This window comes from Centrocercus urophasianus, unplaced genomic scaffold, assembly GCF_019232065.1.
Source record: "Centrocercus urophasianus isolate 14NV4802_14NV808 unplaced genomic scaffold, USGS_Curo_1.0 seq_12, whole genome shotgun sequence".
Lineage (NCBI taxonomy): Eukaryota > Metazoa > Chordata > Aves > Galliformes > Phasianidae > Centrocercus > Centrocercus urophasianus.
The window spans coordinates 26,652,528-26,724,616 of NW_024884364.1; the positions used below are offsets into that span (position 1 = coordinate 26,652,528).

General features: G+C 39.9%; 1 protein-coding gene across 1 annotated transcript; it reads right to left on the reverse strand.

The window, feature by feature from the left end:
* Nucleotides 1-6,086: 6,086 nt before the first annotated feature.
* ADAMTS5 (ADAM metallopeptidase with thrombospondin type 1 motif 5) lies at nucleotides 6,087-49,817 on the reverse strand. The gene is made up of 8 exons (XM_042810037.1): nucleotides 48,867-49,817; nucleotides 37,849-37,981; nucleotides 22,317-22,484; nucleotides 16,933-17,216; nucleotides 15,299-15,482; nucleotides 14,691-14,866; nucleotides 13,253-13,428; nucleotides 6,087-10,009 (listed from the first exon to the last, which is right to left on the reverse strand). The coding sequence occupies exons 1-8, from the start codon at nucleotides 49,815-49,817 to the stop codon at nucleotides 9,439-9,441; spliced, it is 2,643 nt and encodes an 880-aa protein (XP_042665971.1). The 3' UTR covers nucleotides 6,087-9,438.
* Nucleotides 49,818-72,089: the final 22,272 nt, after the last annotated feature.

Here is a 72,089-nt window from a genome sequence, read left to right on the forward strand (position 1 = left end):
GTTTCAATCACAACTCTGCAAGTGAGCAGCTCTGGGCAAGCAAGCTTCAAAGGAGCAAGAAACTCAGTACTTCCAGAGCAAGAAGTGTAAAATCCATCTTGACTGCACTTTCAGAAAATAACAGAAGTGTGTAAGGGGGAGGGAAAAGGTGGCTAGCAGAGCTGTAGCTATAAAATGTGTATTTATGATGCACACCTGCATGAAGCACTTGGCTATGCTGGAAATAGGCATGTCCGTGCACATATGCAAGATCTTGTGAGCTCAGTTTCACCTGCTGGGACATGGGCCCTCTGGCACCCACCTGCTGCATTCAAGGCTTACTTGGATGAGTTGCTGCTAATACGGGTCTGGGTAGCAGAACTTGGGCTGCTATCAAAGGGTATGTTTTCAGTTCTGTAGGTGCAGATCCTTTAGGTAAAGTCTTACTGGGAAAGAGGAATAGAAAGGACAAATACAGTAAAGAAACATCAATGAACCAAACCGCAACACTTGGAGTAGTGAGAGATTGCTGCATCAATGGATGCAATGGCCATTTTAATGAACTAATTATTTGGTTGCATTGCTAAAACAGACCTTTATCAAGCAACTGCTTAAGGAAATACATGTGCCTTTTCCTTGAAGTATATATTTTTTTAGAACAATCAAGAAAAAGCAAAGAGATTTCTGCACTGCTCCTGGAAGCATGGGAAATAATCATTTTCCTTGGATTTTATTAAAATATTTTCCCCCACGTTTTCTCTTCAATCCTTTTGTTGAATCAATGTAGAATGCTGAGTGGTGTGAGTACGATTAATGTATTACTTCCAAATTAGCAGAGTGTAGCATAAGAAGAGCAAGGTAACAGTATGGAAAAACTCAAACATTGCCTTATTCTTGTTTAATTATTCCATATATTTTGCTGTTTCCAATTTTTTTTTTTTTTTTTTTTTAAGGTTCAGTTTGGCTGGAAGTCTAAAATTGGCCACATGGATCCTGTATCCTAACCTAAAAATGAGATTTGGGTCTACAAGTTCAGAGTCTTGGGAATAAAAATCTCCCCCATTGTACATAACTCTGTAAAGTTTCTGAAGAGGTGAAATGTCACATTATGAAGAGATGGAAAATGCATTAAGAGAGAATGAGTTCATCTTCCTGATACAGAACAGTCTCTGCACGGTAATGGAATTATGACAAGCTTGGATGTTTGAGGAAGTCTATGCTGCTGTCTGTGCTGCATTTGATTTGTATAGGAATGGATTTTCATTCTCATTAATGGCTTTCTTTGAGCTACTGCAAACTCTAAAATGAGAAATAAAGCCATAATTTTGGGAAGATCTGCCACTACCACTTGGGGACATTGCAGCTTGCTTTGTAGAAAATAAATACAGAGGAGGAACTGAAGTATTTGTGAGATATGGAGTTCTGCCATAGACAAAAAATGCTTAAAAGTAGAGGACAAAGTCATGGTATAGTTTGTATGACTGCTACCTCTACCTGTCTAAGAGCAGGGGGAGATGAGGACTGGGTGCATTTTTTGTTTTGCCCCAGGACCCTGGATGAGCTGAAATGCAGTGAAGGAAGAAAACATGTTAGTCTGTTATTGCTGAGAAGTGTGTGGAGTAGTTGAATCATTTCCCAAAGCCTTTTAGGCAGGAAAAATGGTAGAACTGCATGATTGTACAGTGTTTTCACTTCACTGATGTTGAACACTGTTTCCTTTCTGATGACCAATGCACAGTTTTATAAACATGTAGTGTAAATGTATAAATGAGATTTTTTGGAGACATTTTAATATACATGCATAATATATACAAATATCTAATATTTTGTGCGTGTATATACATATACACATATGTACACATATATACTCTATATCTTGTACCAAGCACTAGCAGGACAGCTGTCTTGTAAGGTGGTTCAAGGATTGCTATGTAGTGTAACAGATTATTAAAAACATATTTGCAAAGGCCTTGGACCTAGTTCTACAGGTACTGGCCACTATGCAAAACTTTATTGCCACTGTAAGAACAGCCCAGGAAGAAAAACGATTCCTAGGCATGAAAAAATTTGTATCTATAAATAAGAATCAACATCACTTAGAATTTGTAAATCAAAATAAAAAAAATAAAAAGGCAGAGTCCAAAATTCATAAATATATCAACAATCAATAGATCAGATATGCACTTGTGATAAGACTTAGTTTTTGAGTTGAATTTGTGTTCTCTTTTGGAGAGAGCACATCATGTTAGGGAACAAGAAAAACTCCAACTTTGTATTATGGAATTAGAAAGGATATGCAAGACATCGTTCTATTAGAAAGTCATGGTATAATCATAGAATCATGGAATCATTAAGCTTGGAGAAGACCTTCAAGATCATCTAGTCTGTTAACTACTTCATCTTAAGAGCCATAATTCAATAGTAGTGTGTATGCAATTCTGTGTCACCAGGTATATCCCTTTAGTTATTACCTTAATCTTCCCTTGGATACATGTACTACAATACCATATTTGCACGCATCATACACTTCTGCCATCTGCTCTGGCAGATTTTTACTACTCTTAGAAGAGTCTATATTGCTAATTATTAATCTAATTCAGGCTATCTTAATCCACTGTCTAATTTTGCTGAATGAAGTTTTTGGACAGGTCTTCTGAATTTCATGGGGGCTTTGCACAGGCTCAAGAGATCACCAGTGTATGCTACCTCTGTTGGATGGCAGCAAACTAATTTTTTCTAAGTCTTTGGAAAGGCCTTGAATGCTGTTTTCTGCACTTATCTGATATATTTAATGACTCAAAGGAACACATCCACAGAACTTCACCCCACCATATATTGCACAAAGTGCAATGTTTACACATAGAAATAATATTTATGCCTTAATTTAGGGGTCAGATTAGTCTCTTTTAGCTTCTCTTTTTAGTGGGAGACAAAAGGCAAGCAGCAGCCCACAAATATACCATATGAAACAAGTGTTTGGACCTATGATACAGTTTATTACTTCTTTTAACTGAAATCACAGAATCAAATGTTTTAAGATTACAACTGGTAAATTATACATATGTAATAGTTTACAAAACAAAATATTGGCCTTCAATGTGTCATAGTACAGTGTAGACCTTGTACAATTCAGTTCAAATGAATTAATGTTTCGCATAACGTTATTTATGGTGTAAACTGGCTGACATAGTAGTGCTCTAAAACTGTTAATTCTCTTTGATTAGACATATAGAAAAACGAAAAAGAAAGTCTTGTGACACATCTTGGTTTTCATAAGGTTCTGGTATTTCAGTCAAGTTGTCTGTAATGCACGAAGTGACACCAATGGAGTGTACAAAGAGGCACGTGAAATAAATTAAGAAATGAAAGCTGCGCTATCCTGTTCATCTTCCCTAGAACACCTCTCTTGTTTTATCTCATCTGATGTTACACAATGACCTGACAATAGAAGTGAAATTTAATTATTGCTACACAGGGGAACACATTGTCACCAACTTATTTGGAGTATATTATTTTGCAAATCTCATGAGATTTTATCAATGCATATATGCTTGACTGTCAAGGAGTACATTTTATACGATAAAACCATCTGAAAATTTCACAGTTCATACAGTAAATTGTGTAAACCAGTTCCTATATATTAAAAAGAGAAATTATGCTGTTACTTAAAGTGGTTTGAGTTTTAAGCAGCTCCTGCAAAGGCAAGCGATGTAATGAAGTTACTCTGAATTTACGTAGGCATAGCTGAAACCAGTGTAACTATTCTTCCCCATGAATGGGATTAACGCAAACCCAAATACTCATTTGTGTGCATACAAATGTGGATACAGTCATACGTACACATGTATACACAAACACACACGCACACAAAAAAACACATTTCCATGTAGGCACGGTTAAGTTCTATGTGTACATTTGCATGTTTCAACAAAGACTATGTAGGATTCCAGTTGATATGCATGGAAATACTTGAAATATCCTTACGGCTACTGTGAGACTCTACAGACAAATCTCAGGGCAAACAACACTGAGAGCTTTGGTTTCAATCTGTAACTCTACTGTGTGCAGAGTAGCTAGACACTGTCAAATATTTGGTACAGAGTATCTGGAGAGAAGTTCTCCAGCCACTCACTTGCATTAACAATGTGTTTGGGGCTTTTCAAATGTTGTATGCCTTATCACTGAATACTGCCACTTGTAATACAATCTTGTAAACCTCAGAGCTGCATCATGTGATGCCAGTTGAGGACCTGAAAATTTGTCTCAGCTTAAATCATTAACAGTATGTGCAATAAACCAGAAATATTTGCATTGGCAATGCCATTTCAAACAAAAATGTTGAATTAGCTTTACTATACAAATTAGCATTCCATGCACCCACAGTAAAAAAAGACTACTGAAAATGTTACCAATGGTAAGTATGGGTGCAACTCTATAAAAATGAATCAGTTAACTAAAAGGAACACAGGCCTCAAAATCAGTAACTGCGTGGTCCTATTTATTTATTTATTTATTTATTTATTTATTTATTTATTAATTGCAACCTGGGCTTGAAGAATCTAACTTTGCTTCATACCATGGGCTCTGTCTTCCTCAGTGAGAAAGAACCGCGCAGCTTTTGTGATCACAAAGAGAAACAGTGACATACCTAAACATTCTGCTGAAAATCCACAATTACCAATGTTTCAGCTGTATAAGGCTTCTTTAAAGCTCAGCCCAAAGATCATCAAAGTGAGAAGGCTTATTGCTATTTCCAGGTGTTTTGGAGTGGGCTTTAATGGAGGAAGCGTCACCCACTGGCCTTTATAACTTCATCTGAAGCCTCATGGTTGGCTCTGGCTGTTCCATAGGGCCTGGACAGTAGCAAACATTGGGTACAGAGGATGAGATGGAATGTAACTTGTGTGAATATGGGCACTGATGAGGAAGATATCCTTTTATAGTTTGAAATAGATTTTTTGTCATCTGTCGTGCTACCCTTACGGAGAAGTGGTTAGAAAAACAATTTGTATTGTTAAGTCAATTGATAGTATGGCTTTGTCTATACTACATGTTTTTTTTTTTTTTTTTGTTTTGTTTTTTGTTCTTTGTTTTTTACCTCACAGCCCAGCACAGTTTCCTTCGAGCTTAGCAGAATTTGGACTAGACAAAAACTAGGAGTAATCATATACTGTTATTTTCATGGAAATACTGGGAATGCATGCTTGGCTGGCTTTTTATTTGTGTCTCACTGCCTGACATGGTGCAAAGAACTAGAGTAAAACGAAGAAAAACATTGCAAAGCCTTACAAATTGTGCTTTTGACATTTTATAGCTATCATAAATAGATATATAAGTATATAAAAGATGAAAAAATTGAAAAGGTAGCTTTTATAATGGTTCACTTTTCATAAACCAAATCGTACATCATTTAATCTGTAATTGCAGAGAGGCACACAAAACAATTTCTCTGTAGTGATTTCACTTAAACATAAGAAGCTGCATGAGAGAATACTCACTTGCCACCCTGACAACTCAGAGAAACTTCATTTACATGGAGAGGAATCCCATTTACTGCAAGCCTGAGCTTTCTCCCATTGACGCAAATGGTAAGGCTCTTATCAACCTAAGTGGTAAACTACTAAGGAGCAGAACACAATTGCACATGCCTATATGAAGTGAGTCTGTTGTTTAGAATGTGGGTTTTTTTTTTTTTTGTGTTTGTCCACAGACTTCTATGACTGAGATATTTTAGAACTGAAGTGTAATGAGGAGGTTTGAGCATCAGGTGTCATGAACTTCTCTAAGAAAGATGGCAGCAGAAAAGGAATATACATCTATACAGTGTGCACACACGTATACACATATATTCCTGTCCCATGCAGAAAGCTTTCTAAATAAAAACAAACAAAAAATAACCAGTGCCATACATTATGTAAACTCAACACAAATTTGAAGCATAAATTAAGAGAGCAAGAAAGAGAGACAGAGATGATAGCAAACATTTTAAATAAAGAATTTGCACAATTGATATTTTTGTTAAATAAGAATAAATAAATTCATTACATCCATTCACATACTAGTTGTAAAAACAAATAAATTATTTTATTTTTTTTTCAGTGCTGAGCTTTTTTTTTTTTTTTTTTTTTTTTTTTAATACAATTGTTATTAATCCACAAGATTATTCCCTCTCCCCTTGTGATAAAACTGTTTCCACAGGAGGGCAGACAAACTGAACTTCATGCATACAATCAAACTGCAAATGAAAGGCTTTTTTCTAAGTACACTGTCTCATTCGAAAAGCAGGTAAAAAGCCACAGATTCAAAAGGGGGTCCAATCTAAGGCACTGGAGATGTGTCCCAAAAAGTCTACAGTGAATTTAACAATGAAGCTTGCTTATTTCTGTATTCTGGGCTTCTGAGACAGTGCCTCTATCCATTGCAAGCATTTGATGAATCTTGTTTGGCAAGACTCAGTAGTAACGTAAACAGTGATGTAACAGTATGACCAACGAGGAATTTAGTTAGAAGCACTAGTTGTAATGGCAAATTCACATACCTTGCACCAATTTTTCATTCATCAGTTACATGAAGTAGGTATAAATTAAAAAAGCAAAGCTGGGGATTGCAGTTTGGTAACAAAGATCAGCTAAAAAGCAAATGTTGGGTATAGCAGGCTGCCCTAGTTCACCTTACACTTTTAGGATAGCTTCCTTAGTCTGCTCCTTTCCATTAGGCTGGATGGGGCTCTGAGCAACCTGATCTAGCTGTAGATGTTCCTGCTCATTTCAGGGGAGTTGGACCAGATGACTCTTAAAGGTCCCTCTCAACTCAAACAATTCTGATTCTATGATTTTATATAAAAGCAACTTCTTTTTGCCCATTTCCTTCACTACTACACTGGTGAAAATGGAAAAAATCAGTATAGTGGTTTGCTCTTGCATTTATTTACTTTTTATAAATAGATTCTTTCTATGAAAAATTCTTGATCTAAAGAAGATTTAAAATTTATACCCGTTTATGGTATTACTCTCCTGGAGTCTGAATAACATCCAAAAGCCTTACTCATTTTGTTGAGTACATAATAAATTATTTCTATAACGCAAACACAAATACTTGCACATTCTGTCTCTATTCTGATACAACACAGGAAAAATAAATGCCAATTAATTCAGCAGCTGCAGGCCTGGACAAACATCAAATCTATGCTCCTTATCTTTCCACTTACGATGGTTTCTACTTGTTATGACCTTCCTTAAGAGCCCTAGAACATGTGTTTATACATATATAAATATAAAAATCAGTTTACTTGAAAGGAAAATAAGACACTTCCAACATGATTTTATAAGGTAGAAAAGACATAAGCAATTTCCAGAACTCTGCAAATATTCAGAGCCTTGATTTAAGTTCTTAGGTTGGCATGAGTTGTTGAGTAGCCAACTTTCCTTAAGATCCATGTTTTTCATTTTTATTAGGAGGTCACACATTCTCGAAAGCTGAAGATGACTAATAACATTCCTTTGCAGTTCACTTTTAAAGAGGAGACCCTGTCCCTTTTAGTGTTTACTTAGAATAGAGTACAAAAACAGATATTTCTCCAGGTTTCAACTCGTTGATGTAGCAACTCTGTGCTGTTTTAAAATCATCACATGCTTTCTAGAATTCAAATAAACATGCCAGAGTTGCAAAAACATGTTTATGTCAGCCTGGAGTGAGACCTGCCCTTCTTGCAACACAAACAAGATTTCTTTTCTGATTTCATGACCGGGATTTTCTGAAGAGCCTGAAGCCTGGGGAAGTATAGTGCTAAGTACCAGTGACTCACAGCTGTGTCTGAAAATCTTCCTGCACTCATACTCTCCTGTGTTGACAAGCTGAGAAATAAAAGATGGATGGAGTTCTACCACCTTGTACCTGTCATCCTAGGGTTTAATTCAAAGCCTGTTGATATGAAAGGAAGCAATTCTAACAAGTGTTGGTGTGGACTCCCCACATGTTACCTGCATATGGTGAAATGTCCTTCCTCAGTCACTAACTTCCACCGGATAGTAATGGGATTCAGAAGCTGCTCTCAAGGGAAATTAATACTAACTTCTGCCTGTACTGTGGAAATAGTTTTATTGATGTTGGGCAAGTCCTCCACATCCTGATGTGGTTTGACTTCCTACTGACACCTCTCCCTCCCAAATGTGGTAGATGTACAAAACATGAAAATCAAACAAACAAAAAACCAAACAAAAAGACAAACAGTTACAAACTTCTGCTGGTAAGATGAATACCAGAGTTAGACATGATGGACAAAAAAGTGATAAAATATTAACTGCTTGCTGTGTTTTTTTGACCTTTATAGCCTCTTCAAAAGATGTAGGTACATTACACATTGTTAGATTCAAGGTGGAAGCCATAGAGAAAATAACAGAGAAAGCAGTTGAACATAGCCTCAGAATATCTGAGTTAGAAGACACTTGTTTATCATACCTGTAATTTTTGGTTCTCTAACTAGTTCTACAAAATACAGTATGCCTTTATTTTTTGGAAAGAAGGAGCTAGCAGCTATTGTTCAGCAACAACAGGGATCCCGCGCTGTGACAAAGTTGGAACTAGTGGAGGGTTTACCAAGAAACAGGTACACAGATTCTTTCAGGCAGACAAATATTACTCCTATGTGTGTCTGACATACTCATGGTAAGGAGCTGCTGATGGTGCTGGTATATGAGCAATGCACCTGTGGGGATCCTTGGTCTGCACTCTTGCAGAGCTCCTCTGAGAATTTCTTGGTGGAAACACAGAATTTGTCATAGAATTATGATCTGCTATCAGGAAATCCCTAGAACAAACATGCATTTCCCTTTGTCAAAATCAAATTACTTTTTAAAACCAGCAGCAAGCTCTTCATTTTCCAGTAAAAAATCTGCAGCCGTTTCTGAAGGCTGGACCAAAGTCCACGAGGGCTGCAGATATACTTTGGTCAATCACTTTGCTTACATAGCTTGTCTTTTGATTTTTTTTTAGTAGAACCAAGTGATATAAAGTGACAAACCAAATCAAATGTATTTACAAAATAGCATAAAATAAGCTTCCGTGGTATCATGGGTACAGGTGACATTTTCTAAGGACATACTGTATTAGAGGTAGGTGAAAAAGGGGAGATGATTCTGTAACCTTCAAATATCCCAGGATCCTCCATTTGCTAGTTTTTCTTCTTTTTCATTATTTTATTTTATATTTTTGCAGACACAGAGGGCTTATAGCAACTTTAATGCTTTTTTTTCCTTTTTTTTCAAACAGATCAAGATCACCCTACTATTTTTCAAAGCAGTGCACATCTTCATTTGGTCCAAATAGGCAGATTCTGCCCATAATTTGAGACTTTATGTAAATTCACTGAAGCCTTTGCTTCTCTCTGTCTGGGCAGACCTAATACCAGTATGTCAACAATGGCTTCATCAAACCTCTTTTAAAGAAGATCACAACCACAGGTTAACACTTTTTCAACAAGCACTGTTTAAATGCTGACGGTCTCTGAGAGAGAAGACATCCTTTAGCCAGTTTTCCATGCCCGTCTTTGCACTGGACAGTTCTGGTGTGCCATCCCGTGTCACATGTTCGAGAACAAGAAAGCCACGGCCCTGTCACCCACCGGGGTTGTGTGAGCTGTGGAGCTACTTTGCTGCTGCTGCCACTGCCAGTGACAGAGTTAGTCATTTGCCCTTGCTTCTTTGGCACAAAGAAACTGTAACGGACGTCCACTGGTTGAGTTGGGTCAGTTGCAAGTATCTGCACTATAAGAACCTCCTTTGTGGCAGAGTGTCCCATTGCATGCAAGAAATCATCTTTGTGACTCCAGCCACTATAGTTCATGACAGTTCCGTTGATATCGATGATTGTTTCTGAAGTGGAGATCATATATTTTCCATTTACAAGGTACTCACCGTTTTTCTTTTTCAGGGCCAGGTAGGCAGTAAACCTGCTCTGGTCTTTAGTCTTGAATTGACGAACTTTGATGTGAGTTGCTCCTTCTGGGATTTTCACAATATCTGTGTAGCCCTTACTACAGAGGGGAAAAAAAGTAGTCAGTAGCTGCTGTGAAATAAAACTCAAGTCTTACTGCAAAGCCTAATGAAATCACCGGTAAGACACAACTTGCTTCATTTTTGTTCAGGCCCTGAATCCATCTGCCTTGAGGCACATTTGAGATTAATTTAATCAGGTTCCATTATTTGTCTTTTGTAACACTGTGTTCTTGAAGAAATTTCTACTGCACTTAATTCAAACTGCTTAATCTTCAGCTTCAGGAATGATTTCACATGAGTCAGATACAAGAGGAATGAAAAATAACAGATAGTTTATATATTTCAGCAAAGGGTGGGAGATATGAAATACGATGCACATTTTCCGTGCCAAGAAAAGATAATGAGATATGCACTGGTTACAGCTGTTTCTTGCTGTCTTTGCCATAATGATTAAGGAAAGCACGAGCAGAGTAACAGCTGGATAGAAGTACCTTGGGAACATTTAAAAATAATCTTGATCACTGAGAAAAAAATTGTTTACTTTGAAATTCATAATTCCAAAGATGAATTGTTCAGTGTCTAATAGAAGGTGCACTCAAACGCTTAATTTGCAGCATAAAGTTCTCTTAGTAGGTACTTATGAAATGCGTTAATGCAAACTTAGGAAGAGATATTTCACTTTTCTATTGAAAGTGACAGGCACTCAAAACCTGCAAGTGTACCAAACCTTTTACTATCTCAAGTGTGTAATTTGTTTTAACCACAGCGATACACAGTGAAGAAGGCTGAACGCTATACATAGCTATAGGTTACAAACTGGATTTTGGAAACATTTATTTTCATTTCTAAACCTGTGACAAAACCATTCTGCAAGTACCTTGTATCTTAAGTGCCTAGTGCTGAAACGGATTGGGGAAAGGAAACGAGAAAATAGACATCCAATGCAGGACAGCGACAGTCTCCTGGAATTGTTTAAAAAATGGACTACCACTTTCACAAATTTTGATTGCCCAATTAGGGACTGCAGAGACTAAAGATGAAATGCTTGTTCTATTCCCATGCTATTTCAAGCAGTTACAGGACATCTACTAAAACTCCTTTAATTTATCACCTCTCTAAACCTGAAGGGATATTGTGCAAATAACAAGCTGGGTGCCTCTGCTCCACAGCACTGCAGAAATACTTTTACTTAAAAGTTGCCAAAATAGCTCTGTTAAAACACGTTATTAAAGTTACAAAATCATCTGTTTAAAAAAAAAAAAAAAAAAAAATGCTAGAGAATGCAATATTCTCAGCAACATTCCATGGGCAAAAAGAAGCATGTGCAGCCTTAATTCCCCTATTTCCCAACTTCTGACTAATTAACTTTATGGCCATTTAAAAAAGTCCTTAGGAAAGAGTTTTTCAGGAGATTGTTTTTTTGATCATTTTAAGAGAAAAAAGACAATTAAGATTTTACTATTTTAATGTAGGGTTTCTTTTTAAAATCCCGCATAAAGGAATTATATCAAACAATTTCCCCATAAAAAAATAAATGAAAATAAAAATCAAGTTAAAACACACGTTACTTAGAGCTTGATTATTACTAAGTGAGACAACTATTTGAATGCAGCAAAGTCAAATTAGTATTTTACTCTCCAACTGGTCTCATTTCAGTTAAAGCCATGATTTGAGGAGTAAGATGGTACCTTTATAGGAATAATTGCAGTGGAATCCCACTGTTCCCAATTTTATCTACACTACAAATTTGGCCTAGTTAAAATTCATGAGGCTCTCTTGCATTTTTGCTGGAAACAGGACTGAAAAATAAGGGTTACTACTGAAGCACATGAAGTGTATGTCACACAGTCTTCTTTGTTCAGGCATTTCAGAATTTTCATTCAATATTTAATGTTCAATACTCATTCAATATTTACAAATTAGAAAAGATTTGGTTTATGTAAGTACCAAATTGGATAGAAAGTCGTTCTTTTTGGATGAGGTATTTCGGCCGTCCTTAGGTGAGTAATCATTGGTTTACCAGGAAGAAGATGTTATGGTTATTTTTATAACAAACTCACTTTTGAGGAAATTTTTGACTACTATTAATCAGTGTGTCAAAATGTATATAAATGAAAGGTCCTTTCAGGAGTCAAATTTCAAATTCTAATGGTGTTTCATGTATATGCAAGAATTTGTAAGACATAAATTCTATGTACATTTTAAAAGATGTTGTGTGCTGTGTATAAATGTTCAACTGAAAGTTCCTAAGAATAGGTCACTACAGCAGTCCAGTGAGACCTTGCAATCTATATAAACAGTGGTTAAAAAATCCTAATTCTTACACAAATCTTAAGGGAAACAAGAATACAGACAGAGGCAGACTTACTTGACATCAGTAATCTTGGTACAAAGCTTGCTTCTGCTTTGTAGAGTAAGGAAAAACCATGGGGAAGTTGCTTTTGTTTTACTTATATTAAGTTGTATCATACTTAAAAGCTGAACTCTGACAGAAAAATGGCTTATGGATGACTGCTGTAAATATTTTAATTTAAAAAAAAATATTTGTCCACCTGGAGATCAATATTATCCCAGTGAACAGTAAGGGATATAGAAAATGTCACATATAAGCCTGTGTGTACATCTGACATCTTGCCTAGTCACCTAAGCTCCTTGTATACTCAGCAGTGTGGAAAGAGATTTTAGGGTATAATCACTTTCAGCTACTGAGGATTACTTTTACAGCTGTGCTCTAATGCTGCCTACTTCTCTTCACCAACTATGCAAGGAATCTATGTTACTAAATGATGATATCTACTAGATGATATTAAACACACTCCCAGTGTGCCTTGCCAACATAGCATCACCTGGGAAACCTTGAGTTTTGGATACATCTAGATATACCTCTGACACCAATAGCTTTCCGATTAATCACTGTCTTCCCTTCTCCCTATCCTCTAAAAACCATATGCCATCTGGCATAGCAAGACTGGCAAACAGCAGACTGTGTGCTTTACTCTAGGCAGACTTCCTATGACTGGTTGCTCACCTGTATCACTAGTACTTTATGTCAGAAATGAACTGGGTGCAGTGTTTTGTCAGGTGATTATTTGCCAGTTTCAGGATATTGTTAAGAGGCCAGCTGTAAACATCTGAACAGTGCAATAAAGCACTGGCAATGTACACTTTTGCTTAATCTTCATATGACAGTAGATTGCATTTAGAGGAGGGAAGAATGAGGCACACAAGTAGAGCTACTATTCGCACAATAAGATACATTTACTAATACTCAAGATTAATACCTCTTTTTGGTGAAGGTTCCCATGACTTTTGTGCAGCTTGAATTATCTCCTCCACATACCCCGCATTTATCATACTGGAGCTTTGAACCAATGATGCCATCACAACCAGTTCGGATGCATTTTCCCCGGACACAGACTGAATTACTGTACGGCCGACATTCAGTACCATCAGTTACCTAGGTAATCAAATGCCTGTTAGTTAAAATTACCACTGGAAAAAAAAAAAAAAAAAAAAAAAAAAAAGTGCTTCTGTGTATCTGACTGGCAAAAAACCTTATTTTTGTCACCACAGAACAGATTTACTACCCTGACAACCCAGACTGAGTTTCTCTAACGTTCTCAGTGCCACAGCAGATGAAATTTAGCAAAGGTCTGAAAGCAGTGTGAAGCAAAGCAATAAAATGACCCAGACTTTAATGACCAAGTCATATCTTCCTAATAATAAGAGTACTTCACAGAATCACAGAATCACAGAATCGTAGGGGTTGGGAGGGACCTCCAGAGATCATCGAGTCCAACCCCCCTGCCAAAGCAGGCTCCCTACAGCAGGTCGCACAGGTAGGCATCCAGGCAGGTCTTGAACATCTCCAGAGAAGGAGACTCCACCACCTCCCTGGGCAGCCTGTTCCAGTGCTCCTTCACCTCATTGTAAAGAAGTTCTTGTGCACATTTGTGCAGAACTTCCTATGCTGCAGCTTATGTCCGTTTCCCCTTGTCCTGTCTCCACTCACCACTGAAAAGCATTTGGCCTCGCCACTCTGCCCCCCACACCTTAGATATTTATAGACCTGGATCAGGTCCCCTCTCAGTCGTCTTTTCTCAAGGCTGAACAGACAAGGCTGAACACTCAGCCTTTCTTCTTAGGAGAGATGCTCCAGGGAACTTGAGAATTTCAGTTCACTTCATTAATGCGTGTATACCACTTAAGAGGCAGAAAACTGCAAGCGTAGGCATGGAAGATATTTCAGTTCAAATTGTATCTGATATGACAGACTGACCACAAGTCACATCTATACGAATTGGCAAATTAGTTCTTAGTAACTGATTTTGTATGAGTTACTCCAGACATTTTTAATATCATTCAGGACAAAATTTATACTTCAGTTGTGGTGCTCTCTCTCATCCAGAAGACCTCAGACTCACAAATGAGTCTTCAGGTATAAGTCCTTTAGCCATGACTGAAAAGAAACTACTGCAGAGTGCCCTCACAGGCCTGTATTTTTATGGACTCATAATCTGAGGTATGGAAAAACTTGTCTAATTTTAGAGGTCACTTCTGGTCCTAATTTATAACCACTGAATGTCACCATTACATTTAATCACACAGCTAAATTTTTAAATCATATGATTAATGCATTCTTCCTTGGTGTAGGGAACTGTTTTTTAAGATAGAGGACACTTAACTGGAACACGAAATTACGATTGGAGATATCATTACCTTTTGAGAAAATACCACATAATAGCCCGTTCCTTTGGCTCGGCAGGTGAGCTTGCAAACATCTCCAGGAAGCACTCCAGCATACTTGGGGACCCATTCCACAAAAGTTTTGACACCCTTTGCATCAGACTGATAACCATTCCTTGCTTCACACTGCTCTTGTCGAAAAGATTTAGCTGTAGAATGATTCACATTATTAGTGACTATTTCAGACTATGCTGCACATATTATTATGCACCCCTATTATTCCAATTTCTTTTTAACATAACTTTTTAAGTTATGATACTTCACCTCTTTACTTAGAATAGGCCTTCAAATCCTGTAATTTTTTTAGAGCTTGGAAACCTTCCCATGACACAATAAGCTATGAAGGACTGAAGTTAGCATTATGATTCATCTTCTAGGACTGAAATTGCTTTACATTTGATTCCTTTTATTTATGAGGTCAGAGTGGGGATAAGGGAAGAATTGCCATATTTTAATAGTGATGAAATCTTCCTTGGTAAGCACACTTTAGAGAAACTACAACAGATCTTGGATGTTTCCTTTCGCAGTAGATGTTCAACATTTACTACCTAAGGACACAGAGGCTGGAGCAGCTAACATACCATTTGCTGGGCAAGGTGTGACATTACACGATCGATAGATGGCCCTCTTGCCAGTGCAGTACCGGCCGTTGTTTCTAGGAGCTGGGTTATTGCAGTGACGATAAGCAAACTGAACGCCTCCACCACACGTACGGGAGCACTGTCCCCAGGGTCCCCACGACCCCCAGTTACCATGGCTTGATGCCTGAAACATATGAAAAGTGGGAAGTAAGGACATCAACATCCAAGTGTGAATAGGTGCTAAATCTCAAAGACATTGTTAATGTTTTCCCCCAACTGAAGGTGTTCCCTTGCTCATTTTGTCAGGGATAAAATGGTGTTAGGAGCCTTCTTTCTACCATTGAAATTAGTTTATTTTATCTGCAGAATTATGGCATCTGATTTGGCACTGATTTGCCACCAACAGGCCCCATAAACCATCTCCAGAAGATTATAAGGCTGTCTGTGAATAATAAACACAATTATTATTCTAAGTAGGTATTGCTCTGTATTATGAGATCTAGCTTATGTAAGCAAGCATTCTTAGCGATATTTGAATGCTGACTTCTAAAGGATGAGCTAAAACGATCCCTTACATTGATGAGTTTTGTTTCCAATTATCTACTTCATACATATACTACAGATATGACAAAATATTCATAGTTTCACCATACACTCAAATTACATGAACAGTATTCTAAATCTAAAATTAGGCAATTGCTTCTTCTTTTCACTTTGTGAATAAATCAGACTGTATTTCAGAGTGTTTTAAAGGCAGGAAATGAACACATAAATCAAAAATTTGGGCAGTGAAAGTGAAGAAGCACTGAACCAGCAGCTTAACATTTCAAGAATACTGGCAAGAGAGTGAGCATTCGGATATATATTACAATTCTGCCAGTTTGACTCTGTAGCATATTCCAACAATTAATTGATACTGCACGAAGAAATATACCAGTCTATAAAGAAGAGTGTTACAAAGGCTGCTGCTTTATTTGAATGACTCTTGTATTTTGTAAATATCTTCACAAAGCTCTACAGTTCTGTATCTCTCCTGTAGGTATAACAGAAGGAGCAGTGCTTTGTATTCCCAGTTAATTTCAAAGTATCTGAACTGCACAGCGGACAATTATAACCCTTTTGACTCTCATGAGCCTCTTCAGGGGTATTAAACCAACAGACGGAACTCCTTCATATAGGTACAAACTTGGCTGCTCTGGAAATTATATCCTAGATGAAATCCATCAATTTTTCTCTTCCCTAGAGTTAGCTCTCTGGAGACTTTTAGATGAGGGTTGTAAACTAAGTTTTCATATCTAATTTGCCTCAGAGTCCATTGCCAAGAAATCAGGAAGCTGTGAATCATTCCTTGCCAGTCTGTCCATGCATCCTGAGACCTGCCTTATTGAATGGGTGTCTTCTAGTTAGAAGTGATGCTCCCAGTTTTCCAGGACTGTAGGCTTCCAAACTTCAAGAAGAAAACATGCTTCCTGAAACTCAGTAGCATTTTTCCTGTATCCTTCACCAGTAACACTCCAATTACATGCTAAAAAATAAGGCAGCTTTCAATCTGACTTTCATAATAAAGTGCCTTTCACTCCTACTTTGAGCATTACGTCTTCTAAGGTTCCCTAGAGTCACAGCTGGTAGCTTACCGAGTAGTATTTCTTCTTGGTTTTGTCAACACATTTTCCCTGGAGACAGATCCTCCCTTTTCCACATGGTGTTCCTTCCACAGCAGGCAGCTTCTTAGTCAGACACACCATTTGACCTTGACGAACAACTGCACACCACAAGCGAGAGCACACATCCATCCCAGGACACACTGTATATTCAGGTCCAAATGCTAATTTGCACTGACGAATGGCATCATAGGTTTGTCCTGGAAGCTCCTCGGGGCCCAGGATCTGCTTTCTTGGTTGGTCCAGCAAACAGTTACCTAAAAGAATAATCCAAGCTATTGTTACTTATTACCTACTTTTTCTGCAGTGTTGTATCTGTCGTTCAAATTAGGGAGACCGATAACGACAGCAGACCTCATTTGAAGGACATTGATGTCATTGGAAGTGCTCTCTGAGGTGTCATTAGGCTTTGTATGAGCTTATCGTACTGCAACTGTGGTCTCTCCCTGCAGCATACCAGGTGTCAAGCTATTTCCAATTCAAGAAAATAAGTGTAAATAAGTTTTATTCAGGTCCCTTTGGTCTTCCATTCTGTCTTCCTTTATTTGGTTTCCACTCCATCAATTTGTGCTTTACAAAATGATCAAGAAGAGTCCTGGCAGAGCAAGCAAAGCGCTCATTTGAATTTTGAGCCAGAACATCACACATGGTAATGCTACTAAAGCAAAGTCTGAAATTCAAATTACAAAATGCAGACCGCGAGGCACTTAAAAACAAATAAATAAATAAATGCATCCCCCTACAAAACCACACACACAAACAGAAGCAAACAGATCAAAGGAAAAATATAAATAGAATATCAAATCTAATGTTGGCGGTAAATCTAGACTGGGCTTCCCTTGTAAAGAATGATACTTGGCTGCTTCTAGAATTAGTTCGTAGAGGGCTATACATTTTATACAAAAATGCACAAGAAAACCACCCCAGAAAGACAAGAAAAAAAAACAGAATAAATATAAATTACAGAATTGAATATGTATGCTGATATATATTGCAGAAGTTAGAATTTGTCTGGCGCACTCTAAAAATGAGAATTCCCACTTTGCTTCTAGAGGATCTACTAACAGATTTTGTTTACTATTGAAAAATTTGGTTGTTGACATACAGAACTATTTATTGAGCGTAAGCTATTTTACACCCCATGAAAGGGGTATGTGGTCTTGGCAAACTGCACTTATTCTTGGCCAAAATAACTTACCACAATTTACATACTTTGCAACCTATACCGGAATTCTTCAGATGGATCATGGGTGAAAAAATGGTCTTTAAGAATTCCACTGTTTAAACTAAATGAATTAAAATCACACCAAATACCCCATGAGTCTATAGCTTGTGTTTTCCCTCTAAAATTGCAATTTTTCCTTTTTTACTCTTAAGACTAAGACCAACTCTTCAAATCAACCAAAATTTCATTCTGCATCATCACTTACTACCAAAAAACTATAACGCTGTTAAACTTGTTCTATCTGTCCTATGCTTACCATGATTTACCTTAGCCTTATTTTTGATCTGGATTATGCTGACATTTTTAATAAAGACAAGGTGTGCAAATGCTAATTGATGATCTGGGTACCATGAAATAGAAAATTAATGGTATTAATGGAGCATTCAAATCCGTTTAGAGTGTAAAATATTCAAGACATGGTGAAGAGTGAGGAAGCACAGATGTGTTTTTTCTTTTCTGAAGTTTCTGAAAACTAAACCACTGGCAGTACTTGCTGTCAAAAATATATTATGTAAAAGCAAAGAACAGCAATTCACTACATTACAGCATATAGAACACATATGTACTACTATTCCCACTTTTTGTCCTGAGTACCAAAAAACATCTGGGTGCCCTGGCCTAATGCAACATTCTTGACTGATGACAAAGTTAATCAAGCCATTTCGTTCTCATTCTCTCTCCTCAGTGTTATATATGTACAATACAGCCTTGGAAGGCAGAATAAAATCTGTGCAGGAAGCAGATAACCAGGATATAAATTAATTAAAACAGAAATAGTCCTTTTTTCAGGTTACAAAGAGCACCAAATAGTCAGACTAAACACAATAAACTGTAGGCAATCATACCACAGCCTAGTGGTTGGCATGACAATAAAGGCAATTAGTATCTTACAAAGGGTTGGCTAAAAGCAGATGATAATAAATGTCACTGTCTTCTGGACACTAATTGAGTATTTTCTTCCTAAATGTGAAATTGCTGTCTGGGGTCATCTTATAAGTGTAAAATAAATGGTGATATGATGACAGTGATGATTACAATTCTCAGAGTGGGCCTCTGGAGACTGGGAATCAGCACCTTGATCATTCCCAGACCTCCTGGTTGACCTTGGATGAGGCATTTCTATTGAAATTTATTTAGCTGACCATAAGTAGATGTAATGCTGGTGTCTACAATTGAGTCAGCAGTCAGATATTTCACTGCCTAGTACAAACACATGAGCTTGTGGTGTAATTCAGTACCACTAATACAACTGCTGGCATTAATCAAATCACTGATACCATTAACCAGATCCCTCCATGCTGTGGTGGGAATTAAGCACCCACGTTAAGCACAGTTACCTGCATAGTAAAATACATAGTTATCTACATAGTGCACTTTTTATGTGATGAGTCCATATCCCAACATCGCTTTCCAAATGTATTAAATAGGAACCTCAGCACCTAACAAAAGGCAGCTACAAAATTAAAGTTAAGGTTATGGAGCCTTTTAAGGCCATGTTGGATTAGACACGGAGCAACTTCCAGTGGGTAGCAAACCTGCCTGCAATAGGGGAGTTAGAAATAGATGATCTTTAAGGTGTCTTCCAATCTAAGCCATTCTGTGACCCTGTGATTCTTGCCATTGAAGCACTACAGGTGAATATCTGTATCTATAGGGGAAACATAAAGGTTTGAAAAAATACTGTTCTATTACAGAATAGTGCTCACAGATCCAGGTTTCTGGATATTCACATTTCATTATGCTTAGCCATAAGGAGCAGCATATGAAGTACTTCATTTATCTGCTTCGTCACACAAATACTGACATGCCTGGTTTGTCACAAAGCACAGTTCATAAGCTCATGCCCATTCACACCAAATGCAGACTGCTTATGCTTTGTATGAAAGATAGAGCTTCCTGTGACTACACAAAATCCAGTCAAAACACCTTAAAAGAAAGCCTGGTATAAGAAGGTCTGTATACTCTCATTCTTCTGTTGTATCTGCTATTTTGTGCCTTCTTTGCCTACATTATGTCTGTGGCAACGCTCAGAATTACACCTGAATGGTTAAACTTAATTTTCTCTGCTAGCAACACTTGAAAGGTAGAGGAGTTTCCTCTTTCAATGGGAAGATGGCAGGAAAGCATCTTCTCAAAATGAAAAAGAGAGGGAAAGTAGTGTAACTACATGGCAATACATCATCCACGGCTAAGGAGAAAAAAAAAAAAAACCAACTCAAAAAGCAGACACATGCTCATTCTGAAAGAAACATGGAAATATGGCACATTTGCACTGTCTTATTATCAGTCCAAAGCAGCCTGAAAAGTGTCGTCATGCTCTACCAGGGTTCTCTGGGCTTGGGTACACTCGGTGTACATTACAAATGGGAATTACAGCTATGGATTTGTTCCCTGGCTAGAAAATAAAACCAGAAGGAGTTCCATGCCTAAAATAAAACACGTACTCTCAGCAGGATAATTTGAACAAACTGCCGTTTAAGTCATTGGCCTTAGTCCTTATTTCATAGATAGTGTTTGTGTTCAGTCAGGACAAATCTTTTACTTAACATCTAAAAATTGATAAACTTCAACAGAAAAGGATCACTAATTTAGACAAGGTCTATGAGGAGCTAATCTATCAAGAAAACACATTTCCTAAACCCTATGCTTTTGAAAGCATACCAATAACATCACTACTAAAACTAATATGCAGACAAGACCAGAGGCTCACATTTTTCATGAATTATTTCATTCCATTAGTAAGTCTTTGGGACTACATGCCTGTGTGGTAACTACTCATGAGTATCAGAAATGGCAATATATCCTAACCCATTTGTTAGTAAGCGGACAGATTCTAAGCACCTCTTGTGCAGGAAAGAATACATGACTTTGTGAAAAGTATCAGAAATAGAGAACTGCTAAAGTTGTACAGGAAGTCAACACAGGCTGAACAAGGAGACCACAATGCAGCTCTGAAGGATTTGAAACTCCTACCCTCTTCTACTGAAAAAAATGACAGAATGACTTTCTTACACTCGTGGGATAGATTATACTCTCTACAGGGTCAGTGAATACATACTGTGAAACTCCCAGGTGAGACAAAAGGGAGTGAATGCAACTAAACTCAAAAAGGAAAGGTCTCTTCGTATGTCGAAACTCACTTGGTAGTATTAAGTCAATGCCAGAGCATTATGGGCATTAAAATAGGACAGTATAGCTGAATGAATCTAATAAAATTGAGACAAAAAAAATGAAGTCATTCTCCAGATAGGAAAAAACAGGAGAAAATATTTCAGAGAGCACTGAAATTAGCCAGCAAAATACTTAAAAGCAAAAAACTTTACATTCAGCAGACATGTCATACTTTTTATCCATACGTATTTCAGTTACCATAACAACTTGATCCATTCACTCAATTATGTCATTTTTATCTCAGCATTTTGGAATTTGAATGGCTTAAGAACTGCAGTTGCTTTGGAAGCACAACGAAAACTTTAACATTCATTTAAGAGTTCAGACTATACTTTATATTACTACTTGTTGGAAAAAATGAAAGTTTTGTACTTATTCTCCAAAGGTCAAATGATATATTTAATAAATATTAGTTATATGACTTGGAGGGTAAGCTCCTGGAGCAAAAGCAGTCTTCTGTTATAGACAGCACAGAGGGGTCATAATACTTGTTTACAGCCCCTCTTCACAAACAAAATGAATATAATCGCTTTATAAACAGAATAAATGCTCTTAATGGTAAGAGCACGTACACTCTGCACATATCTGCAGCGTAATGCTAGACCATATTAACCATTCTAATTTCTGTGAGGAAAAGAAATTTCCTTTTGTCCTCTTTTGAAAGTATTCTCATTTGGGAAGACAAGACTAATTTTGTACTTTAAAAAAACTGAAACTCTCTGTGTCTCAAACCAAGTTATTAACAACATGCACTCCATCAACTCTTTATTTTCTTTTGCATTAGAACCACACAATATGGGCATGAGACTCTGCCTGACTTTTAGATCTCTGCCTTGTTCTGCAAGCACTTTCAAGATAGTCTCAAGACAAGCAAGGAATGAAAAAGCTTATATAAAATATTTAAAAAACATATCACAGAAAAAAATGACACGTAATCAATGGAAGATGTGATAATACATACCATGACCATCATCAAAAAATTCTGTTATAGTTGCTGATGTGCACTTGGACCAAGGCTTCGAAGCATCAATGCTAGTCAGGATGGAGGACATGAGGCGTTTATCTTCCATGGAGCCAAAGTTCTCCTCACAAAATTTGGAGTCGTCATGGGAAAGCCCAAGCAAGTGCCCTATTGAAACCAAATGAATACATTAAATGAAACCAGGATTCATAACAGAGTTTAAGAGCTGGAACCCACAATCAAAGTAAAATGAAATGCATTATTTGCCCTCAAATTTCCAACAGCAGCACAAAGCATGCCACTTGAAATGTGGTATCTATGCTTGAGGATAAAAGAGTTTACATCGCTGCATACAGCAAGGATGTAGTGCCATCAGCTGATTTGTCATCAAACTGAGCTGATTCTGAGCTGATTTATACCTGATGAAGACTACAGTAAGCTGTACTTATTCATATGTTCTTATTATAGTTCTCAACGTTTTCCAAATAATCTGCAGTAATAAAAACTAATACCTCACAAAGACATTCTGCCATTGTTTAGAAAGGCTTCACAGTATCTTTCTAAGTGAACACAAAAGTTCTGTTGCACTCCTTGTTGAAGTGCAAGTACCCTACAGCACATCAATCAATATGAATAATGTTTTCCAGTAGTCTGTCCAATGTACAATGTATTATTTTGTGGGATTTTTTTGTTAGGGTTCTTCATTTTTAAATGTATGTGGCATTGGGTATTTATACTACAGAACACAAAACAATGTGAACACAAAGCAGGACACAATGTAACTTGCAAAAATCCTGGATACTCAGGGGAGCCCATTCCACTGCTAGATTAGGCCTTATATAACAGAAATCTTCACTTCAATCCAGTGATTCCTACTTTCTCTAGCCTCTGGGCAGGCAACATATTGGTTTCTCTGTAAACATCAGGTTTAACGTTAATTTCCACATGTGCATCGGTTTATCTCACAACCAATTTACTGTCCAAGAGGTATAAGAATGAATGGGTACCAAAACTGCAGGGAGCTCAAGCCTGGACTTAGTTTTCACAGTCTTCAATCTCACCCTTGAGGTGGTTAGTAAGATATCCAGAGTTATACCACGAGTGCTTTTAATAAGGGCAAAAACCACCCATTGCAGCCACTGCAGAGAAATAAATCTGATGCACTCAAATAGCCCATGTGGCTGAAGACACACATTTTGTTATTCTGCAATTACTAAAAGTCTTCTACATACACTAGGTTTTATGTTTTGGTTAGTTGAAAGGTGACAAAAGAAGGAATATTGATGGCAGAATAGCATATTCTGATATCCATAGTAACAGCAATGACAACAGTATAAACAGTAACAATACCTACAATACAGGCTGGAAAAAAAAGCAGAAAATCAGTATAAATGTATGTGTTGTATATAAAATTTATGATATGTTGTTTTCATCTGCTTTGGAATAGAGGCCAAGAGGAAGAAAATAAAGGCAGCACTCACTGTCTAGCTGTATCTGAGACTCTGAAAGTAGCTATCTGACTAGAAGTATGCAATAAGTCTGGAGAAGACAGGAAATAAGGATTTCTTGCAGTCCAGCTCCCAGTGATGCTGAGTTCCTGATCTAAGGATGGAACTCTGAGATATGAAAAGAGAACCTTGATCTGTCATCTCATTTATACCAATGATGACTAAGAGCAGCCAGTCCTACTGCTCTGAAAGTAATGCCTCCTATTTACTTCCATGGAAACATCAACAGATACAAAGAGCACATCAACACTATTTGATAGAGCAAATGCTCAGCTACAAAACACTATTTATCAACACAATAATCACCATTAGCTATGCATTTTGTCAGAGATAAACAAGAGCTTGTGTATCATGCTTGCAAAATTCTGCACTAATGGAGGTGACCCACTATGTTAACACTGTTCTGATAGCATCTTTGGGAGGATAATGATGCCCACACAGTCCATCTTTCATCAGCCCAAACAAATGAAAGTCAGAAGGCACCACAACTGGATTATTCTGTGGGTGTATTAAGACGGCACAGCCGAGATCAGCAAAGTACTCTGAGGTTTACAAACTGGTTTGGGGCCTGGAGTTACCATGTTGCACAAGAAAGGTCTTCTTCTCTGACCTTACTCTTGTAATTTGAGCTTTCAGCTGAATGACATGATGCAGTGATCAAAGTTGACCGTTTGTCTGATTACCAGGAAATCCAGAAGGACAACTCTATTTCCTATATCAAAAGACAGTGCACATCACTTTGCCCACCGAGAGCTACATCTTGAGCTTTGTCTCTGATGAAGAATTCACATGTTGTCACTCCATGGACTGCCGTTTTGACTTTGGCTCATAGTGGTGACATCTCATCTTGTCACGAGTAATGATGGGATCCAGGAAACTGTCACCTTTAGCCCTGTATTGATTCAATAGGTCCTGGCAAATTTGCATACAGTGGTCTTTCTGCTCCTATGTGAGCATCCGTGGGACTTGGTGCAAACTTAGCAATATTCCAACATTGCCACCATCTTTTCTGACACACTGAAGCTCATACTCCGCTCCATACACATTTCTGTGGTTGTAATCCACTAATTCCTGTGGATAAGCTCATCAAGATGCTCTTCATTCTGTGGTGGGACAACTACGCAGAGCTGTGTGGAACATGGCTTGTCTTTCACACCACTACTGCCACTGTCAAAATGCCCCAAATACTGCCTCCCTGTACTCACATCCACTCTTACGTCTCAATAAATGTTCAGGAACTGTTGAGTAATGCAATTTTTTTCCACATGGAGGAATTCAATTCCATGCCTTTGTTTCATATGCACTTCCACGTCAGGCGCCATTCTGTCAGACTGCCCCTCCGCCGTCATGTGTCACATGGCAGCAAAATGTAATGGAATATTGGTGAGAAAGTTCAGTCTCTACTGCCATACTACCAACATCTACCTCTGACACTGTGGGCCAACATAATAAAACACGTGGCACTAGTTTTGGAGCAGCCTTTTCCTTGTTGATATTTACTATTGCTGTGCTGCACTGTTACACTTAAAAACACATTCCTGCAAGAACATAACAATTCAATATTATTTATACAGAAGGCAAGTTTAATTGCTGATGTATTTTATGTGCACATTTTGAGCTTATTTTTTTCTTGTAGGTAAAAACACTTTCCTGTGGTGATACACTATGAGCCAGATAATGCTGCTTTTATTCTGCACTGACATGCAGTAAATACATGTTAAGTTTCAATCTGACATAGTGTTATACGAATACAAGCTCTGAAGAGATGGCATCTTTTTCTTTAAGCCAAATGCTGATGCAGAGCAAAATAATTATTATTTCAGACACATGTGTTTCTCAGACAGAGTAACCAAAATAAACAGTGCATCACTTCTAACTGATCGAACAAATTATCTGAAAGTGTCCCAAGCTAAACTTTTAATGAATGATCAGCTACTGTGTCAGTGAGGACTACTACCTTTGACTTTGCCAAAATCTAAATACAATGATAGTGAGAGTTTTCAGGGAATATGAAGATGATATTGATTTTGGCTGCCTTTATACATAATGTTATCATTATGTTTGCATTCACTGTTTGCAATGCAGTGAACGGCACCAGGTCATACTTTATATCTGAGAAGCACAGCCAATGTGTTAATGAACCTCAACACATGCCTAGTAGTAAAATAACTAGAACTTCTCTGATGACATTTAATAATTATTTGTAGCAAATTTTCTGCTAACTTAAGCAAACATTTTCTGGAGAGGGCTTTAGACATATCCACTAACATTTGCTGAGGTACCCTTGTATATACGGTATGGTTCTGCACTTAAATCAGGTCTGCAAATGCACTGCTTTGCTGAGTTGTTCTGGAGTTTCTTGTGATTTACTTCCAAGTCCACTTGAATATGCACATACTTCCAATCAATTAAACAGAAGTACTTGCATAAAATTAGTCCAGCAAGCATGAAAATACCATGCTGATTAGACCTGTCCCACTATAGCAACCTTCTCTGAGACAATTCTTATGCTTAAAGGTTGCAGGAAGAATTTTTTGCATTCATTGTCCCAAGAGACCTCTTGCAGGGTTGTAACACTGCAAGAAATTACTTAACTGCAGAATGTATGTGAAACAAAGAAACAAGGTCCTGTTAATGAAAAAGAAGTTTCATTTTAAGCCACTGGAATGGGTACTGAACAACTGTGCGTGAATAACAAAAACTAGAAGACTGTTCTAAAAGGCAGAATCATAGAATTATATAGGTTGGAAAAGACCTTTAAGATCATCCAGTCCAGCCATCAACCCATCACGACCATGCTCACTAAACTAGGTATGGCATGGAGTCTGCGTTTGGTGTAGGATATGAGTTGTATCTGGGAATGAATAAGCAGTCTGAGAGCTTATTCTTCAGAGTGCTCAACATTTTGTAGCACCACTGTCATGGTTTTACCGTTGACAACCACCCAAAGCTCCCCAAAACTCAATGATACAAAGGATTTAGTCTTATAGGGTGGAATTCAAATTTCTTAACACCCTGTGGTATCACTCTGCAACGGTCCTCCTATTGAAGGTACTTCACTCACTACGTGAATCTTTCTTCTGCATAATCATTCCACATCCCGCATGAACATATATTCAGTGACATAATAATAGGCACTGTCAATAAGGATGCTCAGCTTCGTCATCTATGAGACTCTCTGCTACTTAAAACATTCACTTAACCCATTATTTTGCGGTGTAGCATCTTCCTTGCAACAATATCAGTCCCAGCCTCAGAGAGAACTCTTTGTCTTTTCTAAATGTGCTTTTCAGCTCCTGCATTAGCCCCTGCAATGAGATATGTAAGTACACACAGCTTCAATTGTCTACTGTCAAAGTAATGTGGTCACAGTACATTAAACTACAGAAATTCTACAGCTGCCAATGTGAATGCCCCTGGAGCAGGCCAGGGATTTTACTGTGCTTTAGTTGATGCCTAGCTTCCATGTCTAAATATGATACAGTCGCTGCCCTTCTCTTTTCTCTCCTACCCACCACCCTTCCTCATGTCCCATGAATTGAGCACAAGGCAGGAATCAGCACAGCTGGAGGTGAAGCATTGTGGATCTATCTGTTAATGAGCAGCCTGCTGAGGCTGAGGGAAGTCCCTTACATTCCAAAAAACCCTGAGCTGCAGCACCCGTGAGATGTACTTTCTGTGCAGAATTTGTCTCCTGCACTGCATATTGAAATTGTTCTTCCTTTCTCTTTTCCTCCCTCACACGGACAGAAGAATACCCTTCACAAACAAGGAAGCTTGCAGCCAAATTTCAAGTCCATCACTTTGAGCAGAGAAGCTCCAAGTTTCTGCATAAAACGTTTGCAAATTAATCTCCCCCTCAGAAATCGCTGGACAATCTCTGTAGTTCAGAATAAACAAATAAAATGAAACACTTCTCAGGCTTCTCTATTCAACACAGAACATTTCAACCCAAATACTTTGTCAAAAATACAAGAAACTGAAACAGGGTCATCTTCTGGAAAGTGTCCAGCTACTGGCTTCACCTTTAATTAGAGTGCACTGTAACTTTTATCTTCATCGTGATAAATGGGGTGAACTGAGGACATACATCATTAACAGTTGCCTACTTTGGTTTATTAAACTGGGCCTTTGTTCTACAGTATGATGAGAATTAATCACTTACCTGGCATACTTATGCTTTTTGAGAGGTTCCCTAAGTCTTTATGAGTCTCTTGTTACTTTCAAAATTTTTGAAAATATCTTTTTTAACATCATAAGAGGTAGCGAATAGCTTCCCAAATACAGTTACTCTGACAGTATTTGAGCTCTTAAATAAGCCACCAGTTATATTAATGAAAGTAATAACTGTTCAAGACACTAAATGTATGAATTCTATCATCTGTACACATTGATTTGCTTGTTAACTTTGTATGTATGTTGAATGCAACTTCCGAATAATTTTGTAGAACTAAAATTCCAAATTCTTATCATGACTTAAATCTTTCTCTATCCAAACTTCTGGTTTTAAAACACTATTGTCAGACTTAGATTAACATATATAACAAGCTTCTGATGACTCTTAAAACTGTTTTGGTTTTTCATTAGAAATAATAAAAATTTAAAATACCACAACAATCTGTAATCTCAAAGGTATGCTCTTTTTAGCACAGAGGTGGGAGAAACAAAGTGTTTCTATACCTGTGCCTTTCATCCTTTTGCATCCAAGAGCAAGACAACAGGCATTTCCCTTTCTATTTGAAAAGTCCCCTCCTTACCCACATGCATGAACGTGCTGGTATTATGAAGCATTGCCCAGGACATTAGCATGGTTATTGGTAGGGTACTTCCTGTTATAAGAACCAAAGTGAGAAGGTTATGGGTGATCCTTCAAGTGATCCTACATGTAAGCAAAATTCCAGTGAAAGCTTTGGGCAAAGGCTGAGAGACATAAGGAACACAAACCTTAAAATGAAAGCTTTTAAGAAGGATGCCAAATTTAATATCTCACAATTCTGTACTACTATGAACTTCATACCAGGTTACGGATAAAAAGGAAGAAAGAGGGCTCCTGGCAGCTGTGTAAAATGATGACTGGTTGAGAATGGGCTAGTAGATCATCTGATGTTTTCTACTTAATGAAGCATCTTACTGGTGTTGACAGTTCCCACTGAGTGAAAATGACATAATATAAATTTACCAGCAGGATGGTGTTTAGTTAAGTTATCCTGTAGGAATGCACAAAATGGTAAAAGGAACAGATGGAGAGGAGGCAGGGGTTTACCCTCATGCAAGTGAAGAAGAGCTAGCCTTGTAAATAGTTTCCTTCTCATACAGCAAAAAGACCAACCAGCTAAAAGGACTGTCAGTCTTTCTTAACAGCCTTCCTTCTCCTTTTGATGTGAAAGCAGGTATGGCTGCATCAGTAAACTATTAAAACAGTATGAAAGCAACTTGAAGGCTCTGAACCCCAGTATATTCTGGAGGGCGGTCTTCATGGGAATCTTGGTGCAGCTCACTCTGTTTAGATGCTCAAGTAAGAAATAAAGAGAGTCAGCTGCAGTCATAAATCCCCAGACTCTGGTTCACCTTCACTTTCTGCATTCCTGACAGTGGACCTTGCACTGCACAAGGTCCCACTACTAACTACTGAAGGCCAGTACCTACTGCAGACCAGTGGCAAATAATGATTCCAATGGGATTAGAAAGAATTTCTGCACCTTGTAGGAACAGGGTATGTATTACTGATATAAAGTGGGAATACTCCAAAGTATTTCTAACAAGTCATCTAAAACTTCTATCCTCACTAAGTATCAGAATACAAAACACCCTGCAGGTACGTTAGAAGCACATCAGAGCTATGTTGGATGTGTTGTAAGGCACATTACACCACAGCTATTTTCTTCCCAGGAGTACTGGGAAGCAAAACAACGATATGAGTATTTCTGAATTTTCTTAAAATCTGTTGTGAGACTATCTGTAAAGGTTCTCTGAGCCAATAGTGTGCAGAAGTCATATAGCCTCATTTTCCATCGATGTCTCAAGTATAGGAATAAAAAAAGCAAAAAAGAGCATCAATGTACAGCAAGTAAAGCTCAGCTTTTGCTAAATTATAAATCATGGTGGTTAACTCTTCTGGAAAAAAAATACCCTTGTTTATGAACATACAGAGATCTCTAGTACTTAAACTCAAGAACATATCAAACTACAGCTCTTGCACCACAGAACACATGCAAAGTGACACAATATGCTAAAAAATCCTACAGTCATTGTAATTTCTTTTCTTAGAAAAGTTCTGTGCCAGTTAAGCATTTATTTTTCAGTGAGGTCAAGCCTTTCACCTAATTTTCAGTGAAGATGACTGAGGTACAAAAGAAGGTCAAGTGATTTACCCAAGGTTACCCAGTGAGTCAGAGCAACTCCTGGAATCAGGATTCAGGAACCTCCTGGCTCAACATTCTTCGGTTTAAATTACCAGGCCATGAATTCTGCACAATTCTCTTGCTCTCTCCTTTTCTAACAACAGATTGTCATTTCTTTGTGCATACACTTTTTTTCCAACTTGTGCAAGTACTTGGCTTGTAATTAAGAACCACATACTGATATCAGTCATAGATGGAAATCCTTCTGAAGTAATGAGAATTTTGTGCAACAAATGATGAACCTAAGCAATAATGATTAATGAAATTGTTTTTTTTTACAAAACAGCAGCGTTTTGAATTACACAGGCTTACAAAAAACAAGCACAGAATGTAAAACTGGCTCTTCCCCTTTCTTCATACTTGAACTTTCCTTCCAATGTTCTTTTCCTTGACTGCTATCCATTATTTATAAAAGAAAAAAAAATCACTTTCTCCTTTAAATCTACAGCACAAAAGCAGTTTTTAGTATTTCTGGCTTAAAAGAATTCCCCAGGCTGAAAGAAACAATAGTCTGAAGTGCAGTTCCTCTTCAGGAGCATACGTAAAAAAAGCCACAATCAGACATTCATACACCAGTCGTGCAGACTTTACACAAAACAAACGTCTACTGAAATGGCTTGTTATTACAGACTTCTGTGGGAGATCACAGATACATAAACCCAGTCAGACAATTTGCTGACAAAATCTGTCCAGGCAAAGCAGATTAGGCAATTAGAAACTACTGTGTCCACATCAACTCAAATGATCATTAAAAGATGTCGTCTGGTATGTCCGTTCCACATCTGCTGTTTTGTGCGCCATGTACAAGAGAAGTGAAAATTCTAATGAAGAAGTGGGATATGGTGATTCCAATTTCATGCTTGTCCAGCTCAGGACAACTCACAAGGAGAATAATTTGCTGTAGCTCATAGTAAATGAATGAACTCCAGGAGAGAAGACAGTGCAAGATTGAATACATTACATTGCCTGCTGTCTGTTTCTGGTGTAATTCTGCTTGAAGTATTGTCTGCACAAAAACTACATGATCATATCAGCAGTGTTTATCTGCCAAGGACGAAAGCAATCCCCACTTTAATCTGCAATATGGAAGAGTGAGGGGCTCAGGCACTGCACACAGCCAAAGTGAACTTTTATTGATAACAAGTGTTCTGAAACATTAGGCAAAACCCAGCTTCGTTCTCAATTCCCTCATGGATGCAGAGATCATAATACATCCATCGTTCTACCTACTTCTCTTCATGTTATGATGTTTTATGATCCACAGCAACTTTTCAAAATATAGCATTGTTTAATTCAATTCTTCATGAGGTCACACATATACAAAGACCAACGCAACTCCTGCTGCTGTGGTTGCTTCCTGAAGTCCCTGATAGAGAATTCTGTTCTCATCCCCCTCTCTTCTCTTTCAGGACTGCTTCACATTTGCTAAGAAGGCAAAGATCCCTAATCTAGTCATTCAGAAGTACAGGGTAGATAAAGAAAAGCTCAAGCATATTTAGGAAACAAGGATTCACATAACCTTTCCCCTTTCTGCGTCTCCATTTTTCCACACAAAAGCCATTACAAAATGGTTCAGCCTCACTAAAAAAAGGTAGTTTTAAGCACAATGTGTGCTGCAGGTGGAAAAATTATATATTGCATATAATGCTATAAGCTAGTCACACTATTGTTAGGTAAGCCAAGTGTTTTTTAGTCAAAATTTTAAGCAGTAAACTTTTGTACAGCTGATGTTTGCGTTTTGAAACATCATGTAAAGCTTCTGCCCTACTCCTCAGATTGTTCATCTTTTCTCTTAACTAAAGGGAAGGGCTTAAATCAAGTTCATAAGGGCTTAATACAAGTGCTCTTGCTAGCAGATGTTTAAATAAAAACCTGAAAAAGGTTCAAAGAGAAGGAATCAAATAATATTCCTGATGTATGTCATCAGAGCAGATTTGGATGACTGTAACTCCCTTTTTTTTTTTTTTTTTTAAGAATGCAACTCTGCCTAATTATGATTACCTGGATACTTGCCCAAAACTTTGTCTGTCATGAAAGAAGCATAATACGAAAGTCAAATATCATTCACCATTTTTTCATGTTCCTATGATATGCTATGCCCTTGGCAATCTATCCCCCTTGAAATGAAAGTCTACAAAAGATTTGTATTTGACAAATCTGAAGCTTGCTACTATCTGCTTTATCTTGACAGCCTCGAAATCAAAGGGCTACATATTCAGCAATGGCAAAGAAAAGATGACTGTGTATTTAATTACCTTGAGAGCATACAAAATGAACACATGGTAAAACATGGAATTAGAGGGTTTTCTCTTTTGGCTTTCCTACATACATCAAAGGCAGAACTACTTCTTAAATATCATACACCTGCTCTTGGTTTCAGTTTCAGTTGGTCAGAGTCATGAAGCTCTTCATAAGGGTCACACAGGATAGGTATGTTAGGCATGGCTCTCCTTCTACAAAGGCGTACAACTCTGATGCAAGCCAAGGTTCTGAAAAAATACTTTGAACCCAGACAGAATTCAGTCCAATTGTATTTTAATGTATTTCAGTGAACTGCTTTAATAAGGACTCCAGGAGCGATATCTCACTTTTGAAATAGTCTCTTTGCATAAAATAATGCTCTTCAGGCAAACACTGCACTTTGTTGACAGCATTCAGGTTATTTTCATTCTCTAGTGATGGTAGATGCCACAGGATGATGGCAAGCTTAAAAAGATTTTCCTTTAAACATATTATTCTCCAGTTTTAGTTTCTGTACTGTTCCTTGATTTTAGGTGCTCAGCTGTGTAATACAGATGGAGAAGTAGTTGGAATAACATCACACAGCCCTAAGAAATGAGGCTAAGAAGAGAGCTTGAAAAGTCATCTTGTCCATCCCTCTGCCATAAGATAGGATCAGCATCCCAAAAGCCACGGCTGTTTGGCCAGCTGACTCTTGAGAGCCTCCAGTGATGGAAACTTCACAGCCTCCCCAGGCAATTCATTCCTTTGCTGAACTGTCTTTATGGTTAAATGACTTTGGCTAATGCTTAAAGGAAAGCTCCCTTGCTGCAGTGCAAAGGCTATTACCCCATGTGTTGTCCCAGGTAGACATGGAGAATGATTTATTATGTACATTTTCACAACAATTATTGAATATATTTGAAGACTGCTTTTATGACTCCCCTTCAGTCTTTCTGGCTCTAAAGTCACATGCAAAAGATAAAGAAAATTAATGACCAGAGGTTTAATTAGTTCCATGTAGCAATTTTAAGCTATAATCTAAAAATAAAATACTTGGAAAGAACATCAGTAAACCATATTACTCAGGAGGATACAAGGAGTAATAGCATGCCAGCGTGATTACACAACAGAGAAATAGGAACTTTGCAAAAAGGTCAAATGAACATTACCACTGAGCAAAAAGGCAGAGCTTTCTCTATATCTGCTCTTAAAAAATCCTCAAGATTGATGGAAAGAATAAAGATACATATAATTTAAGTTGTTAAACTCATTTAATTTTCACTGAGCTGAATTGGAGCCTTGCCTGCTTACAGACTGCAGGAAGGATGCTTTTGTATTTAAGGACTAGACTGAAACTCAAGAGGCAAGTTTAATCCTTGTCTTTCCGTAAGACTTCCTTTTGATTCTGGGAAAGTCACCAAATCTCTGTATTGCCTACTGATAAAATGATCAGTAGCTCCACTTCTTTTCTCTTGAACACTTCTTTCCTTTTACAGATTATAAACCTTTGAGGCTGGTGGTTTGTTTGCACTGAAACCTGCAGGACTCCAGTATGGGAGGGAATGAAGACCTTTTGAAGGGTACTGCATGACAAAATACAAAACTGGGCTACTGAAAAAACACTGTAACATACTGCATATATGGGATCACCGTGAGAGATGTTAAACATGACTTGAAATTGATTGACTATGTCTTTCAATCATGTTATATCAGACATCTTCAGGCTTAGAATTTAGCATTGTAAAAGCAACAAAATCTCTACCCAAACAGAATAGAGTATTAGAGTGAGAAATAAATCTAGTCACTTTTGTTTCCTGATAGTTATTTTAATAAGGGAATAGAATAGAATCGTAGAATGGTTTGGATTGGAAGGGACCTTTAACATCACCTAGCTCCAACCCCATTGCTAAAGGCAGGGACATCTCCCATAAGACCAGGAGTAGCAATATACCAGCCCTGACCTATGAAAACTGTTAAGTAAATGTTGAGATTATGGGCAATTGTGGATTATTTAACACTTTTCTCCAGATGTCACTGTGATGCAGGGAAATCCATGAAATAACAAAGCATTATTTTATTACAGTCCATAGGCTGATGATAAGAAATACTTGGAGGATGCTTTGCCTAAACTAGTTCTGATACATATGCAGTGCTATGGAGTCATACCCTCAAGCAGTTGCCTAAAGTCACAAAAGACATCTCTGTGCCACAGCATGGAGCTGAACTCATGATGTAAGGCAACAGTACAGAAACTACTTTTTGGCAGCAAAGCTACTACTGTCTAAATTGACAATAACATATCCCCTATGAAAAAATAACTGTATTTGGATTTACCATTGGTGGTTGAATGCCTTGATAGGATATGACTTAAAAATCACATTTGTACTGATAACATTATCTTTCTTTATTCTGAGGCTGTACAACCACTTTCAAAGCTAAAAGATATCCTTACCAGTAGTTTTTTGCTGTACTGTTTTCTGCACTTGACACCAGACAAATGGTTCCCAATTTTACTACACAAAACTAAGACAAGATTCCGGTTCTGACCCATTGCTCTTCATATACAAGTCTCCACAGCTTGTCATCCAACTAGCGTGTTATGAATTTGGCTGTATCTATTTCTTTCTCCGCTTTTGTTTACATTTCTTTAGAGATCTTGCCTGTTGTTGCTGCTCCTTCATATTCTCCCCCTCAAAAACTACTGGTCAAAATCCATCCACTTTATTTAAAAGGAATAAAATAAATGTCTAATACATGATGTGGTAGAAACCAATTGAAGCAGCAGCCTCTGTTCTGCAGTTTTTTGGCTTCCTGTGAATGTATCCACTCTGAACCCTTGGGTTGTGCATCGTCCTGCTTGGCTGAGCTGCAGCACTATTTACTTTGGTTACCTTCCAGAGAAAGAACATGATCCTCAAAAAAGCTCTTGGAACACTGAGAGAGGAAACGGGAGCATTCAGATCACCTTGAAGTCAAAGTAGGGACACGGTCTTTCTTCAGATCAAATCCATACTTATGATGCTGCATCTACTACAGATGCACACATTAGGTAGAGTTATTTACATTCTGCAGACAGTAACTACCGTATGCCTAATGACTCACCTCATTCTCCCTATTGACAGAAAGGAGCAGCTCAGGCTTTGAGCTGTAAGAATCCTTTCTATCTTTTAGGGCATCTCCTAACCTGCAAAATGAACTTCTTGAACAACTAAGTCGCCGTAAAATTAAAACTACATCCTGCCCACAGGACAGGGGGAACTTTAAGATTCCTGGATTGAGGCAAGAAATTTGGTCTCCAAATAAAATAAAGCAAAGTTTTCCCTAAAGTGCTTAACTAAAGGGTATCCATGCCATACTTTTATTTTTCATCCTTTTTTGACCTTTAATTTAACCTAAGTATGCACTCAATTTCAGCTGTGTTTTCTTCTCAACATCTCCCGCTTTAGGCCACACACACAAAATGTGTGATTTGACACCCTTCCTTTCTTAAAATCTTATGGTAAGAAGGAAAAAAGGGATGTTATTTGAAATAACCTCAAACTAGAGTTATTTGGTTTATTAGGGTACTTATTTAACCAACTGCTTCAAACCATGCTTTTTTACATTGAAAATTATAGCTTTTATGGATTCCTGTAAACTTCTAGGTATGAAAATGGCTGTTTTTCAAAAAAGCGCTTTTAGATCACTAAAAATAATTCACTTGTGTTTACATTTCCTTTGAATTCCTTGAGTGGAATTCAAGGTAACAATATGTACTCCTCACCTCTGTCAGAACTGATCTATGTTCTTTCATTTTTAACATATTTCACATGTATCTATTGTTGATAGAATGGCAGTCGAAACACTTTGCCCATTGCCTTGCACAACAGGTATATACCAACATTGGCATCCCAAGGAGGTCCTTCACTCAGATTCTAACCTCACCAATGCCCAGAAACCCTCAACAGTAGATATCACTTTGGGATGTCAGATGATAGAAAAGTACCTCCAGGAAACTGGCCTTTGAGTGGTGGATTAACTTTGCCAGTCTTTTTGTCCCATTTGTGATGGGTTATTGGCTTTATAGAATCCAGGTATGATACTACTGCACACATCTGTTTTTAAGCTGTATTTGAGATGCTGCTGTATGTTTCTAGTAATTTCAGATCGCTTCTTCTCTTATTAACAAACCACCTTGTTTATTAAAATAAAATTTCTGGTTTGGGGACTCATTCTATCATAATGTCTTGTGCTTTCATTCAACACATGAACTCCATCCATCCACGCCTGATCTCGTTTCTTTGTGGCACTGTAAAAGCTGCAGGCTTAGGCTCACTAATGGTTGAATGATCTGGACGTTAACATGCCAGCTGATTTTTCATACTTGGTGACCTCCGGTTGCTGAGCCAGGTATATATCAGGCACAGAACTCTTAGGCTCTACCTGCTAGTTACTTGAAAATTGAACTACTGCAATGATACTCCCAAAGCAAACTTTACTTTGGTTTGGCAAAAAGTACAAGGCAATTCAGAAATTGGCTCCCTGTGAAAGTTCTCCTTTCCTTGTTATTTCCTTCCAAGAATGTTCAAAAAAAGAGAAAAAAAAAAGAATGTTGTCCCCTTTTAAATTGCTGTTCACTCACCAAAGCGAATAGCCTTCATACTGAATGTATTTCTAGTGAACACAGGTCATGAAGTATTAGAAAGTTAAAAATAGCCAAGATGGCAGCAGTCTCCCTCAAGGAATATAGCATGCCAGATGTAACGTCCCAGAATACAAACTTTCTTCTGTCACAAATTCTATCTTAGATCTTTCTCAAGTGTGTGAGTAACACTCGTACGTGAAACTGCTGTCTACTAAAGCGGAGACTGAAACCAAGTCGAGCAGTTTTTTTTGACAAATTATTAACACTTACATACTATTTCACTTATCTTGGGATTCACACTGGTACTACATTTTACCATAAAAGTAGCATTTCAATTCTCCTGGAAAAAGATTTTGTTCTTTTCCATAAAAATCTTCTCTGTTCCATATAAAGTTTCATAACAATAATGCAAGTAGATCAAAAAGGTGAGTTATTTTCCATCGTGTATACACTAAATGCGTGCAAAATGTAATAGATAAACCAACCACCTTCTCAGGAGGGACATGTATTGACGTTTTTGGACAGTAGCAGCAGCCTTTGAATTTTCACTTTGACTGCTGCTTAAAAACTGTCAGAAAGGAAACACCTACTGTGCGCCTTCACTTGCCTTCTGATCCCTTATTAGTTAACCCTGAAGTGCATATGTATACAGCCTTAATCCCCAAGTGAGTATCTGGACCAAGGGAAATCTGGAATTAATTGCGAAGTATTTTGGTTACTAATGCAGCTGTTACAAGTGTTTGATTTGGCAAGCGAACAGAAAAGGCACTGCATACCAATTTCGTGAGCCACTGTAAAAGCTGCATGGAGGCCGTCATCTTCAATCACTGCACAGCTGCGCTCAGGAGAGCATATGGTCCCAACGTCTGCCATTCCCAGAGTATCACATGAATGATGCCCACATAAATCCTGTCCAGGAAGGAAAAAAAAAATCATTAAAATAAATTTTTACACCCATAAGTAACAACAGGCTAAAGCCACCAGTCCTTTGCAAACAGCAGAACCTGGATAAAAACAGTCATATGAGCTTACATCTAAAGATCTCAATGCAGTTTGAAAGCATGATTATCCAATCTCTGCTAAAGTCACTGGGAGAATTTTCACTGAATTTAATTAATCTACAACTAACTATTGTTATTTAAATTTGTATTTCTGCAATGCATGCAGACACTTAAAGTTGCACTGAACTAGTACACAAAACACATGCCATAGAAACATTTCTGAAGAAATAAAATATATCCAAATATATTTATTTACTAAAGGTGAAAACAAATGCACAGATAAAGCACCACATTCCTAATCATTTCTTGAATTACAGATTGCCTCTCTATTCAAAGGCAAATCTACTTGTACCTAAATAAATGAGATCGTTATATATTAAACCTCATGTCACACCCGCCCAGTAGTACAATGATTAATAATGTGTATTACCCAATATACCAAGTATTTTAGCAATTCTCAGAGGTTGCTTAAGGAGTCAAGGACAGAACAGAGTGCAAAATCCTCTTGATTCCTAGTTCAAATAGTGCAACAACTAGGTCACATGCTAGCACTAGGTTTTTTTTATTTATTTCAGGATGCTACTACTACCACCACCACTACTACTACTAAAAAATGAAGCTTTGGTCAGACATATGGTTTTTTCAGTTGAGAAGGAAAAGTTGAGATCATGCCATTTGGAACACTCTTAAGATTATTAATTGTGGTTGAGTGAAAACATCATTTTCAAGGCAGTATTATCAATTGCTACTATCAAAATGATCAGAGTTCTATTTTTTTTCCTTCATTTTTAAGAATCTCTTCTTCCCTCTAGATCTCCTTTATAAATGACTTAAATGTTTCATAATTAATCCATTCTGTAGTGCTTATGATCTAGACTCTATTCAGAAAGAAGATGCAATACTTAAATTCCTATTACTTTTCTTGTGTTCATTTCTATTTATCCTTTTATGCACCACTTCTGAGTATGGCCCTTTCAATCTAACAGTACATTTTACACAGGGTAGTTTAAAGTGGTTTACCTACAGCAGCATAGATCAGGTAACAAAACTCAGAAAATGCATGGCTTTGTACCAGTATAAATACCTTTTAGTAGTGATATAATTGATCTACATAAATGACCGTAAGTTGTATAGGAAGTTATACTAGATCCATTTTAACTGGATCCACATAAGCAGTTGAACTGAAATTCTTACACAAATACAAAAAAGCACATAAATGAGACAGAAAGTTGCTTAGTAAAGAAGGTCTGAACTACCTTCATGTTGATAGTGCCAAGAATGGTATGAAATACACTAATTGAGACCTCGTCTGTACACACAGATTCTGTGCCATTTGGTCCTCTCTTATGCCTGTGGCATTTTTATCACTTAGATGCTTACATAAGTATTCCTCCCAGTATGATACAATTATATCAGCATCCATATGCCTCATGCATAAATTGCATGATTTCTTTTCATTTGCATACAAGAAGAAGCTAAGTCAGTGATGTGGCCATGGAGCTGTAACAGCAAACACAATCAGATCTCAAAATGATTATTCAGATTTGACAACACAAGTGTAATTAAAATAACACAGTCTTTCCAAACAGGCAGACTCATAAGCCTCCTTAGAGCTACTTCTGATGGGAACTCTGGATTTTGAAAAATTATAACCAGGATGTTAACGATAAGCATCCGTTCCGACTTTTGGCTGGTTAGTAATACCATCCTAAAAATTTCCTAAGCTATGCATTATGCCACCTTCATTAAACATCAGAAAATAGCTATGCACATACACAGGCACGAAAGGAAATAGCAGTGTTTGGTTATCTTTCATACGTTATGTGTTACTGACATTACACCACATTACACGCCCCAGTTTTCCTGTGAATTGCAGTCACTTCATCAGGTTGTTGTTCCTCCATTACCATAATTTCCCAGAGTATGACATATATCCAAACATCTCAACATCTTACTAGTAGCCTTCAAGCTTATTTGCATAACAGCTGTCTAGACATAACAAAGCAGGCTTTATGCTTTCTTTAGGAATAACTGAGCTTCAGGTCAGACAAAGTTCTTGATTGACTTTATTACTTAATGGTCACCCCTAGAATATCCTGCTTACTAGCTAGCTCCATCAACACCCCACAGGCAGTTGGTAAACGCCCCCAGATAGAGGTAAGGTGGTAATGTGGGACCAGAGATCCCCATAAGATAAAAGAGAGGAAAGCAAATGCACTGTGGACAGAAAGCAGTGGATTGATACAGCACAACTGCATTTCCAGCAGCTGGCTAAGTCACCACATCTGGAGGGCCTCCCCTGCAGACTGAGAAAGACGACATGGGGAGTCCTGCTGCCAGCTACTGAATTTCAGCTGGGCAGTAGTGGAGCAGGGCTGTAAATGGTCTTGAGACAGGAAATATTTTCTGGTATTAGCTTATTTGTGTGAAGTTGTTATTCATAGAGTCACAAAGGGATACTAACAGTCATTGGAAGGATGTCTACAGATTGCCCATCTGCTACTAGAGCAGTGCGTGCACTGACTAAGCTCTGAACAGAGAACATGCACAGAGCCTTCTGGTAGTGCTCAGTCCTCAGTGACTGCATGAGGATGATTTTTTTAAGCTAGTTTGTCCATAACCAGGCAGATTATTCAGGATGTGGCTCCGTTATGTCCTCAACTCTTTCTTAATTTCTCTTGCCCATGTATGATTTACAATATTTCTACTCACAGCATCTCATGTTATATATTACAGACACAATTTGAAGTGACATCTCTGAGATAAATATTCTGAAAATTTTGCCATTGGATGCTTTTCTTCTTAACTCATCACTTCCTAGTTAATGGTCTTTCCCCACAGCACAGCTTTCAGTGATGTGACAAAGATCACACCTGTTAACACTTTCAATCTTTTACATCTGTATGGCAAATCTTCCTTCGACTTACAGTTTCTCTAGCTATACTGGCCATACTGGATGATTTGTTAACAGCATTGATATCTACATTTTTAGTTTTCCCAAGCAGTTTTGAAAGACAGTCACAGACTTCCAAAGTAAAATTTCTGGGAGTACATTAAAAGTTCTTATTTCCTTAGAATGTAGTACTTTCTTTAAGAAAAAAAAAAAAAAAAAAAAAAAAAAAAGGCCTTGATGTAATGATGCAATTTAAAAAAAATCTGCTTGGATTCCCCTCAATTTTTCAAACTCCTGAAGTCTCATGATACTTAAGATCAATTTCTAACAACTATTTTGCTGTGGTGTGTAGCTTTCATTTTAAAAGTCTCTTTTTCAGATCTGTATACTCGTTTAATTGCCTCCAAGCAGAAGAAACTTCTAAGAATATGTGTTTCTTGATATTTCTGAAGAAAGAATGCAGCATCTGGCCTTTCATCTAGATTACAGAAGTTTCAAAATGGAAGAAGGAATAGAAAATGCGTTTGCTACATAGGAGACAATAGATGTTAAGCCTTAAGCTTTGGCAAAGAAACAACAGGAAAAATGAGCTGTACATCATAAGACCAGTAGTTAATTAGAGAGCTTATTAAAGGCCAAGTTTTCCTGGCATTCATAAGTATTTCAAGAGCAGCTGGCTGTTGGCCAGATATACATAGCATTGTAGTGAATGAAGATAACTCTAGTGGCCTCCTGCTTGAAGTAGTTAATTTATTTTACCTGAAAATCTTTGATTTGTGTGGTAAGGTTAAAAATGAGAATAAACTGTTAAGTGAAACCTGATAGCAGACCAGAGACTATGGACTGGATCCAAAACAGTATTTAAGAACTAGTGTGGACTGTTTGGTGGAATGTAAATGGAGAAGAACAAAACCGACCCATGTCCCCTGGTCTTTGCATTATCTATCCTGCACAGGGCTGGTAGTTTGTGACTTTACGGACCCCAAAGTAAAACAGTTTTACAGCCCTGAGCAGCTTAGCATTTAGCTTACACTAAAGTACAGACATTTAGTGTTTCTCAATCTTTGTCCCTGTGGGAACTCAAGTCTACACATATTCTCAGATCAGACCTAAGAGACACCAACAGGACTGGACTTGGTTGCACATCACCATGTTTTAAAATCACAGCTAACAGCTTTTACATCACTATGTTTGCTTGCTTGCTTTTCTGGTGTCATTACAATGGTCCAGCAAAGCCTTTGCCCAAAAGTTTCAACTTCAAATTCCTTTGAAGGATGAGGATACTTCGAAGTGCATTTTTTAAGAAAGTGCCCTAAGCACCAGACTATAGCCTACAAGGAAGGCATGCACATGGCTGTGTGTGCAGGAAGCTGGGGCTCCTCCCTTTGCAGCCCATGTGCCAAAGGTTTCCATAGCCCAGACTGCAGTTAGTGCTTACAGCACCTGGTGAAGGGACTTCATTTTTGGTTGCTGTTCTCAGTCTGCTTCTGTTATTTTACATTTAACAGCCTTTCAGTAAATTACGTAAAACACTCTTCTGTATGTTTTGGGAGCACAGGCTTTCTTGCTCTAAGCAGCGCACTCCGGTCAGCAGCTTCAGGTCATGATTTCTCTCCTTCTCACCACATGTATCTTGAATTACTTGCTAAATAGTGACATAGCTTTGGTCAGAGAGGTGGAAAGTTTCCTTAACACCTGGAACAGCTTACAATCTACTGGTTAAGGACCTCTCCTGGGAGGTGGGTGATGTAGGCCTAAAAACCCTCAAGCAGAGGAAGGAATTAAACACAGCTTTCCAACTTCCTGCACAAGCGTTCTCACTGCAAGTCTGTAAAAGGAAGGTGGGGTTGCAACTTACTCAGGACTCACAAATCCATCCTTCTGCACTCAACCCTGGAAAGTAGATGGAAGTTTATTAACGTCACAGCAACACAGAACAGAACACTTGGAGACAAACACTAATAAAAAGGAGATAGAAAGACTAAAGCTCATAGAAACAGAAAGGATTACCAGTATCACCCAAGGAGTGTGTGATGTCCAGAAGGCAAAAGGAGTACAAGATTGGAATTGATGCACCTCAAAATGTGTACTGGAAACAAGGGCTAATGGGTAATAAATAAGGGAATGGTCTATTTTACCCTTCAGCTGATACTAGGACAATTAGAAAGAGAGACTGCACGTTCCAAAAATGGTGCAACAGTGCTCTGGAGAAAGCCTGCTGTGAAAAGTCCTGCTCCTAAAAAACTGCTAAGTCTTGCTGGTGTGGATGTCCAGGTAAGGGCATCGGGACAAGGCCTAGCCATCACTGTGAAGGAAAGGACTCCAGCTAGACCCACTGAGATACTGCTTCACCCTCCCCAACACATTTTGAGGGGAAAAACAAAGTCTGGTTAACTTTTGAGAGAAAAAGGAGTGATGATACCTGCCTCTTTTACCAAACAAAAGTAGTTCTACCTAAAAACGGAGGTCACCTTCCTTTCAGGTTACTATGTTAAAGTCAGAAATAAGCCAGGGGTATTTGAATCTCAAACACAGTGAATTGTCTTTCTGAATTCTACGTAAGGAGATTTGATGTTTTGGTGATGTTGGGACCTCCTCACAAGAGTGGTTACTTAGACATGCTCTTACTCTTCCCTTGTATGACACAAGGACCCTAAGCATCTGTCATCCCAGGACACTCTGCAGTGAAGCATTAGTAACAGAGTCTAAATTGGACTTATTCTTTGTGATCTCAATAGACAAAGTAACAAAACTTCTTTTACTCCTAAAATATACAAAGAAAATGCAGTGGTATTATGTAAAACACAGATTATTAAAAAGCAACAACAATAACAAAATGCATACAAGTCTTTTGGATTCTGCACGGGGAAGGGAAGGCAAACAAAATTTCAGTTGTGAAAAACACCAGTTGTGACTGGTGAGCAGGGAAAGATGTTTGATTTAACTTGCCTATTCCATAAATCTTTTGCATGGAAACTCCACACAGTCTCTGTAGATTAGCATGAATCATTAGAATGGATCCTCCCCCTCAAATAATGCCCCACTTTATTTTCCCCTGAGACATCAACTAAATGTATTAGATTTGCAAAAAAAAAAAAAAATGGTTAAAACCCTACAGAACTGGAAGACATATCACATCATAACTTCTTCAAAGTAATAGCAATAAGCATTAGTGAAATATATTTATATATATATAAAATATATATATATTTTATATATATATATAATATAATTATATTTATATGCTGACCTCCTTTACAGATTAAGAATTGTGAGGAGATGATTATATATATATATATAGGGAGAGAGAGAGAGAGACAGAGAGAGAGAGAGAGAGAGAGAAGTAGAGCCAAAGAAAGTAGTTGCTCCACTCAATGAAATAACCATCTATTGAGTTGAGGTAATCCAAAGCTCACTGTTAAATTTCAACAGCACTGTCAGATTGACAGTTAAACTAAATCATACACATAAGATCCATGTAATTACTGTGTGGAAAAAGGCAGGATGGTGGCCTTTGGCTCCAGTGTGAACTTCTTTTTAGAGTCAGGTTTGCTGATTGTGGATGTGGATGTGGAGATTGTGGATGATGCTAGCAAGCACTTATAAAAGTGTTTGTTCTTGATGCCTACATCTACTTGAGAAATATCTTTTTATTTTATTTTTAATTTTCACGTGATTCAGAGTAGGAGGAAAGGGAAAGGAAGAGAACTGGATTTTGTCCAAATGCACTCAATAGTTCACTTGAAATTTAACTGAGGGTCACTAATGAAACAGACTGGATGAATTCTCAAGGATAATTACAGAACAGGCAAGATCTCAGAAAAGAACAGTCTGAGTTCAAGCACAGTTTGCAAGACACAACAAATACGTTTTTGTGCTGTGACAAATAATCTGGCACATATTTGTTGTACTGATAAAAACCTGAAGACTGAAGATAACCTGCTTCCAGCTTCAGAGAACTGTTAATGAGAACGTTTGAAGCAGATGAAATTGCTGTTGACTTCACAGACTTGGGAAACAAAGTGAGCTAATATCTGAGGGTACAGGGCTTACAAGCTCTTTTTCCTTCCTACCACACAACTGCACCTGTACCACAAAGCAGAGTGGGGTCTCACCTGGCCACCAGATGATCGAGTCCTAGCATCTCCACACTGTGGAAGATGCTCTGAAGATGCATGTGACCTAAGGATTTACAGCTGCTGTCAGGGACTCAACTACAAAGCGGGATCCATGTATTCTCTTGGCTGTCAAGGCCAAACCGCTTTAACAAGAACTTTCATGGTATTTATTGTGGTTTAACCCAGCAGGTGGCTCAGCATCACAAAGTTGTTCGTTTACTCCCCGCTTTCTCAATGGATAAAGGAAGACAGTCAGAAAAGAAAAGTGAAATTTACGAGTTGAGATAAAACTACTTACTAAGATAGAAAAAAGGAAAATAGTAATGACTCTACATATATATAGGAATGTCTATAACAAGCAATGCACAAACAACCACTCAACACCCCCTGATCGATGCCCAGCTAGCTCCAGGAGCTGAAAAAGAAACATCAGCTCCCATTCCCTTCAAAACTCTTTTGGCATGATGTCATAAAGGTATGGAATATTCCTTTGGCCAGTTGAAGTCAGTTATCCTAATTCTGTTCCCTCCCAGCTCCTTGGGCCCTTTACTGAGAATGGCCTTGGTTCTGTACAACACTGCTTAACAGCAACTATAAACATCAGTGTGTTATCAACATTGTTTTTCTACTAGAAGCAAAACATTGCATCATACCAGACACTCTGAAGAAAGCTATTCCATCCCAGCTGAAACTAAGATACCTTTCTATTACATCTTGGTACCGATAAGTCAGACCCCTCATACTTGATTCTTTGGGGAATTCAAAATAATTGTTATGGAACCCAATGAGTTTCTGCAGTATTTAGTGACAGATAACTTCTGCGTTCACTGATGTTTATAGGTGTAACAGTAACCAGACCTGTTATAGTAGCTTTTCTGGTAGTTACATCTGGGATTCACTGCAGCTAAGGCATAGAGTTATGCTGCCCTTGCCCCCATTGATAGCAATACAGAGCATCACGACATTATCTGTATCACCCCAAATGGAACTCAGGTATATATTTATTTACTATTTATTTTGCTCTGCAGCACGATTGCTTTGAAATACTTGCCAAGTTAGATACGTGTTATGACTAAAGGTAAATTGACGTTTTAACCCAGAATTAGTAAACCTTCTTCAAAAAATCTTCTTGCATGGGAATATTTCCAGAATGGATTATGATTATAATCCATTTAGACCTCTCATACTAATTTTACAATACAAGAAAGCTGCCAGCGTTCTTAGTCTATCAATGGTTGTTAATTTATCTTGAAACAAGTAATGACAATAGAAGAGGAGAAAGCAGTGGTGCTGAACTGTGAGCAAGCATCTTTTCATGTCAGAACAAGATCCGAGTCAGTGTCACTCCAGAATAAAGACAATTATTACTTCAGAGCCTTGTATGGCAGTAGGCATGTGCAACTGAGACTAGCTCCATGTCAACAGTTACATACAGCTGAGGACATGTGTTTGGCTGACAAACGATGTGCAAATATTATTCTGTTGATGCAGACACAAAGTTTGAGGTGGCCTCAGTTAGTAAACAAAGACGGAAAATGTACCTCACACATTCACTCCATGCTTCAAAAACAAGCGATTTAGCGGAAGACATCTGGATGTTCAAAAATTAGCATGACGGTATTCAGAGCCCATCAAAACAGGCAGCCATGGTGCGGCGTCTCGTAGCTAAGCAACGCACTTCATACATTCAAAACATAGTTGTAAAAGTGGGATCCTCCTGCCAACTGCTGCCACTCTCATTGAAAAGCTAAACTGGAAAAAATCTTGCTCGAGCTCAAAGTGGGACTGTTTTCTGCAGGAAACATCTCCGCTCCTTTTTCATTCTTTAACCCTTTTTTGTGTTTACATTCCAAGATGAGCAAATAGATTCATGTTGACATTCTGACTGTAAGCATATAAAAATCATGTGGATTCCCTGCAAAGAACATCATAAACACATGTAGCAAGAAACTACGATCCTGTCCTTTCTGAGCCAAATACTGACATGCAATGCCAAACAATGCGCCTGTACACGCAACCAGTCATCAGAACAGATTATGTTATCCGGAATTGCTCTGCTGCATGCACTACATGTAAACCAGGAAAAACCACTGAGGCATGTGCCTTTCTTTTCCAGAGTACCTACATCCCTAAGTAACAACGCAAACAATATTTGCATCTTAAGAGTGGAGGGAGACCAGGGGAACGGTGACACTTAGTGGATGTACTGCATGCATCTGAAAGCAATAACCCTGCCCATGGAAGATGTGTTACTCAGGAGTAATTCAAAGTGGGTTACTGATTAGCACTCTTGTTCTGGCATGAGGGCCATGCAAAAATCCGTGGATAAGCATCTGTAAAGCAAGTGCATTTTAAAGCCACATCCTACCTTAATCCAATGAAGTTAAATCATTAAGCTAGGACTCACAGCCTGCCACCGTAGGAGTTTCTGAACCACAATAAATCCCAAGGAAATAAATGGGAATTCTGGCAGAGACACACACCCTCTAGTGAAAGAGTGATGGATTTTGGCCCAAGCTTAACCAATAAGCCATTGGAAGGGATGTTTATAGCAAAAAGCAAGAACACTATGACCCACCCTAGGTAGCCTGCTTTCTTTCAGATTGTAATGATAAAAAAATGAAAGCTTGCAAATTGGAATGATGGGTTTTAAACTGCTAAAAAAAGGCTCCAGTTGCACAAGGGACGCCTGACCGACACAGAACTTAATGTTTCAACTATTTACAGCTATAAAAGCAAGCCAGGCACTTTTTTTCCCCCTTCTGGAGCAACTCCTTCCACAAACCATCCAAAGCATCCTTTTTGGCAGGCTTTGGTGATGTAGAAAAGCAGGAGTACTCGAACCAACGGAAAGTCATGCCGTTATTTTTTTCATACTTGAGGAAGAAAAAAAATTAAAAAAAGAAAACACCAAACCCAGACCGCTGAGGGCAGAGTCTTACAGAAGAACTTCATTGCATAAACTCTACCACATGTCTACTACAGCAATGTCCCGTAACGACCTCTGGCGATGCAATTAATTAGTGAGTGGGCAGGGAGTGAGGCGCAGCTCCGTGTGGCTCAGGCTGGTGGGTTCTGACCCATGGCTGGTTGGGACACTCATGTCTCACTGCAGGGCAGAATTCTGCATCCCCTCACCAGCAGCCCAGCTCACTCCACTTCTGCAGCTCTGTTTGCCTGTGGTTTCCATTTGTGCCCTACCCTCGAACCACAGAGCAGCAGCCAGCTTCCAGAGCAGCAGAGCTGGCCTGTTGTGCTGGAAATAGCCCGTCAACCCCCTCAGTGAGGAAGTCTCATGTGCTTTTACGCTGCCCTGTATGGGCTTGCTAGCAGCTAAGCAGGTTCACTGGGGGACTAATATAGGCTGGGGAACAGTCAGCTTGCAGAACAGATCTCTCCCTGAGAGGGGCTGTGTGCGACGAGCTCAATGGGAGAGGACACAGTGTCATCTCCCAAGGGAAACAAGGAAGACAGCTTCAGATCTGCCAAACCACTGCCTCTCTGATCTGGCAGCAGTCCCAGTGCCGTGCTGAAATGGATGGCCTCACAGGGAAGAGGAGACACACCAACACGTACACGACATGTTGGCTTTCCAGCTCCACTTCCACCCCAGCAGCTGTTCATCTGGGTGCTAGTCCGTGGGCCGCAGCACTACCCAACCACAAGGACAAGGATGCGGGCAGGCAGCAGCCACCAGGCCAAGCGCGTGCTGGACAGCGGCCGCACTGCCACCGCCCCATGAAGTGTCGTGCCCGGGATGCCGGGCCCTGGTTGATGCTTACCTCGCGGGTGAAGAGGATGGCGGCGTCGTAGTGCTCGTCGTGATCGTCGTCGAGGCGGTTGTGCTGGTGCTGCCACTTGCAGAAGTTCTTAAGGGTGGTGGCGGCGTTGCGGTTGACCTCCAGCCCCTTCTCCTTCTCGCCTAGAACCACCACCTTCACAACGGCCAGCCGCACGTGGTTCTCCAGGCTGGCGTGCGCGTAGAGCCGCGAGGCGATGGAGGCCAAGGTGAGCAGGTAGTGCTGCAGCCCCTTTCCGTACTTGCGCGCCATGGACGCATCGGCCACCAGCAGCAGCTCCACCTGCCGGGCCCGCGACACCGAGCGACGCCGCCGCCGCCTCCGCCGCCCGCTCTCAGGCGCCGCCGCCGCGCCGGCCGGACCGCGGGTCTCGCAGCTGGGGCGGGCCGGCAGCGTCTCGAAGCTGAAGCGCTCCCTGCGGAAGAAGTGTGGGGCGCGGGCTGGGCCTTCGCCGTAGATCCGCTGGCCGCCCTCCTCTTCCTCGTCTTCCTCCTCCCCGCCGCGCCGTGCCGGCTTCACGGTGTAGCGGGCGCGCCCGACGGCGAAGAAGCCGTCGAGGCCGCCGCAGAGGTTGAAGACGGCCAAGGAGCGCGGGCTGCCGTCCACCGTGCCGCGGTAGTAGCAGCGCGACGGCCCGCCGTTCCGCGGCGCCCCCGGCGCCTCGTCGCGCTCCAGGTCGAGGAGGAAGCGGCGGCCGCCGGCGTAGAGCACGAAGCCCGCCCTGCCGCCCCCCGCGTAGGTCGGGTCGAGGCGCCGAACGACGCCGCTGGCCCCGCGGGGCGGCCCCGGGGGAGGGCCGGGCCGGGGCGGCGGCGGCGTTGGGGCGGCCCCGAGGGGCGGCGGCGGTGCTCCGGCGGCGGCAGGTGGCGGCGGATGGGCCGGGGCGAGGGGCAGGAGGGCGGCCAGCAGCAGGGAGAGCGGCGCGGGGAGCATGTCCCCGGCAGCAGGGATAAGCGGCGGTGATGGTCACGGAGGACGGGGAGCGAGGGGAAGGAGCCGGGCGGCGGAGTGCAGAGGGGAAGGAGAGAGGGGAGAAGGAGGGGGGGGAAAAACGAAGAAGAAAGTTCTGCCTCCTGAGCGCGAGTCAAGTGTGAGCGGGAGAGGGAAGGATGTCAACAAAAGCCGCTCGCGTGTGAACTTTGTGTTTCTCTGCAGGGAAGAGTCAGGAGCACATGGAAGGAGAGAGAGAGAGGCGAAAATCGCAAATCCCCGCTGCTGGGGAGGCGGAGGGGGGAGAGAGGGGAAGGAGGAGAGAGGCTCGGAGCCGGCGTGCAGAGAAGTTTGAGCGCTTCCCGCTCCTCTTGCACTTCTCTGCTGGAGTCAGCGGCTCATCCCCATCAGCGGCAGCAGCGGGACGAGGGCAGCTTTGCTGCGGCTCCGCGCTCCCCGGCTCCGGCGGTTCCTTCCTTCCTCTGCCCCCTTCGGTTTGGAAGAAGGAGGAGAAGGGGAGAGGAGAAATTCAGGCACCAAACACCGCTTCGATCGTCTCCGGTGTGATGATGGTTAAAAAGAGAAAGAAAAAAAAAAAAAGCAAAAAAAAAAAAAAAAAAAAAAAAGCCAAAGAAGCGGAAAACGTCCTGGATTTTGGTGCGAGCCCCCTCTTCCCCTTCTCCTTTCTGTTGTTGTTGTTATCCCCAGTCTGCCGATGTGAACAAGAGGAGAAGGGAGAGAAATGTGAAGATGAGAGGAGGTGGAACAATGAATTTATAGCGGAATGCCATCCTGCAATGGCAATTTCAACAATTCGTCACTGCAGGCTGCCTCTTAAAGGGAGAGCTTCAAAACCACCACTCCCACACTTCCTTCTCATTTAATCAGACAGAGAAACTTGAGGGGCGGGAGGAGGAGAAAGGAGAGAGAGGGAGCGAGGGAGAGGGAGGCAGGAGGGAGGAAGCCGGGGAGGGGAGAGACCGGCAGAAAATGTTTGTGTCTGAAAAACGCCGCGTTTCCTTTGGATCACTTAAAGCCGCAGAGCCGCACGGTGTGCGATACTTCGCGAGCGATCACCTCGCGTTCTGCCAAGTTCCCCCTCCGCTACAGCCGGAGCTGGGAGCTGCGGGGCTCGGAAAAGAGGGAGCGTCCCGCAGCGCTCCGGGAGAGTTCTGGCCCCTCGCTGCCCCTTGCTGCCCGCAGGCTCTGCCCCCGCCCAGGGGTAGCGGCGGCGGCACCGAGCTTCCTCCCTTTGTCCCCGCGGTCCGCAGCTCCCAGCCTGTCATTAAGGGTCGGCAAGCTGTCATCTCGCTGCGGCGGGCTGCCATTAGCCCGAGCGCCCGAGGAGGAGGAGAAGGGAGGGCGGGGAAGAGTTAACGCTCTCTGTGACCTTGCGAGCGACTTCAGATGCTAGGCTCACCACCCGCTGACCGACACGCGCACCCACGCGCTCGGTCCCCTCTCCTTCCTTCCCCATCCCCGCACCCGACGGGGACACCGCAAAGGGCAGATGTCCGGGTGCACTTTGTCATCGGCTCTTTCCACGCTGACACTGCCCGCAGGCAGAGGGGACAGCACAGAAATCCCCGCTGTTTTCTCTTCCTTGTGCCTTTGAGTCCCGCGGCGACGAGTGCCCGGAGCAGGTGCTCTCTGGCTGCGGTACGCACGGAGGGATGCGGCTTCCCCGCTTCCTCCCAGCCGCTATTAGCACCGCAGCCCTCCGCGGCACGCACCGAGCGATGCGCACATCGGCACCGCGCAGTGGGACAGCGGTGCTGAGCTGCGCAAAGAGCAGCTCAGAGGGAGAGTGTTGGAGGCTGCTCTAAGAGTCCAACGCGCTTCTGTAAAGAACGGGTTAACTCACACCACGAGCGCTTCGCAAATTAATATTCCCGGGTAAATTACGCATTAACATATGCCCGATCTGTAATTAGATCGCCCTGAGGTTATGCTTATGAAATATTTAATGTACCGAAGGTTTGCAGGTGTTCTTTATTCTTTATTCTTTTTTTTTTTTTTTTTTTTTTTTCCGGAAACAAGGAGACATGCAAACAAAAGTTCATTGCTCAGATTCCCCTTGCTTGTTTTTCTGCACTTCAGCAGTTTGCCGTCACCAAAAATTCTTCACCGGAGTTGGCCAATTCCAAAATTCAGTCCTATATCTGGGAGGTCACTTGACATTTTTTGGGCATCAATCCAGAACTCTTCAACATTTTTTCAAATTTAAATATTTTCTCGGTTATTTTAAAGTAGCTATGAAGTTAAAACAGTTGATTTTATTTTTTTAAAAGGGGGAGAGAGAAGTGTAAGGCATGTTTTGATGAAAAGAAGAACCTGTAATTCATCTCTTGCTCTTTCTTGGATGGCTTTTACTTTTCCTTTGAGCCTCATGGATATCTCTTCAGCAACAACAATATTTTTATTGACTTCAATGAGACCTGATCAAGCCCTGGATTCACATATATGTCTGCATCCAAACTCCCAAATGCCTTTGGGAGTTGTGCTAAGGATGAGATCTAGGATAAGGAATGTAGTTTGGATAGCAGCATCAGAAACTCTCATTAAAAAAGCGTTAGTTTGTCCATGAATAGGCATATAGCACACAAGAGGCTGGTGTAATGTTCTCCTCTGCTACAGCGTAATTCCAAATGTCCAGCTAGATAGCCTAGGAAAAAGAGAAATGCTTAGAATGGTCAGTGGTAATTGAGTGGTGCACCTCAGTGCTTGCCTGTTGTCTTGTCCTTGATTTCCCAAATGAGACAAAAAAGCTGGCCAAACGTCTGCAATGCTGCGTTTCACTAGGCAAGGATGTAGGCTTTCCAAGAAGATGCAAATTAACCTGTTCAGATTACCCTGTGGATTTTGAAGTCTTTCCTGTATAGATTTCAAAACTGTAGTAACTCATTAGTGCAAGAGTGGAAAGTTAGGTCAATCATGCCTCGTCTAACAAGAGGAAACCTCTTCTAGCTCGAGAATCTTGAAGGATAAATCACTTAAACAAGTTGTCTTCTTTTTCCTCCCAAGTTTGCCCTTTTAGACCCTTTTTACAGTTACAGCATTCCCTTTAAACAAGAAAGCCTGTTAGCATGTCCCGAGTTGTGGATGGCACTAAATCCTTGTCAAACAGTTCCGACCTGGAAATCAGAAATCTGACCTTTCCCAACTGAGAGATAGAGAGCCACAAATCCTCAATTATCTTTAAGACACAACACGAGTTTTGTGCACTTTGGACCAAATTCAATCCTGATGTAAAAAGATGCAGTCCCCTTGAGTCTCCAGAGCTGCAAGCTGCTTACATTAAGGCTGTACTTCAGCCCTTGGTTTTGTCCATGAGTCTTAACTCTTAATTAAGCTTAATTCTTACTCCTGGAGAATTAATTTCTCTTCAGGATTTGTTGTTCGAGTGTTAGGAATGCCTGATGTTTCTGTCTAATTGCACAGTGAGATGAATTGCTATGGGACATACTCATTTTTTTCTATCAAATTGTAGGAAGATTGAATCAAACCCAAGAAATCCACCAAGTATGTTCTAAATTAGCATAAAGAACACAGCCAAAGGGTGGGAACTGGACACAGATTTTGGGAAATTCCTGTCCTTGAATCTACCTGTTGCAACATGCTTCCTAACATGGGGCAGCTTGGTGTCTCCTGAGAAAAGAGAGTCTTTGTTTTATGGGACATTTTCAGTCCCATTCAGCAGGATCAAACTCACTTGCAAGAGAAAGCTGTTCAAACCTTTATCTCCCACAAATCCATCAGTGATATTTCACCACCTTTCAAATCCACCACATTTTCTTAGTCTTGTCAGGATTTTTAGCAATCCAGACATTATTATTATTTTGTTCAAGTCTATTAGTTTTAGAGATTTCCTATAGTTATGCATTGAAAACACTGAATACACTTATTTCTCAACTGCTCATTATTAAATTAAATACTCTTTATAAATCATTTTGCAAACAATGTTTTCAAATGAATATTTTTGGTTAGTTTTCTGGAGAAGTCTAGATATGCCGGTGTTTGAACTAAGCTGTACAGCCTTTGACTCCCACTCTAGAAAAACAGCATAGTCAACACTGTTCCTTACTTTGGACTGTGTGTATTTCTGTGGCTTAAATGCTCTTGGAAACCCATTTAGGATGGAGACCTCCTGGTATTTGTTTTGACTGAGTCTATCTCTTGCTTTTTGATACTGATGTAGGTTTGTGGTTGATAAGTGAGCCAACATCACCATTACTGGTGTATCCTTCCCACCAGCCTTACCAAACGAGTCGGGAACTGAGTGGTTCTGCACACTGAGCTGACTTCTTCATCTTTCTCATACTGGATGTGACAATGGCAAAGGCAGTAGCAAGAAGCTTTCTCTTAACTGCACATTCTCTCATTTTCAGGGCCGTCAATTCCTCTAAAGAGATTATCTTTTCCATGGAGCTCAGTTCCAAATTTTTGTAGACCTTAAATTATTTAAGCATCAAATAATGCGTACTTCAGAAAAACCCAAACAATTAAAAAGTATTTTCATAATGAAAATGCATAGTGATAACAGACTGGGAGGAGTGCAGCTGCTTTCTGAGAGCAACCCTACGGAGAAGGACTTGGGGCTTCTAGTGAATGAAAATTTTGACACAAGCCAGCAGTGTGCCCTTGCAGCCTGGAAGGCCAACTGCATCCTGAGCTGCATCACAAGATCAGTGATGGCAGAGCAAGGGAGGAAATTGTTCAGCCTCTGCTCTACTCTCGCGAGACTCCACCTGGACTACTGCATTTAGCTCTGGGGCCCCCAGCACAGGAAAGATGTGGAGCTGTTGGAATGGATCCAGAGGAGGGCATGAAGATGATTGGAGGGCTGGAGCATCTCTGCTGTGAAGAAAGGCTGAGGGAGCTGGGCTTGTTTAGCCTGGAAAAGAGAAGGCTCTGCGGAGACATCATTGTGGCCTTCAGTACTTGAGGGGATCTTACAAGCAGTGGAGGGGCTAACTTTATGCATGGATAGACAGTGATAGCACAATGGGGAATGGCTTTAAACTAAAATAAGAGAAATTTAGGTTAGGTATTAGGGGGAAATTCTTTCCTCAGAGGGCAGTGAGGTGCTGGCACAGCTGCCCAGAGAAGCTGTGGTGCCCCATCCCTGGAGCCTCTCAAGGCCAGGTTGGAATGGGGCCCTGGGCAGCCTGAGCTGGTGGTGGGCAGCCCTGCCCAGGACAGGGGTTGAGGTGGGTGGGCTTTGAGCTCCCTTTCAGCCTAAGCCATTCTGTGATTCTATAGTTCTACGACTCTATGAAAAGACACAGACTGGTGTTCTCATGTGTGTGAGCTCCTGAGTGGTATTATCCAGATCATACCTTCATGTCCCTGACAAGCTATACTGCTTATGACCATAACCATTGTTGCTTTAACTGTTCAGTTTTACAGTAAAAAAATGTCTTCAATTACAATAAAATAATTAACTTTAAGTAGTTGTATTTAGCAATAAATGTCTTTTTTTCTTTTTTTTTTCTTTTTTCTTTTTTTTTTTTTCTTTTTCTTCTTTAGTGTGAAACCGTGTAGCTTTAAGGTAAAATGTTTTACTTGCTTCTTTATGGTCAATGACATCTTCAACTACAGCCATGTGGGAGTGAAGGAGACGCCTTTGGCTTGGGGTTTATGTTTTTATAAGTGGCATGTGTAAGTAATGTATCAAGTACATAACAGTTCCAGTCGGCTAAAAACTTTTCATTTGACATCAGCTTCATTCTTCTGTAAAGACTAAGGAGGCAGCCATAAGGGTTGTTAAAACTGGGTTGGGCATACTTTAAATAGTGGTATTGTTTCAGTGTAACAACACAAGAATATTTGAATTCATGGGTACAGTATCGACACAAAAAAGGGAACTGTCTGGGGCCTCTGGCTGGAAATCAAATTGTTAGGTTATCCACTTATGAGGGAGGAAAAGAAGGAGCTAGTGAGATTTCTGTAAGATTAATTATATATAAAAATGTGTTACATAACAGAAATGTATCTCTTGCCTTCACAGCAGGATCCAGAGGAGGAGCATGTTTGCTGACCAAAAGGAGCTGTGACAAAGTCCAGTCAGGAGGAAAAGAAGACACAAATGACAAATTATATTTCCTAGGTGGTATGGGGTCCCTCACCTTCCTATAACTGATGCAGTGAGTGAACTCACATAAACCATAACATAAATGAATGATTGTGACCATTGAACCTACCATGAATGTTGCTTAAAAACACATGTTGGGTGGAGGTAGCATTCTGCAGAAAGTATCAGATGTTAGTATAGTATCAGACTATTCTTTTTTTTTTTTTTTTTTCCTTCTTTTCCTGAACGGCAGCAAAATAATCAGAAGAATGGTAAGATGTTAAACTTTCCTTATAAAAAAGTGACACTTGCTATAAAAAAACCCACGAGAGTGCAAGATACGCACATGATGTATTCTACAGCTATTTCTTCAGAAGACTAGAAGGCCTGAAAAAGTCTGGAGTCTAGTTCATATGAAGAGCAGCAGACATTTAATTAATGTCAGACCTAGAATTTTACAGCCAATATGTGGTCTCTGAACATCTCTGCTCTAGTTAACAGAACATCTGTAGTAGAAAAACAGAACTTAAATAAATCTGAGTATACTCATACTACTCTAAACCTTACCCCCTTTCTATCATTATTCCTTTAAATATTTTTCCACAGATTTATATGTTCAGCTTCTCCTCCCCTCTCTGCTTTAATGAGCTGTGTCTAAACAAAACTCAATTCAGTATCAATTTAGCAGGCCAACAACCATCTCCTCCCCTCTACCCAAATCTTGTTCATTCTTTTTTTGTGCATAGGCTGTGTATATATTCCTGCATGTGTCCTGAAATAGCTGGGTCTGTAATACTGAGGCAATTATAATAAAAGAAATGTCTGAAATCTGAAATAAGGTTTGTATTTTTTTTTTTTTTAAAATATATATTTTAAATATATATATAAATTAATCAAGTTCTCAGTTAATGCAGATTGGGATGGTTCCAGGTGGGCAAACTGTTAGAGGCAGCCTTATGAATTCACACACCTATAAATGATATTCCAGTACTGTAGGTGGAATATCTTTTTCCATGTCATCTGAGGCATAAACCAGAAAATGTACTTACCTAGACTTCAAAGTTAAAACTGAAAGGGAGATTAAAGAGAAATTTAAAACAAACATTCAATTGCCAGATCTCACCTGGCATTAATACACACACGGCACCACTTAAGATATCAAGTTCTGGTTGCCGTGTGCACAGATTTTTCCATCTAAATCCTGGTTGCCCTGAACACGGGGAAAGAGAATTTTAGCAGGTTTTCTGAAGCAGGAATTGTTGGGAGCACTGTCAGGTGGCACCTCCTGTTACTTGTCCTCACTCAAAATACAACATCTGCCGCAATAGGAAAGGTTGGAGAACCTGCTTCTTCTCCCACAGACATGTTTTTTAACAGCAACCCACATGTAAGAGCATTTTGTGAGCTTTGTTTTGCCCTTTGTCTGAGAAGGCACAAGAAGGTGCGCGTGGTGCATCTGCGGTAGGGCCATGAATATGCTTTGGAGTTACTCTCCCACTCATTTTCGCTCACTGTGCTCCGATGTTTACTAAGTAGAGAACACAAATGGGATTTCTCTGGGATAAAACTAAACCAGATGGTATGCTTTGCTGGGTGTGCAAGGTGCAGGACTATGCTAGATCCAGCCTAGTGTCCACCTATCCTCCTGCTCTGCGCTGCTCCTCCTCCAACTGCACTCCTTGCAAAAGCAAATAGTCACACTGCTACTGTTGAGGAACACCAGAAGGATGCAAACAATCTGCACGTCAGCCAAATGCTACACAATATCCCTTCTCTGATCAAATATTTTAGACACTTCTGCAGGCTTGGATGCTTTACAAAAAAAAATTATAAGGGAACACATTTGTAAGAGAGGGAGGTAGTTTTTTGAATATACTTTACAGCCTTTAATGGTGAAAAGCGTACATTTTAATGATTTGCACATATCCTGTAACTCACATACTTCCGCCAAAAGGGCCAGGAGGTCCACGTAACATTTAAATGCTTTGTTCGGTTTATTCTGGGGGCTTAGATGGCTCTCAAGAGGTGCATAAGCCTTATACTGGCCTTGGGTGTAAGGGCACAATTCACCCTGAAAGAAGAGACCTAACATAAGTCTCATCACAGCTGCAATATTCATTTCTGGAATGCACCCAGCAGGTCTTATCCAAGCCACTACAGACAGGCAGTTTGAGTTTTTCCAGTTCCTAATGATTACACAGTATCCTGGAGTCAGTTGGACAATTTCCACCGAGAGTGAAACTCTTTGTATTTAATATCCCCCTAAAATAAAAGCGGTATAAGAGAAGGGCCTCAATCTTTTCTTCTTTTATTGCTTGTGTTGAAAAGGGTTAGCCCACAGGGGTTGGAGCACTGGGCAAAACTACAAAATATGCAGTACATCCTGTCACACCAAAGTGGGCAGATCCCCTCCAGTAGCAACTGGATTGATACAATGGAAGACTTTGTCTAGCTTTCCTGCCCATACAGTACTATAGCGTGCATGGTATTTCATTATGGTTTCCATTTCAGGAAGTGAAATGGTGGAAATCCCTAAGTATCATGACTCCATTTTCACCATTGCTCCAGGGGGATCGGGGGTGGGGTGTAAAAGGAGTGGGCAAATCTCACTGGAGCTGTTATACACGATACTGTAATGTACAGCAGGAAATTATTTCCCACTCTGCTGGACACCCAGAATACCAGCAAATGTGAGTCTTGACAACCTTCAGTTGCTATGCAGCAAAGAAATTTTCAGATAAGTAAAAAAAATGGTGTGCCCAGAAGATATCTCATACAGGCAAAGCAAAGAACCTTAATCTTAATTTAGACTGAGCAGCAGGTCCTATCAAAATCCATGTATCATGAACTCCGGCAATAGAAAAATCAGAGCAGCTCTGCTGGACAACAACCATACCTTCACTATGCATTATTCTACAAAATGTCATTCCTACCTCAACTGACCCAGAATAGATTTACAAAGCAGTGTGCAAAAGACATGCACCCATGGAGGCAGCTTACCTTTAAACACAATACAAAAACCAGGATGTTAGAGTAAGGATGACCCAAATATCTGCTCTACTATTTAATCTGAGTTACAGGAAGCTTCAAGACTGTTTCCCAAATTACCAACCCTCTCTCAGAACCCTTCTGTAACTCTGCTCCCCTGTCTGTTATTTTCAGATTTTTTTTCTCTCAAGAGAACATTTTGAAACGTGCATGTCATGGTCCAGATCATAACTACACCAGGCAGCCTCCTTTCCTCCTTGACATTTGCTAGGTTTTATATTCTCCAATATGTACTGAAAAATGTGTATAATCAAAGCCCTTGCCAATGAACAGCATGACTTTCTATGGTTCATAAAACTCACCCATCCCCTGTGTAGGAAAAGCATTCTCTTACAGATCAGGAGCTCGCTACTTCAAAACACAGAAACCATATGGTGACGTGTTTTAAAACATAACTAAACAAAGTGAGTAACAAAACAAACCTTCTTCTCCTATCCTTTACCCTTCCCAACAAAACCCCACCTTTTTCATCCAGGAGAACTGGCCAGTGCAGTCACCATACATTTTAGTTGCTGTTGCACAAAGAAGGCTGACTGTAAGCACCATGTTTGTCTTTCGCATCTGTACATTATCTTGTCATCGGCTTTGCCACCTTCTAATGTGGTCAATCTGCTATGTTCCAGGCAGTGAGAGGGCAGATGGACATTAAAGAATGCTTTGTGCATGTACATCTTTCCCTGCTGTGGCTGGAAAGGTCTTAAAACCGAGAGTCTAGGTGTACATGCAGGAGTGTGCAGACATCGTTTGGAATTGGTGTATGTTTGGGCTTGAGAGTGGCCACATACTCACACCCAGAATAGTCAACTTGATCTACTGTGTAATGATGCCAATGGACTTCTCTGCTTTTGTCCCTAGCTGGAATGGATTTTTTCTAAGAAGATTTCTAACCATGATCTTAATATTTCTAGGGAAAAGATGACAGCCTTTAGTAATAAGGTTAATAAGTAACCTTAACTGCTTAAAAGTCACATCTTTTAGTCTGAATTCATTTAGCTGCTGTGCCCAGTCATTACACTTTGTTAATCTTTTGCCTGTTAGTCTGAAGAATCAGCTACCTTTTCTCCTACAGATAACAGACACATGACTAACCTTTTTTGGGGGGGAGGCTAAAAGGCAATAAAAACCTTGCGCCTACATAAACATTGATTTTTCAAGGCTGTAGTCATTCTCAAGGTCCTCCTCTTAGCCTCCTTCATTTCATCAAAATCCTCTCTAAGCTGGGGCTATTGTATTCGGGTATGGCAATGTGTTTCACACCAGTGTGAATACTCAAACAACTTAGCTTGGTGCAATTCTGTTAGGCAGAGCATCACACTGGGAACTCACATTGGCTCTTAACTGCCTCAGACTCTTCCTCTCTTAAGAGCTTCTTCAGAATCTCTGCTTCTCTGGAGAGCATGTTCCTGTTCTAAGGTTAGGGCTCACCTTCTTTGTGTCCAGATGTATTGCTCTGTTCAGAACTCATTCTTCAGGATGCTAAATTCACATCAGTTACTAGTCCTTTTTAAAGCTTATACTGTCTCCTGGACTTATTTTATGACTCAGTGTCTATTTCTAGGTCACTGACGATAAATATACTAAATTTCATTGTGCCAAGAACAATTGTCTTTGGTATGCAGCAGCAAAGACTTGCTTGATAATGAACTCTTCTTTACAATCACATGTTGAAGTCTATCAGTTTTCAACAGTCAACATTTGCTGCATATTTTCTATGCGTAGGCATATCCACATGAACCACAGTGAGTAACAACACTGTTATAAGGCTGATTAATAGGTTTCTGTCTTACAGTGACTTTCTTCTTCTATTTGTCTGTCTGCTGGAGCATTAGTGATTCAGGCCCATGGCTGCTGTTTTGAATATTGCTGCTGGGGTCCCACTGAGCAAAGTCAAGCTTCCTGAGTAGCACTGATGGAGACGTGACCTCATCCCATCTCTGTTTTGTCTGCTCATACTTACATGCTTCTACTGATAGGGTTCAAACAGAGCCTCTCTCCTTCCCATACCTCTCAGAGACACCAGAATAACCCATCCTTTCCTTTCTGCGTCTTCTGAATAACTCTTCATAATTTTTCATTGCAGGTTTTTCTTCATTTAGAAGGTCTGTCTACACTGTTGTGTGATCTTCAATTCATCACTCCACTCATCTACTGAACTTAGACCAATTTCTAATGAAGAGCAGTATAGCCTTCTCACTTCCTGCTACATTTCAAGAATTAAGGGGAAAACATTTGGTGGTAGAAGGAAAATTTCTTATTCTCAATAAAAGGCCTTAATACACATCATTGTCAATACTGCATTCTCCATTTCTGCTTTCCCTCAGATAGTCAAAGCTGTTTCTAAATCCATATTTTCAGACCTGTATGTTCATTAACATCAATACAGAGGAGTTCACATTATAACTGGCCAGGAAATTACGATGCAGCAGAGCCTTGTTCCCAGTCTGTATATGAGGAAACTAATGGCTGCATAAAAATGAGAGGCAGTGACATATCATACTGTCTGTTCTCTGTTGTATAGGCCCTTGTAGACCTCTGTCCCTTCTCATTTGGCTAAACCTGCTTTAACAAGCACCCAGAACAACTCAGCTCAGTTGCTCTTGCTGTTCTGTCCCTGTAAACCCGAAGTGACTCCTTCACATATTTCTCCTGAAGCAGTGACATGCATGTGGCAGAGGCAAAATTCCAAAACAAAGTAAGTAGACACTGCTAGGCCATGAAAGCCACATGAGGTTGGAGCTCTGATGGCTTTCATTATGTTGTGGTGTGAGCACTCTCTATTCACATGGCCCGATGAATTTCAGTAAGCTCAGCCATTATTTTGTGTTTCAGACTATCTGCAGACTTGAAGGCAGAGTGTGTACATGTTTATGCATGTGATGTATGTGCATGTATGTGATGCACATCATTTTATTCTTCAGTGTTAAAAATGCAAATATCTACAGAGGTTGGAAAATATCTATTTTCCAACCTCTGTAGTTACACTTCACTGGGATAGCAGGGAAACACTATAAGAGTTATTGGTCAATAGCTCTTATAGTAAAAGTTAGTAATGTTTCCCAGTAGTAAATGCTGTGGGAAAGACGTCAATTCCTTTTAAGCTCTGAATCAGATTTATTTTTTTCCCTCCAATCCTTTCCTCAGATCTGGGGAATTCCAAAAAGAAGGGTTTTCAGACTAAAACCAAAGCTATCTATGTTGTAAATGGAACTGTCAAACTTCTGCTTTTACAATGTGTGATTCAGAGAACTCAGCCACCCACATGCTAGCTGAAACCACAAGAGGCAACACTTCAGAGCATCCTATCTGAGAATCCATCTACACGGACATTTCAGACAGACCCGAGGCTCCTTTTCTTCTGCTTTAAGCTTCTTGGACACAATCCAGGTCTAATTTAGGAGTTCTGCAGACATGTTAGCTCAGTTTTGTGCTTGAGTTAATATCAAAGCTCATGCAGTTGTCTGGGTTGAGAAGATGCCTTGTAGGGAAACCTCAGTCCTCAGGTGATACAGAGGCATGTTGTTTTCATGAATATCAGAGGATTTTTACCTCAGAAGAAAAGCATGCAAGGGAGTATGTGTTTCTCTACTTTCTGCTATGCATGTAGAATAGCCTTTCCTCTTGCCCAAGTTTTTTTCTAGAGAACTGATGCATATTCCACACTCAGCTTCAGAGTGGCTCCTTGCACCCTGCAGACTCCCTTGGGAAGCTCAAGCAGCTCCCTAACCACTCCCAGCCCCAGCCCATCTTTCTTTTCCTTTGTACCCAGTCACATCTGGACAAAACCCAGTCCTCCACTGAAGCTTGTACAACTCCTTTCCTAATAATGCACACTTTACTGATAAGAAAAGTAAGTCTTGCATCAGAAGAGAAAACAACAACCCCAGAAAATACCAGAAAATACCCCCCCATCTCCCTCCACCTGAAGTCACGTCTCATACCCAGAAGCAGCGTCAAATACTCTTGGCTCTCAGTCTCTGCAGACAACAAGTTTGCACCTGAATTGTAAGTGAAATATTTTCAGGAAAAAGACATCAGCTCCAAAATATGGTAACAAATCCTCTGTTTAGTTTTGCTGAATCCCATGGTCTTATGTTTTCATCCCTCAGTCCTCCTCACCAGAGTAACAAATATCCAGTAATTTGAACACTTGTATGCCCTTCACTAACTCCCAACAATGGTAACTTGTTCCATATTCTCAGTACCATTTGCATTAAACAGTTCTGCCACATTCCCTCCTTAGTCCCAGTACAGAGAAACAGATGGGTAAACAAAGTACAGAATAGCCATGTCTCACTGCACTTGGTTGGCTTTTTCTTGGTTTTTTTTTTTTGCTGCTGTTTGTCTTTTTTTTTTTTTTTTTTAAATCTATCCAAACTTTAAGACTAATTAGGTCATTTTAAAATAAGGGAAATTCCTGTAAACCTTTTTTACTTCTTCAAACAAAACAAAACATGGAAGCCTTCTGGATTACAGCATGTAAACTGATGGGAAGATAAGATAGCCTTTGTTTTGTTTGAGGCTTAGAAAGATACCCCAAGTTCCTTGTTGGCAGCCTACTTACCTTACCAAGATGGAATTTGAAGCTATCATTATGCTTTTTTTTTCTTTTTTTTTTTTTTCAACACACTTTTGCAGGAGCAGGAGGCAAGTGCTAGTGGGAAGTCATTCTGCATGAAGTTTACTGAACGACTATGAAAATAAGTTTTGCTTAAATAACTGCACGTAATAATTCCCCTGATTTTTATTTATTTATTTATTTATTTTCTGACAAGTTAGACCTATGGATATCTACATCTGTTACATTATGTTGATACAGCCTATATCTTTGGAAAAACTCGCCCCAAAACAAAAAGAAAAGTAATGAATCCTCTGTTCTGTAAATAAGGTGAACTCCAAAAGAATGCTAGGTAGCATTTTAATCAGAGGCTGAGACAGCTGGTATTTTCCTGACTCAGGTGACTGCTTAATGATTATTAGCAGTATCTAGTGGCTGTGAATGTTCAACCTGTATTTGCCTTCCCTTATTTTTTGCTTCTGAGTGCCTCTACTGAAGATAGGAGAGAAACAGCTCAAAAGCCTGGGAGACCTCTGTGACCTTTCAAGTGCATTTGATATGCTGCCCTTTCCATCTCTCCCACCTCTATCCAGAATCATTAAAATGCCACTAACAGGTTCTGCCTCCAGGTTCCCAATTGCCTCTGTCACAGATACATAGTGTTCTCTGCTTGCAGCACCAGTAATGTAGCCTCCTGTTGCCTTGTCCAGAAGGCTTCGCTGCTTCTTTTCATCTCCTTTGAATGCCCACGAGGCTATTTGCCTTTAGCCGTGTACTGCAGGAAGGGGAGGATGGCTGCTGCCAGCTTGAATCCTCTCTTTACCAAGGGACTGGGGAGGGAGCAGGAGCAAGACAGTGCAGGAGTCAAGTCATTGGGGATGGACAGCAATAGAACAAGGAGTAGTGGCAGAAAGTGGAACACAGGAAGTTCTATACAAACCCAAGGAAGAACTTCTTTACTGTCAGAGTGATGGAGCACTGGAACAGGCTGCTCAGAGAGACTGTAGGGTTTCCTTCTCTGGAGATACTCAAGATATGTCTGGATGCCTACTTGTGCAACCTGCTGTAGGGAACTGCTTTGGTAGTGGGGTTGGACCTGATGATCTCCAGAGGTCTCCTCCAACTCCTGCAATTCTGTGATTCTGTGAAGATAGGACCTACTTCTTGTTGGGATTGAAAGTAATTGTAATAAAGACAGAAAACCAAAAAGCTTTCACAACATAGTGAAATTGCTGATGCTTGTCTTCTATTTTTTTTTTTTTTTTTTGAGAGTGGGGATTTTTCCTATTTAGCATTAAACCAACAGAAATTCCTCAGTGAAAAATAAATACAGATTTGGTACCTGGCAAGGCAAATTTCTGCTTCTATAGGCTTAATAGACTGCAGCTTTTGGTCTGGAAACTAGAGAACTCTCCAAGCTGGATGCCCACAGCACTGTGTTCTTGAAATATGCATTGCCTCTGGAATATACATAAAAACCCATAGACATTATGGCTTTAGTACTGTGCTTGGTAAACATGCATTTTCAAAAGCTAGCTTTTTATATCCCACCACTGCTATGCTTTTTTTGTTGCCAGTTTCTCTACTCCTCTGGCCACCAAATCGTCGCAGCAGGAAGCTACACAGGTTTAGTAGATAAATATGAAATCAGGCTAATAGCAGGTGAAATTATTCATAAAAGGACTGGCACTAGGCACGGAGTCTTTGTCACAGCATCTGGGACTCTCGCAGTCACTTGTGGTGTGGCACTGCACTGCAGGAACATTCATATTACTCTGCTTTTCAAGCTAGGCAGATGAAAAAGGCTGGCATTTTAACATCAGGCATTGTAGCCAGACTCAAATGGGAAGTCTAGCCTGGAGAAACAAACTCCTAGAGCCAAGGTGAGGCCAACAGTGAAGCTGCTTTCATTTTAATAGGAATAGAAAGTTACCTCGGCTAGTAGCCAAGTATGGATACATCAGGCTGACCTGGGAACACTGTAACTTCCATTACTGTAAGTTCATTTCCTCCCAAACCTGCTGTCAGGCCTATGAAAGTGGAACAGGCTGGGCTGCAGTCCCGGCCACAGCAGGTGCTGCACTGTAGGTACAGGTGCAGGGCAGCGCTGGTGAGCAGCAACAGGAGGCAATGCTAATGCAGGTAATGATCATCTGGCCTCATTGTTTACCTCTGATGGATCCCTCAGGTATATCATGGGCCTTGTCGATTTTTTGCTGCATTTGGAGTCAGATTTTTGGCCTTCTGTCCTGTGGATTCATGGGTGATCAAAGCACAGACAAAGTAATGAGCAGGCAGGCCAGCAGAATGTCAGCTAGACATCCTGGCTGGACAACCTGGGCTTCGAAGCAGGGAGAAATGAGGAATCTTGCAGAACTCCAATTGTCTTTTTCTTTTGTTTTAGTTCTTGGATTTACTGGGGATTTGTTCTCTATGGCAGAAGATCATCCAAACCCCAACAGTGTCCAAACTTGCAATAAGTGGGAGTTGGAGTGCTTGCAAATTATGCATATGACAGCTTTTGGGAAATTGCAACAAAACGTTTTTCACAGGTTTCCATGCTCGCATTCCAAATAAGTGCCTGAGGCCCTTCTGGAAATTCCAAATGCCATTGAAAGTCACTGAGAAATGGCTGTGGTGTTTTCTAAAATCCCAAATGATTTAGGAATACATCCAGCAATACTTTGAAATGGTATACTTTGGAAAATTCCAGCAATGTGGATTTATTGTTCCAAATCAGAGATGACTTTGGAAAACCTATGAAAAAGACATTCTTTTTAGTTCTTTTGGAAGACCTCAGTTAGCATATTTTATCTTTTCTTGCATCTCAACCATTCTTCTCAAGTCTTGGAACAAAAGAACTCTTTGGTACCCAAGAAATTTCAAGCATAGGTATTCTTACTTGTGAAGGTACACATCTAAAAACATGTGCCTCTTCAATCTATTGATATGCTATTATATATGCTAATATGCTATTGAAAAAAGTTATATTATTTCATGCATTTGATATTAGGACTTTGCAGACAAAAACAGCTTTGCCTAAAGACAGTAATTGAAAAAGTAAAATTTCACTAAGCTTTAATTTTATGTGACACGATTTTATTTTTATCATTCTGTTTGCCCAAACAAAAGCAAACTTGCCCTGCATAATTTTTCCTTTGCTGATGTTAGTCATACAAATATTTACTGACTCACCTAACCTGGCATTTCAGCTAAAACAGTTTTTATCCAGCTAAATAGGGTAATGTAAGTGGTCATATAATAATAAAAAGAATTTTCACATACCTCTTGGTAAAAGGGAGAGCAATTTGTCACATTCCATCTTGAAACCTGCTTTAACCTGCTTATAATGCAGTAAATAAATCCATCTCACTACCTATCAACTCAAACCCAACTACAATGACATTGATATATGGTCTGCATCTCCAGAACCTTATTCTGGTTTACTGTTTTGGTACAGAAACTGGAGGGGATCCATCCTACTGGATGAAGGGGCAAGGGAGGCACCCATTGTGCTAGCTGTCTGAGAGACCATGAGCATGTGAGCATTACTTGTAAGGATATTTCTCCCTGTTCTCTCATTTTTGTTTTGGTTTTAAAAACAAAATATAAAGATATAATACCATTGTTTGCAGTTAGAAGGAAGCTATCACTATATCCTTCTTCATCTTAGGCCCTGCTTTACATTTTGATGAAATGAAAAATGAGACAGAATCATACAATCATAGGACAATTTTAGTTGGAAGGGATCTTTAAGATTACCTAGTTCTGATTCCCCCAGCTATAGGCAGGGACACCTCCCTCTAGAATAGGTTTCTCAAAGACCCATCCAGCCTGGCTTTGAATGCTTCCAGGGAAAGGACATTCAAAGCTTCGCTGGGCAACCTGTTCCGGTGTCTCACCACCTCACAGTACAGAATTTCTTTGTAATATCTAGTCTAAATCTACCCTCTTCCAGTTTAAAACAATTTCACCTTGTCCTGTCACCATCTGCCCTTCTAAAAAATCCCTCCCCAGCTTTTCTGTAGGCTCCCTTTAGGTACTGGAAGGGTGCTATAAGGTCCCCCAGAGCCTTCTGTTCTCCAGGCTGAAAAGCCCAAGCCCTCTCAGCCTGTCCCTGTAGTGGAGGTGCTCCAGCCCTCTGATAATCTTCATGGTCCTCCTCTAGACCTGCTGCAACAACTTTATGTACTTCTTGTGTTGGGGGACCCAGAAATGGATGCAGTATTCCAGGTGATGACTCACTAGAGCAGAGGGGCCTAATTCTCAAGCCTGTCCAGATCCTTCTGGATGGGATCCCTTCCCTCTACCATGTAAACTGTACCGCTCAGCTTGGTGTTGTTGGCAAACTTGCTGAGGGTGCACTCAATGCCGCTTTCCATGTTGCCAACAAGGATGTTAAATAACTCTGGTCCCAGCACTAATCCCTGAAGTTCACCAATTGTCAATGGTCTCCACTTGGACACTAATCGTTGACTACAACTCTATGTGTGTGACCATCCAGCCATTTCCTCATCCAGCGTGTGGTCCATTTATCAAAATCCATTTTTCTCCAATTTGGCAACCAGAATGTCATGTGGGACAGAGTCAAATACTTTGCACAGGTCCAGGTAGATGATGTCAGTTGCTCTTGCTTTATCCACTGGTGCTGTAACTCCATCATAAAAGGCTGCCAAGTTTGTCAAGTGTGACTTTCCCTCGGTGTAGCCAACTTGGTTACCACCAATCACCTTGTCTTTTTTATCCATATGCCTTTGTAGGGCCTTCAGGAGGACTGCTCCATGATCTTGTAAGGCATAGAGGTGACACTGACTCGCCTGTAGTTCCCTGGATCTCCATTTTTTCCCTTCTTCAAAATGGGAGTTATGTTTCCCATTTTCCAACCAGCGGGAATGTGAATTCAAAAGCACCATTGTTTGTTCTGTCCTTCTTTTCTAGTTTTCTCAAAATTTTTAATTTAAATGTAGCTCTAATCATCTGTTTCTAAGGCCATGATTAGTGAGAGTAATCCACATTCTTAAAAAAAAGGGAATGTCTCCTTGACACTTTCCAAGTCTGCACCAGATACAATATTCCCTCAGCTCCAGAGGAATCATCCTGCTGACCTTGGTGGTTTTGAGCTCAGACTCAAGGTGTGTGGTGGAATGTGCCAAAGAGAAGATCTGGATCACATTCCCCTTTAGTTTCTATTTTATAAAGAAAGGAATTGGTTAGTGGGCCTTCCCGCTTCAGGTCTCAGTGCTCTACAATTTCATCATCCAAGAAAAGGAGAGAGCTATGAAGAGTCTTTAACTGCTACTTTCAAAATGCCTTTCTAATGCCTCTGCATTAGAAGCATCTGTTCTTATTTATGAACTTTTCCATATACAAGAGGATATCACACATTTTCATTTTGGATAGCTTATTCTTGATTAAAAAACAAAAAACAAACATGAAAGTTAAAAAAACCTCATACTGTGAAAATGTCTTCAAAGCAAGTGAGACTGAGTGCCTGACTCCTAGGGTAGTGTCACCCGTGCTGGCCCTGGTTCAGCAAAGCACTCAAGCGCATGGACGAGCCCCGTTTACTCCAATGGGCCATTAAGTTTGGGCTCAAGCTGGACTTTCTGTTACAGCTGTTAAAAAAACTCACAGTCCTGCCTCCCACACCATGATGCAGGGAGAAACCTGATTAAAGCTGATGTAAGAGGCTACCAGTGAATGCCAAGTGTTCTGTACAACAACAAGTTTTATTGATCTCATAAAACTCAGGAACTCTTCTGCTAGCCAGCCCCGTATTTTTGAGTCCCATATATAGACAGCTAATTTACTGTTCACATACATAGAGACACAGCACACTCTTGCAGTAAGTCCCAGCATTTAAAGTACACCATAAAAGAAACATCAGCAGTCTCTCCACTTGTGCAGCTATATAAACCTTGACTCTTGTTTGGATATGTCTAAAGAGCATCTGGGCTGCCAAAGGTTGCTCTGGCTGTTGACTGCCCAGTGCTATTGCAGCAGTGGCAGTGAGGTCAGAAGACAAATGTTACAAATGTTTACAGTGCTCAGTGCAGTCCCAAATTGCCAGGAGAAACACTCTTCTCTTTATTGTCATTGACCACTCTTTCACAGCTCCCTAGTATTTGAGCACGGAATGAACCACAGCGAGTTTTAAAATTGTGCTGCTTTTTGGATTGAATTTGGGCATGTGAGATTCCCAAGTTGGCAGCGAGGAGAAAAGTAAGGCTGTAGAAGAAAGTGACCCAGGATGGTGGAGAAAAAGAGGAGGAAGTATGGCAGTCTATCTATGATATATCACATATTTAAGCCTTTATTATTGTCTGTATAATTACAGCTACTCATTTACAGAGTAAGTCAGATCTGCTTCATTTCTCTTGGCCTGGTTGTACAGAGGGCTAGCTAGCTCCTTGACAGGTTCTAACCTCAGCTGAAATCAGACACTAGAGGAAATGAACTGGATTTATGCATACGTAGAAGGGTTGGTCAGGCAAGATCTATGTTTATTAAAGCACTGTCTGGCAATTCTCGTAGGTTGTGTTTATACCTCGTAGACTTATAACACAAAAGGAGATTCAAAATAAAGGCAATAATACAACAAGGTTTACAGGTTCATGCATTTATCCATTTCCAGTCCTATAATCCACCCTTCTGTGGTGACCTGAAAGATTCTGGCCTGATTTGACAACCCTGTTCATGTGAAAGGGAAAGACATATGCTCATATGAATAACTGTTTAAAATCAATGCTGTTTTATTATATGGTTTATGAATTCCAGAGTCAGACCTTCTAAGAAAAAGACAGTATTGTTTGCAGATAAAATAAGCAAGACAGAAAAGTATTACTTGCAGTCAAATAACCAAGTGGAAGATTACACATTAATTTCTTTCATATGTAGAAAATAGTGCAAATATAATGTTTCTAAAGTGAGAGGAGAATACTTAAAAAAAAAAAAGTTCACTTGAATTTACAGCCATAAAAATAAGCCGAGGAGAGCAGTGAAGTAGTTATCTATTCCACATCTCCATTGAGGAATAGCTCGTAATGAGAAAGAATGAAAAGATAATTTTGTCTGGTGCTAATTAGGTTTATTAATAAAAATTAGTTTCATTAATTGATGATTAGCTCTCGCAATCTTAGAAAGAAAAGATTCTATTACTGTATGGCCAATAACCCACCATCTTAAGTGTGATTTCTTCAAATATTTTGCATTTTTCAACGTGTAAAGTGCTTTTCCATTTCTGATCCAAAGGTAATTTTTGTTAAATGGTATCCTAATACGGAAAACTTAAGTGGACTGGCAATTATATTTCCATTTGCTTTTAATTGCTGCTACTTATTCTATTAAAAATATATTTGAATACGTTTTTCTCTCTTGCTCTGTAATATTATCAGTTAGTCAGAGCAGTTAATTTATAAGCAAACACAGACTAGCTTTGGGGTGAAATAACTATAAATCCGTAGTTTCTAATTACACGGTTTTGTTGAAGAAAAAGTATTCAGAATTAGTTACCTGAAATACAAATTTGGGTGTGATACCAATAAAACCTTTTCCATAAGAAGAGTTTACTCTGTAGCAATCAGCTTCTTTTCTGAATCTGAAAAAAAAACCCACCCAATTTCTCACTTCCACTAAACTAAATAACAAAACACTGAATTTTCTCTTTCCTTCCATTCCTGGTCCAGTCTGGAATAAATTAAACTACAGAAGCTTAACTAGGGAAGGCTCATGGTGTCTGAGCCTGCTTAGTGAATTGCTTGAAACAACAGATTCTTGGCACCAAAAATTATTCTAGATGCTCTTTCCATGGTAAAAAGGATTAATAATAACCAAATATTGCTATTTAATCTCTCCAGAGCGAGAAAGAGTGGAAACAGTGCATAGATGAGGTAGATGCCTTCTCTACTCTCAGTATTCAAAACCCTGCTCAGTACTCAGAGTATTGGAAATGTCTGCTTTTAATTATGCACATTGCCTTTCTGCCAGATAGCAGGTGGAATAGATTTCAATTCAAGTGGGAGCTAATACAAACTCCTCTCAGCAAATTCTCTTTAAGAGGATTCTCTTTCAAGGCTGCTTGTTTCAAGCTGAGATCGTAGGTGTGCTCAAGAGAGTATTCTTCACGCAGTTAATTGCACAAGAAAAAATCTCCTATGTACTGATAAAAGTCAGGAAATCTTGAACTTCCTCTGTTCCTCTGTTATCTGCCTATTTACCAGATACATGGCTGTGCTTTACTTTGGTGATATAATACTCTCCCTTTGTATCCAGCTTGGCATAAGTAAAGTAGACTTGCTGCTAGTTCTCATTCATTCTCACCTTCAAATGAGTATGTCAGAGAAAATTTCTTCCTTTTATTTGTATTTTTTCCACTCAGAATTTCCCTGCGTTTTCTATGGACAGAAAGAACACAGCTGCATACACAGGCATGACTGAAATTCAGGCAATCAAGCTCCCTATTTTGTTCTGAGATTGCATGTGCCAAGGGGCTTTTGTGCACAGGCTACTTGTTGACAGACATCGGGAGGTAGAGGTTTGAAAATTCCTGGAGATATTATTACACTGTACCAAGAATATCTGTCAAGAATCAGGATGAAAT

Excerpts from the sequence above, each read along its gene's own strand:
- ADAMTS5 (XM_042810037.1), bottom strand. The coding sequence starts at position 49,817 with ATGCTCCCCGCGCCGCTCTCCCTGCTGCTGGCCGCCCTCCTGCCCCTC. Across the intron at positions 17,217-22,316 it reads ATTTTTTGATGATGGTCATG|GTAACTGTTTGCTGGACCAA; the intron begins GTATGTATTATC and ends TTATTCTTTTAG. Across the intron at positions 15,483-16,932 it reads CCAAGAAGAAATACTACTCG|GCATCAAGCCATGGTAACTG; the intron begins GTAAGCTACCAG and ends CATATGTTTCAG.